Below are 72,089 nucleotides of genomic sequence, written 5' to 3'. Positions count from 1 at the left end.
TGTAATAGAATGGGATGGGATGGAATGGAATGGAATGGAATGGAATAGAATGGGATGGAATAGAATGGGATGGAATAGAATAAAATGGAATAGAATGGGATGGAATAGAATAGAATGGAATGGGATGGAATAGAATATAATGGGATGGAATAGAATGGAATGGAATAGAAGGGATGGGATGAAATGGAATAGCATATCATGGGATGGGATGGAATAGAATAGAATGGGATGGAATAGAATAGAATGGGATGGAATAGAATAGCATATCATGGGATGGGATGGAATAGAATAGAATGGGATGGAATAGAATAGAATGGGATGGAAAAGAATAGCATATCATGGGATGAAATGGAATATAATAAAATGGGATGGAATAGAATGGAATATAACAGAATGGGACTCAATAGAATAGAATAGAATGGGATATAATAGAATGGGATGGAATAGAATAGAATGGGATGGAATAGAATAGAATAGAATGGGGTGGAATACAATATAATGGGATGGAGTAGAATGGGATGGAATAGAATAGAATGGGATGGAATAGAATATAATGGGATGGAATAGAATAGAATATAATGGGATGGAATGGAATAGAATAGAATGGGATGGAATACAATATAATATAATGGAATAGAATGGGATGGAATAGAATGGGATGGAATAGAATAGAATGGGATGGAATAGAATGGGATGGAATAGAATATAATGGGATGGAATAGAATATAATGGAATGGAATGGAATAGAATAGAATGGGATGGAATACAATATAATATAATGGAATAGAATGGGATGGAATAGAATGGGATGGAATAGAATAGAAAGGGATGGAATAGAATATAATGGGATGGAATATAATGGAATAGAATAGAATGGGATGGAATATAATAGAATGGGATGGAATAGAATATAATGGGATGGAATGGAATAGAATAGAATGGGATGGAATACAATATAATAGAATATAATAGAATGGGATGGAATAGAATATAATGGGATGGAATAGAATGGGATGGAATAGAATAGAATGGGATGGAATAGAATAGAATAGAATGGGATGGAATACAATATAATAGAATGGAATAGAATGGGATGGAGTAGAATGGGATGGAATAGAATGGAATAGAATAGAATGGGATGGAATAGAATAGAATGGAATGGAATAGAATAGAATGGGATGGAATAGAATAGAATGGGATGGAATAGAATATAATGGAATGGAATGGAATAGAATTAAATGGGATGGAATACAATATAATATAATGGAATAGAATGGGATGGAATAGAATGGGATGGAATAGAATAGAAAGGGATGGAATAGAATGGGATGGAATAGAATAGAATTGGATGGAATAGAATATAATGGGATGGAATATAATGGAATAGAATAGAATGGGATGGAATATAATAGAATGGGATGGAATAGAATATAATGGGATGGAATGGAATAGAATAGAATGGGATGGAATACAATAGAATAGAATAGAATGGGATGGAATAGAATAGAATGGGATGGAATAGAATAGAATGGGATGGAATAGAATAGAATAGAATGGGATGGAATAGAATGGGATGGAATACAATATAATAGAATGGAATAGAATGGGATGGAGTAGAATGGGATGGAATAGAATGGAATAGAATAGAATGGGATGGAATAGAATAGAATGGGATGGAATAGAATGGGATGGAATAGAATATAATGGGATGGAATAGAATATAATGGAATGGAATGGAATAGAATAGAATGGGATGGAATACAATATAATATAATGGAATAGAATGGGATGGAATAGAATGGGATGGAATAGAATAGAAAGGGATGGAATAGAATGGGATGGAATAGAATAGAATTGGATGGAATAGAATATAATGGGATGGAATAGAATGGAATAGAATAGAATGGGATGGAATATAATAGAATGGGATGGAATAGAATATAATGGGATGGAATGGAATAGAATAGAATGGGATGGAATACAATATAATAGAATAGAATAGAATGGGATGGAATAGAATATAATGGGATGGAATAGAATAGAATGGGATGGAATAGAATAGAATGGGATGGAATAGAATAGAATAGAATGGGATGGAATAGAATGGGATGGAATACAATATAATAGAATGGAATAGAATGGGATGGAGTAGAATGGGATGGAATATAATGGAATAGAATAGAATGGGATGGAATAGAATAGAATGGAATGGAATAGAATAGAATGGGATGGAATAGAATATAATGGGATGGAATAGAATATAATGGAATGGAATGGAATAGAATAGAATGGGATGGAATACAATATAATATAATGGAATAGAATGGGATGGAATAGAATGGGATGGAATAGAATAGAATTGGATGGAATAGAATATAATGGGATGGAATATAATGGAATAGAATAGAATGGGATGGAATATAATAGAATGGGGTGGAATAGAATAGAATGGGATGGAATAGAATATAATGGGATGGAATAGAATGGAATAGAATAGAATGGGACGGAATAAAATAGAATGGGATGGAATAGAATAGAATGGGATGGAATAGAATATAATAGGATGGAATGGAATAGAATAGAATGGGATGGAATAGAATGGAATACAATATAATATAATGGAATAGAATGGGATGGGATGGAATAGAATGGGATAGAATGGGATGGAATAGAATAGAATTGGATGGAATAGAATAGAATGGAATAGAATGGAATAGAATGGGATGGAATAGAATGGGATGGAATAGAATAGAATGGGATGGAATAGAATAGAATGGGATAATAAAGTGTACTTCTTATCTCCATTTTAATCATGTTTGCAAAGAAAAGGGCAGTTAAGTCATATGTGGTTATTTGTTTAAAAGTATTGCTTCATTGTCAGGAGCCTGAGGCACATCTCCATATTGTATGACCATCCAGATTGTTCGATCTCTCTTTCTATCTCTGTAATGAGCGCTGTGGCTGAGGTGGAAGGTTGTTTTCCCTGCTGCACCCCAAACACTTCCCCAACAGACGGCACCCTTAACCCCCTTTATCCAAACACTTCCCCAACAGACGGAACCATTAACCCCCTTTATCCAAACACTTCCCCAACAGACGGAACCATTAACCCCCTTTATCCAAACACTTCCCCAACAGACGGAACCATTAACCCCCTTTAGCCAAACACTTCCCCAACAGACGGAACCATTAACCCCCTTTATCCAAACACTTCCCCAACAGACGGAACCATTAACCCCCTTTATCCAAACATTTCCCCAACAGACGGCACCATTAACCCCCTTTATCCAAACATTTCCCCAACAGACGGAACCATTAACCCCCTTTATCCAAACATTTCCCCAACAGACGGAACCATTAACCCCCTTTATCCAAACACTTCCCCAACAGACGGAACCATTAACCCCCTTTATCCAAACACATGAAACTCTGCCCCCCCTCCCCCCACCACCACCACCTCCACACAGACACACAGACACACTCAGACACATACACACACACACACACACACACACACACACACACACACACACACACACACACACACACACACACACACACACACACACACACACACACACACACACACAGACACAGAAACACACCGCTTCTCTACAGCAGCCAGTATCCACCATGTATTATTCATGCAGGCTAAATAAGCTACATTTAATTAGCCAATCAGCTGCTGGCGTGGTGGGTAATGAGAAGCTAATAGCTGAGGAGCCTGTATTCCCCGAGCCAGAGGCCCACACACACGCCCAAACACACACACACTCACAATTCCCCGAGCCTGAGAGAGCCAGGGAGAGATAAAGTGTTGAGGATTGCATAATCACACACACTGATAACACAATGTGCATTAGCCAGCTCCCAGCTGTGTTGATGCCTTGTTCTCTCCTCTGAGCTGTGTTGATGCCGTGTCCTCTCCTCTGAGCTGTGATGATGCCGTGTTCTCTCATCTGAGCTGTGTTGATGCCGTGTCCTCTCATCTGAGCTGTGTTGATGCCTTGTCCTCTCCTCTGAGCTGTGTTGATGCCTTGTCTTCTCCTCTGAGCTGTGTTGATGCCTTGTCCTCTCCTCTGAGCTGTGTTGATGCCTTGTCCTCTCCTCTGAGCTGTGTTGATCTCAATCAATCGAATGTATTACTAAAGCTCCTTTTTACATCAGCCTGATGTCACAAAGTGCTTTATATAGGAAACCAGCCTAAAAGCCTGCGCTATTGTAGTTCTCTTATTCACAGGGTTTTCTAATCATCAGAGTCATGGAGGGACGGGGCTCTGTGGCAGGCTGTGATGACTCAATGTTTCAATGTGAAGAGTGCCAAGTGGTCTATTTATGTTGTTGTGTGTTTGTTTGAGATTCGCTGGAGATGCGTTTTGTGAAACTCTGATCCAAGATGTCAAAGATAAACTCACTCACTCAAAACCCACGCACAAGCACGCTCGCTCGCTCGCTCACACACACAAACACACAAACAGACACACACACACACACACACACTCACACAGCTAAAGCTGCTGCCTCATGTAGAGACACTATAGAGACATTAAGAACTTCTTGTCAATAGGGGGGCGCTGTTTTCACTTTGGAAAAAATCGTGCCCAAATGAAACGGCCTCGTACTCTTTTCTAGATCATACAATATGCATAGTATTATTACTATTGGATAGAAAACACTCAGAAGGTTCTAAAACTGTTTGAATTATGTCTGTGAGTAAAACAGAACTCATTTTGCAGCAAACTTCCATGCAGGAAGTGAAAAATCTGAAAACGAGGCTCTGTTTCAGGGCCTGCCTATTCAAATTGCCTTATATTTATCGATATGCATGGACTTCATACGCCTTCCACTAGATGTCAACAGGCAGTGGAAGGTGGAATGGGGTGTCTAGCTTGATCTGAGGCCAAACAAGAGCTTTTGGAGTGGCAGGTCAGGAATTTTCTTTGTCTACCAAGGCGCGTGAAGTACCTCAACATTGTCTTCTGATAAGCGTTCGGTATACACGGCGAATATCTCCGGCTCTGATTTTATTTGATACATGTGATAATAACATCATAAAGTAGGTTTTCTCAACCGAGTTTTATCAGTTTATTCAACGTTTATTGGGACTTTTGGAATTTTCCGTTCTTTGCGCCAAGAGTTGATGGGCATGTTCGCGCCACATGGCTAGCTAAGGTTGCTAATTCGACAGAAGAAATGGACATTCTAAAACCAAACAACGATTTATTCTGGACAAAGGACTCCTTGTACAACATTCTGATGGAAGCTCAACAAAAGTAAGAAAACATTTATGATGTTATTTCGTATTTCTGTGTAAAATGTTGAGTCCTATTCTCCGCCGTTTTGGTGAGCGCTGTCTCGCAATAACGCAAGCTGTATGTTATGGTAAAGTTATTTTTTTAAATCTAACACAGCGGTTGCATTAAGAACCAGTGTATCTTTCATTTGCCATACAACAAGTATTTTTATGTAAAGTTTATGATGAGTTCTTTGGTCAGATTAGGTGAGTGTCCAAAGTATCTCCGGACATTCTGGGGAATCGATGCTACGTATTCACAATGTATAATCAGGATTTGTAGCTCTAAATATGCACATTTTCGAACAAAACATAATTGTATTGTATAACATGATGTTATAAGACTGTCATCTGATGAATTTGTTCAAGGTTAGTGATTAATTTTATATCTTTTGCTGGTTTTTGCGAAAGCTACCTTTTGCGGTGAATAAATACGTTTGTGTGTTTGGCTATTGTGGTAAGCTAATATAATTCTATATTGTGTTTTCGCTGTAAAACACTTAAAAAATCGGAAATATTGGCTGGATTCACAAGATGTTTATCTTTCATTTGCTGTACACCATGTATTTTTCATAAATGTTTTATGATGAGTATTTAGGTATTTCACGTTGCTCTCTGTAATTATTCTGGCTGCTTTGGTGATATTTTTGATGGTAGCTGCAATGTAAAACTATGATTTATACCTCAAATATGCACATTTTCGAACAAAACATAAATGTATTGTATAACATGTTATAAGACTGTCATCTGATGAAGTTGTTTCTTGGTTAGTGACTAATTTTATCTCTATTTTGTCGGTTTTGTGAAAGCTACCTATGCGGTAGAAACATGGTGAAAATATGCGGTTGTGTGTTTGGCTATTGTGGTTAGCTAATAGAAATACATAGTGTTTTCGCTGTAAAACATTTAAAAAATCGGAAATGATGGCTGGATTCACAAGCTGTTTATCTTTCATTTGCTGTATTGGACTTGTGATTTCATGAAAATTATATTATATGATATCCCTGTCCCATTAGGCTAGGCTATGCTAGTCATCTTTTTTGATGAGGAGGATCCCGGATCCGGGAGAGAGAAGTGGTAGAGGTTTTAAACACTGGACCGTTTCTTTCATACTGGTTTTCACACTTGTTTATTTATACACTGGATTCTCGACACAGCTCACTGTAACATATTTACTGCTCTACGTATCATTCTTAGAATATCTTTGTTTGATTTGGGATTACTGATTATTTGGGATTACTGTTTATATTTTTAAGGGACACCTCGTAAATTGACGTAAATGCACGTTTAGGTTCCACCTCTGAAGAGTGACGAAGGCTAATTATACATATTCACGCATTGGGTATGGGGAATTTCCATGTGGAGTTGTTAAACATCGACAAATAGGGTACGGACAACCGTAAGTGTAGCTAGCTAGCATGCTAACCTTATATAGCTAGCTAGCTATCATTAAACCTTATATCGCTAGCTAGCATGCTAACCTTATCTAGCTAGCTAGCATGTTAACCTTATGTAGCTAAGTAGCATGCTAACCCGATCTAGCTAGCTAGCATGCTAACCTTATATAGCTAGCTAATGTTACCTGTTGTTTCAGTTTTTTTTAACTACACCGTGTTCAAAAGATTAGCCAGCTGGGAACTCTTTGCCACAGATGGAAATGAACTCTTTGCCACAGATGGAAACGGTCTCTCTTTGCAGATGGATCCCACTGGCCTCTCTTTGCAGATAGAAACCACTGGCCTCTCTTTGCAGATAGAAACCACTGGCCTCTCTTTGCAGATAGAAACCACTGGCCTCTCTTTGCAGATGGCCCTAATATCAGGCCCTCCTATCAGGCCCTCATATCCCATGTTGCCATCAGGCCCTCCTATCAGGCCCTCACATCCCATGTTGCCATAAGGCCCTCATATCAGGCCCTTATATCCCATGTCGCCATTGTTGCCATCAGGCCTTCATAACCCACGTTGCTATCAGGCCCTCATATCAGGCCTTCATAACCCATGTTGCCATCAGGCCTTCATAACCCATGTTGCCATCAGGCCCTCATATCCCATGTTGCCATCAGGCCCTCATATCCCATGTTCCCATCAGGCCCTCATATCAGACCCTCATATCCCATGTTGCAATTGTTGCCATTAGGCCCGTATATCCCATGTTGCCATCAGGCCTGCTAAACAGAGCCAGTCAGAGAAGCATTTTCAGCAGCCAAGCAATAATAACTTCCCACGTCCCAGCACTTTACATTCACTCTGATTAATGACACCTATTAGGCTTATCTGGATAGATGCTTGTTTACACACACATGCAGCCACACACACATGCTCATTTGCACACAAATAGTGTTGTGCTCATGCACACTGATTGATATTCACTGTTGATTATAGGCCCCTGCCGGCCTCTAGTGGACTCTACTCTGTGTTTTGTAATGTATATAGGCAGACAAGCTCACTGGCTAAACTCCTCCCTACAGCTACGTCTTAGTATAGCCTATAGAAGCAGCAGGGAGAGAGAGAGGGAGAGGGAGAGGGAGAGGGAGAGAGAGAGAAATGGTCTGTTTCCGAGTGTGTATTGAGTGATGATAAAAACAGAGCTTGACCAGTCATGATTAGTCGGCTCTGGAAGGTCAGGCTAGGGTATTTACTGTAAGTTATCCTGTGAGAGCTTTTGTTCCGAACCCAGTACGGTGTTTCAGGTGCCAAGTTTATGGTCATGTTGCAGCAGTATGTAGGAGGAAGATTCCCGAAGTGTGAGAAGTAATGCAGGAGGGCATGGGACGAAAGAGTGTGTAGTTTCGGTGGAGTGTTTCAATTGTGGGGGTGGCCATGTTGCTGGGGGATCAGAAATGTCATGTGCGAGTGAGACAGATTGACGTTTCCAGGGTGAGAGCAGTGCTGAAAGTGGCATATGCTGAGACAGTGAACAAAGTAGGGGCTGGGCGGCAAAGCAACTAGCTCTCACAGTCTCACGTTAGAATTAGACATTCATCAATGTTTCTCAAACGTCAAATTTCGAAGTTGTTGCAAGAATAACATTTCAAAGTGTTTAAGGTTAAGCATTAACTATAAATGTTTAATGTTTAAGGTTAAGGTTAAGTAATACATCTGAAATCCTCAGGTTAGGCATTAACTCTGAATGGTTAAGGTTAAGGTTAAGGTCAAGCATTAACTCTGAATGGTTAAGGTTAAGGTTAAGGTTTGGATTTAAACTGGAACATTTTGGAGGCAGATGCTTATGCTGATTGGCCATCCCCCTCCACAACGCCCTAGCAAAACAGAAACCTACTTGAAGGTAACAGCGCTCACTGTTGCCCCTAGTGGCCGGTTTCTACATCATCTCCCTTCAAAGAGAAAATATATCAGTATACTGTAGAGACAGAATGATACTTTGCCTAGCCAATAAAGAATTTGGTTTACGCCTGATAGCAACTGGTATAAAAACACAGTCTGACAGACATGACACTCAACAATTCGATAGGCTCCCAGTAAGTAGATGACTGACAAAAGCCTTTTAATCACAGGACTGATCCTGTATGTGTGTGTGTGTGTGTGTGTGTGTGTGTGTGTGTGTGTGTGTGTGTGTGTGTGTGTGTGTGTGTGTGTGTGTGTGTGTGTGTGTGTGTGTGTGTGTGTGTGTGTGTGCGTGTGCGTGTGCGTGTGCGTGCGTGCGTGCGTGCGTGCGTGCGTGCGTGCGTGCGTGCGTGCGTGCGTGTGTGTGTGCGTGTGCACTGAGCAATTAGTGCTTTTTGAGGTTGGTTCGGTTTTAGATTTCGGTTTTGATTATTTTGTTTTTACATTATATGCACTATGCATTATATGGGTAGAATGCTATAACGACACTGAATAAAACAATAAATAAAAGTCCCATGACGGTAGTGACCGTTCATTACTGCTTATCACTTACTAAACATAATTTACTCACATTACTTTAATTTAATAAAATATTTGTTTTATTTGATGACTTTATTATTTCATGAGTTAGATTATATATTTGCAGGTTCATGAAGCAACTGCTTTCTATCTCTCTCCATCTCTCCTTCTCTCCTTCTCTTCATCTCTCCTTCTCTCCATCTCTCCTTCTCTCCTTCTCTCCTTCTCTCCATCTCTCCTTCTCTCCATCTTTCCATCTCTCCATCTCTCCTTCTCTCCATCTCTCCATCTGTCCTTCTCTCCTTCTCTCCTTCTCTCCATCTGTCCTTCTCTCCTTCTCTCCTTCTCTCCTTCTCTCCATCTCTCCTTCTTTCCATCTCTCCATCTCTCCATCTGTCCTTCTCTCCTTCTCTCCTTCTCTTCATCTCTCCATCTCTCCTTCTCTCCATCTCTCCTTCTTTCCATCTCTCCATCTCTCCATCTCTCCTTCTCCCCATCTGTCCTTCTCTCCTTCTCTCCTTCTCTCCTTCTCTTCATCTCTCCATCTCTCCTTCTCTCCATCTGTCCTTCTCTCCTTCTCTCCTTCTCTCCTTCTCTTCATCTCTCCATCTCTCCTTCTCTCCTTCTCTCCATCTGTCCTTCTCTCCTTCTCTCCTTCTCTTAATCTCTCCTTCTCTCCATCTGTCCTTCTCTCCATCTGTCCTTCTCTCCATCTCTTAATCTCTCCTTCTCTCCTTCTCTCCATCTGTCCTTCTCTCCTTCTCTCCTTCTCTCCATCTGTCCTTCTCTCCTTCTCTTCATCTCTCCTTCTCTCCATCTGTCCTTCTCTCCTTCTCTTCTTCTCTCCATCTCTCCATCTCTTCATCTCTCCATCTCTCATCTCTTAATCTCTCCATCTCTCCATCTGTCCCTCTCTCCATCTCTCCATCTATCCATCTCTCCTTCTCTCCTTCTCTCCATCTCTCCTTCTCTCCTTCTCTTCATCTCTCCATCTCTGTCACACCCTGGCCTCTGTTATATTGATTTTCTTTATTAGTTTAGTTAGGTCAGGGTATGACATGGGATGTTTGTGTGTTTTGTCTAGTTTAGGGTGTGTGTATTGTTTAGGGGGTTTTGTATAGTGTATGGGGTTGTGTTCAGTAGAGAGGTTTAGGAAAGTCTATGGTTGCCTGGTTTGGTTCTCAATCAGAGACAGCTGTTTATTGTTGTCTCTGATTGGGAGCTATATTTAAGGCAGCCATAGGCTTTAGGTGATTGTGGGTAATTGTCTATGTTCTATGTTGCATGTGTGCACTTAGTTCATTTTAGCTTCACGATCGTTTGTTTTTTGTTCGTTTAGGAAGTGTTTGTTTTTCTTCATTAAAAGAAGATGTCTTTCTTTCACGCTGCGCCTTGGTCCACTCATTCGTCATATAACGGTCGTGACAATCTCTTCATCTCTCCTTCTCTCCATCTCTCCATCTCTCCATCTGTCCATCTGTCCATCTCTCCATCTCTCCATCTGTCCATCTCTCCATCTGTTCATCTCTCCATCTCTCCATCTCTCCTTCTCTCCTTCTTTCCATCTCTCCTTCTCTCCTTCTTTTCATCTCTCCTTCTCTCCATCTCTTCATCTCTCCATCTTTCCATCTCTCCTTCTTTCCATCTCTCCTTCTTTCCATCTCTCCTTCTCTCCATCTGTCCATCTCTCCATCTGTCCATCTCTCCTTCTCTCCTTCTCTCCATCTCTCCTTCTGTCCTTCTTTTCATCTCTCCTTCTTTTCATCTTTCCATCTGTCCTTCTCTCCATCTGTCCTTCTCTCCATCTGTCCATCTCTCCATCTGTCCTTCTCTCCTTCTCTCCTTCTCTCCATCTCTCCTTCTCTCCATCTCTCCATCTGTCCTTCTCTCCATCTCTCCATCTCTCCATCTGTCCATCTGTCCTTCTCTCCTTCTCTCCTTCTTTCCATCTCTCCTTCTCTCCTTCTCTCCTTCTCTCCATACTACATCACACAGTTCAGGCTTGATCTGATTAATTCATATCTACAGAAACTGCACATAGAGCTCACAGAAAAAACCTGAACTAAATGGAATTTAAATATGTGGACCGGTTAATTGCTCAGCACTAATGTGTGTGTGTCTTTGGCCACATTGACTAAGCAGTAAAAAACGTATTTTTCCTCACACCCAGGCTCCCTCCGATCGACCTGTGCCCCATCAGGAGCATTACAGTCGGGTTAAAGGCTCTACCAGGGCCTGCCTGGGGCCCAGCTAGGGAAGACATTATTTCTAATTGATTTTTCGTTTCTCGATTTCTCCAAGAGAGAGAAAGAAGAGAGAAAGAAGAGAGAGAAGAGACAGAGAGGTAGCTGAGACAGACCTGTCTAATACAAGGTAACTGAGAGAAAAGCAATGTTTTTGGGGGGGGGTTTTGGTAAGAAAATGTCCCATGCCAAAGCTGAAGCCAGTCCTAAATTACCCACAAGCCCACACATCAGTCAGAGTCTAATAAGGACAACAGAGATTCATCTCTGTTTAAAGATGGCCTTTTATGTTAATTAGCTTACTAAGTGCACATCAAACCAGAGGATATATCCACCCACTGGACCATGACTAACAATCTCTGCATTGTCCTTCCCCACACACACACGCACACCATGAAGACTAATAATGCCTAACTAGCTCCCCCGTGAGGCCCTAACCCTTCCCTTGGATGGCTGTATAAGATCATTATTGTCAGTGAATGGCCCTCAGTGCTCCAGTCCAGACAACCTCTGATGAGCCCTGCTGCCAGAGAGAGTCAGAGTGGCTGGCTGGGTAAGTGGCTTTTGACAAAACCTCTTCAACAAGAACACGGAGTGGCTGGCCCCTGCTCCACAGAGATACAAAGGGTGGGGGGGGGGGGAGTGGGAGAGAGAGAAGTGGGAGAGAGAGAGAGAGAGAGACGTGAGAGAGGGAGAAGTGGGAGAGAGTGAGAGAGAGGGGGGGGGGCTAACTGTGTGGAACCAAGCTCATTCCCCAAGCATTCACACAGACCGGTTATTACCGAATACAGAGCACCTGGGAACCACAACACCTGGACAAACCACACTTCACAACAACTACATCAGAGGCAATAACACAACAACAACAATGTCTGCAACAGTACACACTACTTTTACATTATTCAATGTAGGTTGACATGGACACTGCACTTTAATCACCTACAGGAGGGTAGCTCTCCAGGAACAGGGTTGGAGTGAAAACCTACAGGAGGGTAGCTCTCCAGGAACAGGGTTGGAGTGAAAACCTACAGGAGGGTAGCTCTCCAGGAACAGGGTTGGAGTGAAAACCTACAGGATGGTAGCGCTCCAGGAACAGGGTTGGAGTGAACTCCTACAGGAGGGTAGCGCTCCAGGAACAGGGTTGGAGTGAAAACCTACAGGAGGGTAGCTCTCCAGGAACAGGGTTGGAGTGAAAACCTACAGGAGGGTAGCTCTCCAGGAACAGGGTTGGAGTGAAAACCTACAGGAGGGTAGCTCTCCAGGAACAGGGTTGGAGTGAAAACCTACAGGAGGGTAGCTCTCCAGGAACAGGGTTGGAGTGAAAACCTACAGGAGGGTAGCTCTCCAGGAACAGGGTTGGAGTGAAAACCTACAGGAGGGTAGCTCTCCAGGAACAGGGTTGGAGTGAAAACCTACAGGAGGGTAGCTCTCCAGGAACAGGGTTGGAGTGAAAACCTACAGGAGGGTAGCTCTCCAGGAACGGGGTTGGAGTGAACTCCTACAGGAGGGTAGCTCTCCAGGAACAGGGTTGGAGTGAAAACATACAGGATGGTAGCTTTCCAGGAACAGGGTTGGAGTGAAAACCCGGATGGTAGCTCTCCAGGAACAGGGTTGGAGTGAAAACCCGGATGGTAGCTCTCCAGGAACAGGGTTGGAGTGAAAACCCGGATGGTAGCTCTCCACGAACAGGGTTGGAGTGAAAACCCACAGGATGATAGCTCTCCAGGAACAGGGTTGGAGTGAAAACCCGGATGGTAGCTCTCCACGAACAGGGTTGGAGTGAAAACCCACAGGATGATAGATCTCCAGGAACAGGGTTGGAGTGAAAACCCGGATGGTAGCTCTCCAGGAACAGGGTTGGAGTGAAAACCCGGATGGTAGCTCTCCAGGAACTGGGTTGGAGTGAAAACCCGGATGGTAGCTCTCCAGGAACAGGGTTGGAGTGAAAACCTACAGGAGGGTAGCCCTCCAGGAACTGGGTTGGAGTGAACACCTACAGGATGGTAGCTCTCCAGGAACAGGGTTGGAGTGAAAACCCGGATGGTAGCTCTCCAGGAACAGGGTTGGAGTGAAAACCTACAGGAGGGTATCTCTCCAGGAACAGGGTTGGAGTGAAAACCTACAGGAGGGTAGCTCTCCAGGAACAGAGTTGGAGTGAAAACCTACAGGAGGTTATCTCTCCAGGAACAGGGTTGAAGTGAAAACCAAGATGGTAGCTCTCCAGGAACAGGGTTGGAGTGAAAACCCGGATGGTAGCTCTCCAGGAACTGGGTTGGAGTGAAAACCCGGATGGTAGCCCTCCAGGAACTGGGTCAACATTAACACAGTAATCATCTACGAGTTTACTCCTCTGGTCCTCTTATTGAGAGGAATGGACAGTGTAATGAAGGTAAACAGGCACAAGGCCACACGGGCACACACACACACACACACACACACACACACACACACACACACACACACACACACACACACACACACACACACACACACACACACACACACACACACACACACACACACACACACACACACACACACACACACACACACACACACACACACACACACACACACACACACACACACACACACTTTCTCACCTCCATGGCTTCATCATAATTAGGCACCAGACCTTCTCTCTGGATTAAATCACAGCTCTGCATTCATTCTAATCAGAGTGTGTAGCCAGCCTTGACCAGTGGGCCTCAAGGGGAGGGAGGTTGAGAATAGGAGGCATTTACCCGGCAGTGAGAACAGGAGGCATAGCCTGTGCAGGTTAAAATACCTCTATGCAGCAGAATCATAAAGGTCAGACTATCTTTTCAGGTTTAAAAATTGCGTTCTGATGCCCTGCAGAGAGAGAGAGAGTAAGAGAGAGAGAGAGAGAAAGAGAGAGAGGGAAAGGGGAAAGGGGAATACCTAGTCAGTTGTACAACTGAAATGTGTTTTCCTCATTTCATCCATAACCTCTGAATCAGAGAGGAAGAGAGAGAGAGGAAGAGAGAGAGAGGAAGAGAGAGAGAGAGAGGAAGAGAGAGAGAGAGAGAGAGAGAGAGAGAGAGAGAGAGAGAGAGAGAGAGAGAGAGAGAGAGAGAGAGAGAGAGAGAGAGAGAGAGAGAGAGAGGAAGTTAGAGAAAGTAAGAGAGAGAGAGGGAGTAAGAGAGAGAGAGAGGGAGAGAGAGGAGAAAGAGAGAAAGAAAGCGAGAGAGACAACTACGACAACATAACCAACAAAAACAGGTCACATATCCTGCAGCTCTGTCGCATGCTTGGTATTTACATAGTCAATGGAAGACTTCATAGGGACTCCAACGGTAGGTACACCTACAGCTCATCTCTTTGCAGTAGTACTGTAGTCTACTTTATCACTGACCTCTACCCAGAGTCTCTCAGAGCGTTCACAGTCAGCCCACTGACACCCCTATCAGGTCACAGCAAAATCACAGTCTACTTGAACAGAGCAATAATCAATCATGAGGCATCAAAGCCAAAGGAATTGAATACTGTTAAGAAATGCTATAGATGGAAAGAAAGTAGTGTGGATACCTACCAACAAACAATTAGGCAACAACAAATTCCATCCCTTCTAGACAACTTCCTGAACAAAACGTTCCACAGTAATAGTGAAGGTGTAAACTTGGCAGTAGAAAACCTAAACAGTATATTTGACCTCTCAGCTTACCTATCAAAAACCGAAGAAAATGAACAACAATGACAAATTGTTTGATGAAGAATGCAAAAACCTAAGAAAGAAATTGAGAAACCTGTCCAACCAAAACATAGAGACCCAGAAAACCTGAGCCTACCCCTTCACTATGGTGAATCACTAAAACAATACAGAAATACACTATGGAAAAAGAAGGAACAGCACGTCAGAAATCAGCTCAGTGTAATTGAAGAATCCATATACTCGAACCACTTCGGGTGAAAAACACCAAACAAACAACAACACAAATAATTAGCTATCCAAAACAGAGATGTATGGATAAACCACTTCTCCAATTTGTTTGGCCCTATAACAAACAAACAGCAAAAACATAGACATGATCAAATACAAATCTTAGAATCAACTATTAAAGACCACCAGAACCCACTGGATTCTCAAATTACATTGAATGAACTACAGGACAAAATAAAAACTCTCCAACCCAAAAAGGCCTGTGGTGTTGATGGTATCCTCAATGAAATTATTAAATATACAGACAACAAATTCCAATTGGCTATACTTAAATTATTTAACATCATCCATAGCATCTTCCCCAATATATGGAACCAAGGACCGATCACCCCAATCCACAAAAGTGGAGACAAATTTGACCCTAATAACTACCGTGGGATATGCGTCAACAGCAACCTTGTGAAAATCCTCTTCATTATCATTAACAGTAGACTCGTACATTTCCTCAATGAAAACAATGTACTGAGCAAATGTCAAATTGGCTTTTTACCAAATTACCGTACAACAGACCACGTATTCACCCTGCACACCCTAATTGACAAACAAACAAACAAACCAAAAAAAGGCTAAATCTTCTTCTCATGCTTTGTTGATTTCAAAGAAATGTTAGACTCAATTTGGCATGAGGGTCTGCTATACAAATTGATGGAAAGTGGTGTTGTGGGGAAAACATACAACATTATAAAATCCATGTACACAAAAACACAATTAGACCCAACCAAATCATGAGAAAACAAAAAGATAATTACTTGACACATTTGAAAGAATTAACAAAAAAATAGAGCAAACTGGAATGCTATTTGGCCCTAAACAGAGAGTACACAGTGGCAGAATACCTGACCACTGTGACTGATCCAAACTTAAGGACAGCTTTAACTATGTACAGACTCAGTGAGCATAGCCTTGCTATTGAGAAAGGCCGCCGTAGGCAGACAAGGCTCTCAAGAGAAGACAGGCTATGTGCCCACTGCCCACAAAATGAAGTGGAAACTGAGCTGCACTTCCTAACCTCCTGCCCAATGTATGACCATATTTCCCTCAGATTACACAGACACACAAAGAATTAGAAAAGAAACCCAATTTGAATAAACTCCCATATCTACTGGGTTAAATACCACAGTGTGACATCACAGCAGCAAGATTTGTGACCTGTTGCCACAAGAAAAGGGCAACCGGTGAAGAACAAACACCATTGTAAATACAACCCATATTTACATTTAATTATTTTCCCTTTTGTACTTTAACTATTTGCACATAATTTGACATTTGCAATGTCTTTATTCTTTTGGAACTTTTGTGAGTGTAATGTTTACTGTTAATTTTTATAGTTTATTTCACTTCTGTTTATCTAGTTCACTTGCTTTGGCAGTGTAAACATATGTTTCCCATGCCAACAAAGTCGTTAAATTGAAATTGAATTAACTTGAATTGAGAGAGATTGATTGATAAAGAGAACGAGAGAGAGGAAGAGAAGAGAAAGAGAGAGAGAGGAGGAGAAAGAGAGGAAGAGAGAGGAGGAGAAAGAGAGGAAGAGGTGGAGAGAAATAGACACATGATGGTAGACATTTGGATGACTGAGCCGCTGTGACGGTGGGAGAAATAGAGGGAATTTCCAGTTGTGTGAATTGGAGAGAGAGGACTTGAGAGTAGTGTAGAGGAAGCACAGCTAACAGAGGTCAGAGGTCATGTGGGACAGGTATCTGGAGTGGCAGATCTAAAGTGTTTACACTGCGGCGTGGAGAGGGGTGTCCATTTAACCACTATAGATAGTAGTGGAGAGGGGTGTCCATTTAACCACTATAGATAGTAGTGGAGAGAGGTGTCCATTTAACCACTATAGATAGTAGTGGAGAGAGGTGTCCATTTAACCACTATAGATAGTAGTGGAGAGAGGTGTCCATTTAACCACTATAGATAGTAGTGGAGAGGGGTGTCCATTTAACCACTATAGATAGTAGTGGAGAGGGGTGTCCATTTAACCACTATAGATAGTAGTGGAGAGAGGTGTCCATTTAACCACTATAGATAGTAGTGGAGAGAGGTGTCCATTTAACCACTATAGGTAGTAGTGGAGAGGGGTGTCCATTTAACCACTATAGATAGTAGTGGAGAGAGGTGTCCATTTAACCACTATAGATAGTAGTGGAGAGAGGTGTCCATTTCACCACCATAGATAGTAGTGGAGAGAGGTGTCCATTTAACCACTATAGATAGTAGTGGAGAGAGGTGTCCATTTAACCACTATAGATAGTAGTGGAGAGGGGTGTCCATTTAACCACTATAGATAGTAGTGGAGAGAGGTGTCCATTTAACCACTATAGATAGTAGTGGAGAGAGGTGTCCATTTAACCACTATAGATAGTAGTGGAGAGAGGTGTCCATTTAACCACCATAGATAGTAACGGAGAGAGGTGTCCATTTAACCACTATAGATAGTAGTGGAGAGAGGTGTCCATTTAACCACTATAGATAGTAGTGGAGAGGGGTGTCCATTTAACCACCATAGATAGTAGTGAAGAGAGGTGTCCATTTAACCACCAGAGATAGTAGTGGAGAGAGGTGTCCATTTAACCACCATAGATAGTAGTGGAGAGAGGTGTCCATTTAACCACTATAGATAGTAGTGGAGAGGGGTGTCCATTTAACCACCATAGATAGTAGTGAAGAGAGGTGTCCATTTAACCACCAGAGATAGTAGTGGAGAGGGGTGTCCATTTAACCACCATAGATAGTAGTGGAGAGGGGTGTCCATTTAACCACCATAGATAGTAGTGGAGAGAGGTGTCCATTTAACCACTATAGATAGTAGTGGAGAGAGGTGTCCATTTAACCACTATAGATAGTAGTGGAGAGAGGTGTCCATTTAACCACTATAGATAGTAGTGGAGAGGGGTGTCCATTTAACCACTATAGATAGTAGTGGAGAGAGGTGTCCATTTAACCACTATAGATAGTAGTGGAGAGAGGTGTCCATTTAACCACTATAGATAGTAGTGGAGAGAGGTGTCCATTTAACCACTATAGATAGTAGTGGAGAGGGGTGTCCATTTAACCACTATAGATAGTAGTGGAGAGAGGTGTCCATTTAACCACTATAGATAGTAGTGGAGAGAGGTGTCCATTTAACCACTATAGATAGTAGTGGAGAGAGGTGTCCATTTAACCACCATAGATAGTAACGGAGAGAGGTGTCCATTTAACCACTATAGATAGTAGTGGAGAGAGGTGTCCATTTAACCACTATAGATAGTAGTGGAGAGGGGTGTCCATTTCACCACCATAGATAGTAGTGAAGAGAGGTGTCCATTTAACCACCAGAGATAGTAGTGGAGAGAGGTGTCCATTTAACCACCATAGATAGTAGTGGAGAGAGGTGTCCATTTAACCACTATAGATAGTAGTGGAGAGGGGTGTCCATTTAACCACCATAGATAGTAGTGAAGAGAGGTGTCCATTTAACCACCAGAGATAGTAGTGGAGAGGGGTGTCCATTTAACCACCATAGATAGTAGTGGAGAGGGGTGTCCATTTAACCACCATAGATAGTAGTGGAGAGAGGTGTCCATTTAACCACTATAGATAGTAGTGGAGAGAGGTGTCCATTTCACCACCATAGATAGTAGTGGAGAGAGGTGTCCATTTAACCACTATAGATAGTAGTGGAGAGAGGTGTCCATTTCACCACTATAGATAGTAGTGGAGAGAGGTGTCCATTTAACCACTATAGATAGTAGTGGAGAGAGGTGTCCATTTAACCACTATAGATAGTAATGGAGAGAGGTGTCCATTTCACCACTATAGATAGTAGTGGAGAGAGGTGTCCATTTAACCACTATAGATAGTAATGGAGAGAGGTGTCCATTTAACCACTATAGATAGTAGTGAAGAGAGGTGTCCATTTAACCACTATAGATAGTAGTGGAGAGAGGTTAGATTACTTGTTGGTTATTACTGCATTGTCGGAACTAGAAGCACAAGCATTTCGCTACACTCGCATTAACATCTGCTAACCATGTGTATGTGACAAATAACATTTGATTAGATTTTTTCACCACCATAGATAGTAGGCTACTGGGAGAGCGCAGTCCATTTCACCACCATAGATAGTGGGCTACTTGGCTGTTTATTCACGTTAGTCCTTTAAGTGCTAGCCGTTAACCCCCCTCCGCTGCGAGAATCTCACACACTGCATTCACCTCAGAAGGCTCACAAGCCTCCGCAACCATCTTCCCATTCAAAATAAAGCCCCTTTCATACTCAAGCCAGGGTAATTTCACCACTTGAAAAATGAAGGAGAATCAGTTGAAAGGATTAATCAGAATGTGAGCGGCGTGGAGCGTAGCTTTAGAAGAGGCTTTATGAGGTGGATCAATGCGGCAGAACCCAGGCGGAAGTCAGCTCTGCATAGTCTCTCCTCAGGAAAATAAATAAAACATATTATTCTCTCAAAGAAGACAATTTCACACAAAGTGTCTGTGGTGAACTCTTCACAACCCCCTTTTCAGCATCTCTCTCTCTCTCTCTCTCTCTCTCTCTCTCTCTCTCTCTCTCTCTCTCTCTCTCTCTCTCTCTCTCTCTCTCTCTCTCTCTCTCTCTCTCTCTCTCTCTCTCTCTCTCTCTCTCTCTCTCTCTCTCCCTCCCTCATTCTCCCTCCTCTCTCCCTTTCTCTTTCCCTCCCTCATTCTCCCTCTCTCTCTCTCTCTCTCCCTCCCCCTCTCTCTCTCTCCCTCATTCTCCCTCCCTCTCTCTCTCCCTCTCCCTTATTCTCTCTCTCTCTCTCTCTCTCTCTCTCTCTCTCTCTCTCTCTCTCTCTCTCTCTCTCTCTCTCTCTCTCTCTCTCTCCCTCATTCTCCCTCTCTCTCTCCCTCTCTCTCTCTCGCTCTCTCCCTCTCTCTCTCTCCCTCTCCCTCCCCCTCTCTCTCTCTCTCTCCCTCATTCTCTCCCTCTCTCTCTCTCCCTCTTTCTCTCCCTCCCTCTCTCTCTCTCTCTCCCTCTAATTCTCCCTCCCTCTCTCTCCCTCTCCCTCTCTCTTTATTTTTCATCTGATCTCTTCTGAGAGGCAGGGTAAAAACAAGGCCCGGTTCAGTCCACAAAGGTACTCTGAGGTAAATACAGTATCAGTCAAATGTTCGGACACATATGGAATCATGTAGTAACCAAAAAAAATCTAAATATATTTTCTATTCGTCAAACTATCCACCCTTCTCCTTGATGACAGCTTTGCACACTCTTGGCATTCTCTCAACCAGCTTCATGAGGAATGCTTTTCCAACAGTCTTGAAGGAGTTCCCATATATGCTGAGCACTTGTTGGCTGCTTTTCCTTCACTCTGCTGTCCAACTCATCCCAAACCATCTCAATTGTGTTGAGGTCAGGTGATTCTGGAAGCCTGGTCATCTGATGCAGCACTCCATCACTCTCCTTCTTGGTCAAATAGCTCTTACACATCCTGGAGATGTGTTGGGTCATTGTCCTGTTGAAAAACAGGACAATGGGGCGGCAGCGTAGCCTAGTGGTTAGAGCGTTGGACTAGTAACCGCAAGGTTGCAAGATTGAATCCCCGAGCTGACAAGGTACAAATCTGTCGTTCTGCCCCTTAACAAGGCAGTTAATAACCCATTGTTCCTAGGCCATCATTGAAAATAAGAACTTGCCTAAAAATGATAGTCCCACTAAGCGCAAACCAGATGAGATGGCGTATTGCTGCAGAATGCTGTGGTAGCCATGCTGGTTCAGTGTGCCTTGAATTCTAAATAAATCACAGACAGTGTCACCAGCAAAGCACCCCCACACCATCACACCTCCTCCTTCATGGTGGAAACCACACATGCCGAGATTACCTGTTCTCCTACGCTGTGTCTCACAAAGACACAGCGGTTGGAACCAAAAATTGTAGGAAAGATTTCCACCGGTCTAATTTTCATTGCTTGTGTTTCTTGGACAATGCACATTTTCTTCTTATTGGTGTCCTTTAGTAGTGGTTTCTTTGCAGCAATTTGACCATTAAGGCCTGATTCACGCAGTCTTCTCTGAACAGTTGATATTGAGATGTGTCTGTTACTTGAACTCTGTGAAGCATTTATTTGGGCTGCAATTTCTGAGGCTGGTAACTCTAATGAACGTATCCTCTGCAGCAGATGTAACTCTGGGTCTTCCTTTCCTGTGGGGGTCCTCATGAGAGCCAGTTTCATCATAGCTCTTGAAGGTTTTTGCGACTGCAGTTGAAGAAACTTTCAAAGTTCTTTAAATTTTCCTCATAGACCTTCATGTCTAAAATCATGATGGACTGTCATTTCTCTTTGCTTATTTGAGCTGTTATTGCCATAATATGGACTTGGTCTTTTACCAAATAGGACTATCTTCTGTATTCCACCCCTCCTGTACCTTGTCACAACACAACTGATTGGCTCAAACGCATGAAGAAGGAAAGAAATTCCACAAATTAACTTTTAAAGCACACCTGTTAATTGAAAAGCATTCCATGAAGCTGGTTGAGAGAATGCCAAGAGTGTGCAAAGCTGTCATCAAGGCAAAGGGTGGCTACTTTGAAGAATCTCAAACATAAAACATATATTGTTTTGTTTAACACGTTTTTGTTTACTACATGATTCCATATGTGTTATCTCATAGTTTTGATGTCTTCACTATTATTCTGTAGAAAATAAAGACAAACCGTTGAATGAGTAGGTGTGTCCAAACTTTTGACTGGTACTGTACGTATATATGTGTATGTAGTTCGTTGTTATTTCTTGTTTGTGTTTCTTTTCTGGATGTTCTTATCATGTTACTGTCTATCTAGGTGTAACAGTTTAACTTTAGTCCGTCCCCTCGCCCCGACCCGGGCGCTAACCAGGGACCTTCTGCACACATCAACAACAGTCACCCACGAAGCATCGTTACCCATCGCTCCGACAAAAGCCACGACTTCATGGTCTCAGAGCAAGTGACGTCACCGACTGAAAGGCTATTAGCGCGCACCACCGCTAACTAGCTAGCCATTTCACATCCGTTACATAGGGACAGTACTGAAGATTAATGCGAGCTAATGTGTTAGGGTGTTAGGGCGTCTTGCTGTTGTAAATTGAAATGTGTCGATGTTATTGCATCTTTACCTACTCAATACTACTCAACGGTTTGTCTTTATTTTGACTATTTTCTACAGAATAATAGTGAAGACATCAATAATAGAGTAGGGGCAGATGCACGTTAATAATAAATAAATTCAAAATAATAATACTGTAAAATATTATTTTTTTTTAAAACAACTGCTAATATATGAAACTGTTTATCGTAATAACTTTGCTGAGAATGAATATTCAACCCTGTAGTTAGGGATTGGTGCAACTTGGTGCAACTCAATAAAATAAGATTATCTCAACTACATCTTATGGATCAGCACCACCATGGAGAAGTTAGATATTTACTAGCAGACACTCATATCCAGAGCCACTTATAGTAGCAATTACGGTTAAATGCCTTGATCAAGGGCACGTCGATTAGATTCTTCACCTAGTCTGCTCGGGGATTCAAACCAGCAACCTTTCGGTGACTGGCCAAACGCTCTTAACCTCCAGGCTACCTGCCACCAAAATTTTCGGTAAGCATAACTGAGCTGTTGGATGTGGAAATGTGAACTTTAGGTGTTATTCAGACTTTAGTGAAGCTGTGTCCAAAGATGCTTCTTTGGATACAGAGGCATCCGGAATCGTGGTTTGTCAGAAGCCTACCTATCTAACTTCCTTCCTTCCTACCTACCTACCTACCTCTACCTACCAACCACCAGACTTTTAGGGCTGCTGGTAAGCTGTGTATGCAGCCTGGACACAAACGGGAAAAAAACACATTTGTGCATGTGCACATAGTGTACACACCCACACAAACACCCACACCCACTGTTGGAAATGGACCTGTAAGTAAGCATTTTCACCGGTTGTTTACAAAGCATGTGACAAATAAAATTGGATTTGAAAATAAATAAAAATATTTCAATGTCATATGCTGAACATTATGTTGAATTGACCTCAGCTTTATGTTTTTCTCCCCAAAATACTTTCTTTACCTCCAAGACACTGGGTCATAAATCTGAATCTCAGCAACTAGGTTTGATACCATGGGACCTAGCAGGACTAAAAAATGACTGCTTCCCTCTCTCTCACTCTTTTAACTCTGGACCCGAAGGAGGGAGAAGCACGTCCATCTCCAGCAGGCCCGACCACAGGCCCTGGACCTTTGCCTTTAATGGACAGAACTGGTAACTTATAAGTTAGGGGGGAAAAGTACATTTTAGGGAATAGTACCTGTTTGGTTGAGAGGGACGAGGCAAAGGGAACGGCAATAAATCAGGCTGCACAGCCGATTACTGTAAATTGAGATATCATGTCATTACCTCAACAAAAAAGAAGAAGAAACTGTACTATGAAACAACAATATATTATATAAAGGATTATAGTAAAAAGCTTTGGAGCAATTTAAATGATATTTTGTGCAAAAAAGGATGAACTCAGCTACATCCTTCATTGAATCAGATGGCTCATTCATCACAAAACCCACTGCCAACTACTAGAATAGGAAATGTAGGCATGACATGCCAACAACAAACTCTGAACCTACACATCCATGTATAACAGACCAAATTATAAAAGACAAGCGCTGTCATTTTGAATTCCGTAAAGTGAGTGTGGAAGAGATGAAAAAAACGTAGGTGTTATGGCTTTACATCCTCTGCTGTATTGTGGATTGAGAGTTACCTGTCTAACAGAACACAGAGGGTGTTCTTTAATGGAAGCCTCTCCAACATAATCCAGGTAGAGTCAGGCATACCCCAGGGCAGCTGTCTAGGCCCGCTGCTTTTTGTTTATTTTTTACTAATGACCTGCCACTGGCTCTGAGTAAAGCCTGTGTGTTTATGTACGCTTTATGACTCAACACTATACACATCAGCTACCACAGCAATTGAAATCACTGCAACACGTAACAAAGAGCTGTAGTCCTTGGCGGTAGCTAGTAGCTTAATCCTTTTCTTTTTACCTTGTCATGTTTTTTATCCTATTTACTGTACAATTTCGCCGTAAGCACACGGTTGTCCTTCTTTTCCCTATGAAGTAACACAATCATTACAGTATTTATCCTAAATGCCTAGGGGTATTGTGTGAGGATTGTGTGTGAGGGTTTTGGCCGAGTGTTGCTTCACTTCTCAGTTAGTTTGATCTTCACTTCTCAGTTGAACCTTCACTTCTCTCTCTCTCTCTCTCTCTCTCTCACACACACACACACACACACACACACACACACACACACACACCATCACCATCACCATCCTTCCCCTTTCCAGGTGGAGTAAAGTGAGGGAGTGAGTGTGATGAGATGTGAGAGGACAGAAAGGAAGAGAAACAGTGTGAGCATAGTGTCTTTGTAGTGAGTGACCGTAATAACAGGCTTTCACCAACACCATGGACTCTACCATGTAGAACCACCAACACCATGGACTCTACCAGGTAGAACCACCAACACCATGGACTCTACCATGTAGAACCACCAACACCATGGACTCTACCGGGTAGAACCACCAACACCATGGACTCTACCAGGTAGAATTACCAACACCATGGACTCTACCGGGTAGAACCACCAACACCATGGACTCTACCGGGTAGAACCACCAACACCATGGACTCTACCGGGTAGAACCACCAACACCATGGACTCTACCGGGTAGAACCACCAACACTATGGACTCTACCAGGTAGAACCACCAACGCCATGGACTCTACCAGGTAGAACCACCAACACCATGGACTCTACCGGGTAGAACCACCAACACCATGGACTCTACCAGGTAGAACCACCAACACCATGGACTCTACCGGGTAGAACCACCAACACCATGGACTCTACCGGGTAGAACCACCAACACCATGGACTCTACCGGGTAGAACCACCAACACCATGGACTCTACCGGGTAGAACCACCAACACCATGGACTCTACCGGGTAGAACCACCAACACCATGGACTCTACCGGGTAGAACCACCAACACCATGGACTCTACCGGGTAGAACCACCAACACTATGGACTCTACCAGGTAGAACCACCAACGCCATGGACTCTACCAGGTAGAACCACCAACGCCATGGACTCTACCATGTAGAACTACCAACACCATGGACTCTACCAGGTAGAACCACCAACGCCATGGACTCTACCATGTAGAACTACCAACACCATGGACTCTACCAGGTAGAACCACCAACACCATGGACTCTACCAGGTAGAACCACCAACACCATGGACTCTACCATGTAGAACCCCCAACACCATGGACTCTACCAGGTATAACCACCACCATGGACTCTACCGGGTAGAACCACCAACACCATGGACTCTACCATGTAGAACCACCAACACCATGGACTCTACCAGGTAGAACCACCAACACCATGGACTCTACCGGGTAGAACCACCAACGCCATGGACTCTACCAGGTAGAACCACCAACACCATGGACTCTACCTGGTAGAACCACCAACACCATGGACTCTACCGGGTAGAACCACCAACACCATGGACTCTACCGGGTAGAACCACCAACACCATGGACTCTACCAGGTAGAACCACCAACACCATGGACTCTACCAGGTAGAACCACCACCACCATGGACTCTACCGGGTAGAACAACCAACACCATGGACTCTACCATGTAGAACCACCAACACCATGGACTCTACCAGGTAGAACCATCCAACACCATGGACTCTACCGGGTAGAACCACCAACACCATGGACTCTACCAGGTAGAACCACCAACACTATGGACTCTACCAGGTAGAACCACCAACACCATGGACTCTACCAGGTAGAACCACCAACAACATGGACTCTACCAGGTAGAACCACCAACACCATGGACTCTACCGGGTAGAACCACCAACACCATGGACTCTACCGGGTAGAACCACCAACACCATGGACTCTACCAGGTATAACCACCAACACTATGGACTCTACCAGGTAGAACCACCAACACCATGGACTCTACCAGGTAGAACCACCACCATGATCTCTACCGGGTAGAACCACCAACACCATGGACTCTACCAGGTAGAACCACCAACGCCATGGACTCTACCAGGTAGAACCACCAACACCATGGACTCTACCAGGTAGAACCACCAACACCATGGACTCTACCAGGTAGAACCACCAACACCATGGACTCTACCATGTAGAACCACCAACACCATGGACTCTACCGGGTAGAACCATCCAACACCATGGACTCTACCATGTAGAACCATCCAACACCATGGTTTCTACCAGGTAGAACCACCAACACCATGGACTATACCAGGTAGAACCACCAACACCATGGACTCTACCGGGTGGAACCCCCAACACCATGGACTCTACCAGGTAGAACCACCAACGCCATGGACTCTACCATGTAGAACTACCAACACCATGGACTCTACCAGGTATAACCACCAACACCATGGACTCTACCAGGTAGAACCACCAACACCATGGACTCTACCAGGTAGAACCACCAACACCATGGACTCTACCATGTAGAACCCCCAACACCATGGACTCTACCAGGTATAACCACCACCATGGACTCTACCGGGTAGAACCACCAACACCATGGACTCTACCATGTAGAACCACCAACACCATGGACTCTACCGCGTAGATCCACCAACACCATGGACTCTACCGGGTAGAACCACCAACACCATGGACTCTACCGGGTAGAACCACCAACACCATGGACTCTACCAGGTAGAACCACCAACACCATGGACTCTACCAGGTAGATCCACCAACACCATGGACTCTACCAGGTAGAACCACCAACACCATGGACTCTACCAGGTAGAACCACCAACTCTATGGACTCTACCAGGTAGAACCACCAACACCATGGACTCTACCAGGTAGAACTACTAACACCATGGACTCTACCAGGTAGAACCACCAACACCATGGACTATACCGGGTAGAACCACCAACACCATGGACTCTACCAGGTAGAACCACCAACACCATGGACTCTACCAGGTAGAACCACCAACACTATGGACTCTACCAGGTAGAACCACCAACACCATGGACTCTACCAGGTAGAACCACCACCATGGACTCTACCGGGTAGAACCACCAACACCATGGACTCTACCAGGTAGAACCACCAACGCCATGGACTCTACCAGGTAGAACAACCAACACCATGGACTCTACCAGGTAGAACCACCAACACCATGGACTCTACCGGGTAGAACCACCAACACCATGGACTCTACCAGGTAGAACCACCAACACCATGGACTCTACCAGGTAGAACCACCACCACCATGGACTCTACCGGGTAGAACAACCAACACCATGGACTCTACCATGTAGAACCACCAACACCATGGACTCTACCAGGTAGAACCATCCAACACCATGGACTCTACCGGGTAGAACCACCAACACCATGGACTCTACCATGTAGAACCACCAACACCATGGACTCTACCAGGTAGAACCACCAACACTATGGACTCTACCAGGTAGAACCACCAACACCATGGACTCTACCAGGTAGAACCACCAACACCATGGACTCTACCAGGTAGAACCACCAACACCATGGACTCTACCGGGTAGAACCACCAACACCATGGACTCTACCGGGTAGAACCACCAACACCATGGACTCTACCGGGTAGAACCACCAACACTATGGCCTCTACCAGGTAGAACCACCAACGCCATGGACTCTACCAGGTAGAACCACCAACGCCATGGACTCTACCATGTAGAACTACCAACACCATGGACTCTACCAGGTAGAACCACCAACGCCATGGACTCTACCATGTAGAACTACCAACACCATGGACTCTACCAGGTAGAACCACCAACACCATGGACTCTACCAGGTAGAACCACCAACACCATGGACTCTACCATGTAGAACCCCCAACACCATGGACTCTACCAGGTATAACCACCACCATGGACTCTACCGGGTAGAACCACCAACACCATGGACTCTACCATGTAGAACCACCAACACCATGGACTCTACCAGGTAGAACCACCAACACCATGGACTCTACCGGGTAGAACCACCAACACCATGGACTCTACCAGGTAGAACCACCAACACCATGGACTCTACCTGGTAGAACCACCAACACCATGGACTCTACCGGGTAGAACCACCAACACCATGGACTCTACCGGGTAGAACCACCAACACCATGGACTCTACCAGGTAGAACCACCAACACCATGGACTCTACCAGGTAGAACCACCACCACCATGGACTCTACCGGGTAGAACAACCAACACCATGGACTCTACCATGTAGAACCACCAACACCATGGACTCTACCAGGTAGAACCATCCAACACCATGGACTCTACCGGGTAGAACCACCAACACCATGGACTCTACCATGTAGAACCACCAACACCATGGACTATACCAGGTAGAACCACCAACACTATGGACTCTACCAGGTAGAACCACCAACACCATGGACTCTACCAGGTAGAACCACCAACACCATGGACTCTACCAGGTAGAACCACCAACACCATGGACTCTACCGGGTAGAACCACCAACACCATGGACTCTACCGGGTAGAACCACCAACACCATGGACTCTACCAGGTATAACCACCAACACTATGGACTCTACCAGGTAGAACCACCAACACCATGGACTCTACCAGGTAGAACCACCACCATGATCTCTACCGGGTAGAACCACCAACACCATGGACTCTACCAGGTAGAACCACCAACGCCATGGACTCTACCAGGTAGAACCACCAACACCATGGACTCTACCAGGTAGAACCACCAACACCATGGACTCTACCAGGTAGAACCACCAACACCATGGACTCTACCATGTAGAACCACCAACACCATGGACTCTACCGGGTAGAACCATCCAACACCATGGACTCTACCATGTAGAACCATCCAACACCATGGACTCTACCATGTAGAACCACCAACACCATGGACTCTACCGGGTAGAACCATCCAACACCATGGACTCTACCATGTAGAACCATCCAACACCATGGACTATACCAGGTAGAACCACCAACACCATGGACTCTACCGGGTGGAACCCCCAACACCATGGACTCTACCAGGTAGAACCACCAACGCCATGGACTCTACCATGTAGAACTACCAACACCATGGACTCTACCAGGTATAACCACCAACACCATGGACTCTACCAGGTAGAACCACCAACACCATGGACTCTACCAGGTAGAACCACCAACACCATGGACTCTACCATGTAGAACCCCCAACACCATGGACTCTACCAGGTATAACCACCACCATGGACTCTACCGGGTAGAACCACCAACACCATGGACTCTACCATGTAGAACCACCAACACCATGGACTCTACCGCGTAGATCCACCAACACCATGGACTCTACCGGGTAGAACCACCAACACCATGGACTCTACCGGGTGGAACCACCAACACCATGGACTCTACCAGGTAGAACCACCAACACCATGGACTCTACCAGGTAGATCCACCAACACCATGGACTCTACCAGGTAGAACCACCAACACCATGGACTCTACCAGGTAGAACCACCAACTCTATGGACTCTACCAGGTAGAACCACCAACACCATGGACTCTACCAGGTAGAACTACTAACACCATGGACTCTACCAGGTAGAACCACCAACACCATGGACTATACCGGGTAGAACCACCAACACCATGGACTCTACCAGGTAGAACCACCAACACCATGGACTCTACCAGGTAGAACCACCAACACTATGGACTCTACCAGGTAGAACCACCAACACCATGGACTCTACCAGGTAGAACCACCACCATGGACTCTACCGGGTAGAACCACCAACACCATGGACTCTACCAGGTAGAACCACCAACGCCATGGACTCTACCAGGTAGAACAACCAACACCATGGACTCTACCAGGTAGAACCACCAACACCATGGACTCTACCAGGTAGAACCACCAACACCATGGACTCAACCATGTAGAACCACCAACACCATGGACTCTACCGGGTAGAACCATCCAACACCATGGACTCTACCATGTAGAACCATCCAACACCATGGACTCTACCAGGTAGAACCACCAACACCATGGACTCTACCAGGTAGAACCACCAACACCATGGACTCTACCGGGTGGAACCCCCAACACCATGGACTCTACCGGGTGGAACCACCAACACCATGGACTCTACCAGGTAGAACCACCACCATGGACTCTACCGGGTAGAACCACCAACACCATGGACTCTACCAGGTAGAACCACCAACGCCATGGACTCTACCAGGTAGAACAACCAACACCATGGACTCTACCAGGTAGAACCACCAACACCATGGACTCTACCAGGTAGAACCACCAACACCATGGACTCTACCATGTAGAACCACCAACACCATGGACTCTACCGGGTAGAACCATCCAACACCATGGACTCTACCATGTAGAACCATCCAACACCATGGACTCTACCAGGTAGAACCACCAACACCATGGACTCTACCAGGTAGAACCACCAACACCATGGACTCTACCGGGTGGAACCCCCAACACCATGGACTCTACCGGGTGGAACCCCCAACACCATGGACTCTACCGGGTAGAACCACCAACACCATGGACTCTACCAGGTAGAACCACCACCATGGACTCTACCGGGTAGAACCCCCAACACCATGGACCCTACCGGGTAGAACAACCTACACCATGGACTCTACCGGGTAGAACAACCTGCACGATGGACTCTACCGGGTAGAACCATCCAACACATGGACTCTACCGGGTAGAACCACCAACACTATGGACTCTACTGGGTAGAACCACCAACACAATGGACTCTACCGGGTAGAACCACCAACACCATGGACTCTACTGGGTAGAACCACCAACGCCATGGACTCTACCGGATAGAAAAACCTACACCATGGACTCTACCGGGTAGCACCATCCAACACCATGGACTCTACCAGGTAGAACCACCAACACCATGGACTCTAACATGTAGAACCACCAACACCATGGACTCTACCATGTAGAACCATCCAACACCATGGACTCTACCAGGTAGAACCACCAACACCATGGACTCTACCAGGTAGAACCACCAACACCATGGACTCTACCGGGTGGAACCCCCAACACCATGGACTCTACCGGGTGGAACCCCCAACACCATGGACTCTACCGGGTAGAACCCCCAACACCATGGACCCTACCGGGTAGAACAACCTACACCATGGACTCTACCGGGTAGAACAACCTGCACGATGGACTCTACCGGGTAGAACCATCCAACACATGGACTCTACCGGGTAGAACCACCAACACCATGGACTCTACTGGGTAGAACCACCAACACAATGGACTCTACCGGGTAGAACCACCAACACCATGGACTCTACTGGGTAGAACCACCAACGCCATGGACTCTACCGGGTAGAAAAACCTACACCATGGACTCTACCGGGTAGAACCATCCAACACCATGGACTCTACCATGTAGAACCATCCAACACCATGGACTCTACCAGGTAGAACCACCAACACCATGGACTCTACCAGGTAGAACCACCACCATGGACTCTACCGGGTAGAACCACCAACACCATGGACTCTACCAGATAGAACCATCCAACACCATGGACTCTACCAGATAGAACCATCCAACACCATGGACTCTACCAGGTAGAACCACCACCATGGACTCTACCGGGTAGAACCACCAACACCATGGACTCTACCAGGTAGAACCACCAACACCATGGACTCTACCAGGTATAACCACCAACACTATGGACTCTACCAGGTAGAACCACCAACACCATGGACTCTACCAGGTAGAACCACCACCATGGACTCTACCGGGTAGAACCACCAACACCATGGACTCTACCAGGTAGAACCACCAACGCCATGGACTCTACCAGGTAGAACCACCAACACCATGGACTCTACCAGGTAGAACCACCAACACCATGGACTCTACCAGGTAGAACCACCAACACCATGGACTCTACCATGTAGAACCACCAACACCATGGACTCTACCGGGTAGAACCATCCAACACCATGGACTCTACCAGGTAGAACCACCAACACCATGGACTCTACCAGGTAGAACCACCAACACCATGGACTCTACCGGGTGGAACCCCCAACACCATGGACTCTACCAGGTAGAACCACCAACGCCATGGACTCTACCATGTAGAACTACCAACACCATGGACTCTACCAGGTATAACCACCAACACCATGGACTCTACCAGGTAGAACCACCAACACCATGGACTCTACCAGGTAGAACCACCAACACCATGGACTCTACCATGTAGAACCCCCAACACCATGGACTCTACCAGGTATAACCACCACCATGGACTCTACCGGGTAGAACCACCAACACCATGGACTCTACCATGTAGAACCACCAACACCATGGACTCTACCGGGTAGAACCACCAACACCATGGACTCTACCGGGTAGAACCACCAACACCATGGACTCTACCGGGTAGAACCACCAACACCATGGACTCTACCGGGTATAACCACCAACACCATGGACTCTACCAGGTAGAACCACCAACACCATGGACTCTACCAGGTAGAACCACCAACACCATGGACTCTACCAGGTAGAACCACCAACACTATGGACTCTACCAGGTAGAACCACCAACACCATGGACTCTACCAGGTAGAACCACTAACACCATGGACTCTACCAGGTAGAACCACCAACACCATGGACTCTACCGGGTAGAACCACCAACACCATGGACTCTACCATGTAGAACCATCCAACACCATGGACTCTACCAGGTAGAACCACCAACACCATGGACTCTACCAGGTAGAACCACCAACACCATGGACTCTACCGGGTGGAACCCCCAACACCATGGACTCTACCGGGTGGAACCCCCAACACCATGGACTCTACCGGGTAAAACCACCAACACCATGGACTCTACCAGGTAGAACCACCACCATGGACTCTACCGGGTAGAACCCCCACCATGGACTCTACCGGGTAGAACCCCCAACACCATGGACCCTACCGGGTAGAACAACCTACACCATGGACTCTACCGGGTAGAACAACCTGCACGATGGACTCTACCGGGTAGAACCATCCAACACATGGACTCTACCGGGTAGAACCACCAACACCATGGACTCTACTGGGTAGAACCACCAACACAATGGACTCTACCGGGTAGAACCACCAACACCATGGACTCTACTGGGTAGAACCACCAACGCCATGGACTCTACCGGGTAGAAAAACCTACACCATGGACTCTACCGGGTAGAACCATCCAACACCATGGACTCTACCATGTAGAACCATCCAACACCATGGACTCTACCAGGTAGAACCACCAACACCATGGACTCTACCAGGTAGAACCACCACCATGGACTCTACCGGGTAGAACCACCAACACCATGGACTCTACCAGATAGAACCATCCAACACCATGGACTCTACCAGATAGAACCATCCAACACCATGGACTCTACCAGGTAGAACCACCACCATGGACTCTACCGGGTAGAACCACCAACACCATGGACTCTACCAGATAGAACCATCCAACACCATGGACTCTACCGGGTAGAACCATCCAATACCATGGACTCTACCATGTAGAACCATCCAACACCATGGACTCTACCAGGTAGAACCACCAACACCATGGACTCTACCAGGTAGAACCATCCAACACCATGGACTCTACCAGGTAGAACCACCACCATGGACTCTACCGGGTAGAACCACCAACACCATGGACTCTACCGGGTAGAACAACCTACACCATGGACTCTACCATGTAGAACCACCAACACCATGGACTCTACCAGGTAGAACCACCAACACCATGGACTCTACCAGGTAGAACCACCAACACCATGGACTCTACCATGTAGAACCACCAACACCATGGACTCTACCGGGTAGAACCACCAACACCATGGACTCTACCAGGTAGAACCACCAACACCATGGACTCTACCAGATAGAACCATCCAACACCATGGACTCTACCAGATAGAACCATCCAACACCATAGACTCTACCAGATAGAACCATCCAACACCATGGACTCTACCAGGTAGAACCATCAACACCATGGACTCTACCAGGTAGAACCACCAACACCATGGACTCTACCAGGTAGAACCACCAACACCATGGGCTCTACCAGGTAGAACCACCAACACCATGGACTCTACCAAATAGAACCATCCAACACCATGGACTCTACCGGGTAGAACCACCAACACCATGGACTCTACCGGGTAGAACCACCAACACCATGGACTCTACCAGGTAGAACCATCAACACCATGGACTCTACCGGGTAGAACCACCAACACCATGGACTCTACCAGGAGAGGATTAACCACCTTCTCTTCTCCACACAATGACAGACCACACAAACATCACCTGCGTTGTCAAGTGTGGATCCTTGACTATTGTGTATTTTTTACAAATATTAAATTTTTTCTGTAAAATAAAGGGCTGATGCGATTTACTGTTGAGGCACTCAACAATGAGTGGCGTTGAGTGGATCGAGTGGACAACTGGAGCAGGCCTTGCTTAAAATATCTGGGGTGGGTTTTATTTGTTCATGCCAATAGGATCACGCTCACAGGAGTCAGAAGTCCATGGTAGACTTTAAACAACTCAACTGTCAATTCCTCCATGTTGATAGAGGTAATGAGTTTGATTAAGCAATGTTGTCATGGTAACAGTGACCAAGGAATTTAAAAAGAAACATCTCTGCTTTACCGGGAACATCTTTTGTCGGACCAGAGACGCGTGCGGACCATAATATTCCGGAATGCAACCGTGACAGGAATTTATAAATGTGAGACATCCGGTTGGCGTTTCCTCTCACTACCAAATATGGTAGTGAGAGGAAGCCCAGTGAACGGCAGTGGGAGAAGATTGAGCTAGATGGATTTTGGTCGATATGCTATGCTAATTTTCTCATAAAGGAAACATTTGATTTCCATACAGTTTTCTGTTTCAAAAACTAGAATCTATAACAGAGTGCACTAAGTTTGGTAGACATGACTTACCTAATTGTTTATAGAGATTATTTTGTTTAGGACGAGTGCACTAGATAGTGGGCGTTTTCTTAGATAATGATCGTCATGCATATTCACTAAGGCACAAATGGTCTTCCTCCTCTTCTTGGCGGTAGCTAGCTTGTCCCTGGTAGATATTTAGCTGGCTAGCTAATTCACAAAAATGAAAATCGTACTTGGCTTAAATAGCTAGAAATCGATTTCTTTGCAAGTTTTCCCACTACTAGTACTCCTACTATGAATCAACTTTTTTTCACGAAACATATGTCATCAATGAATACCTTGTTTACTGTAAAATGGAAGGGAGGAAAAAATCCTTGTTCCAGTTTCCAACAGACGCTGAAAGGTATGTAAACAAATAATGAGAAGATGCATTTGGAGTAATTATTGCATGGTGAGGCACACGTCGTTGGCTGTGTAATCAGTAGTGTGCTGTATCCATGACTACCCATCGAATCAATCACCAAAGCAATGATCTCTGATAGGTAAAACATGCTAGCTACCAGTAATGAAACAAATCTATAGCTGGGTTTAACACAACTAGCATGAGGCAGCATGTCACGTTCCTGACCTTATTTCCGTTGTTTAGTCTTTATTTAGTTGGTCAGGACGTGAGCTGGGTGGGTATATTCTATGTTCTGTGTTTCTATGTTTAGGTTTGTCTTATTGGCCTGATATGGTTCTCAATCAGAGGCAGGTGTTTTGCGTTGTCTCTGATTGGGAACCATATTTAGGTAGCCTGTTTTTCACTGTTGGTTTGTGGGTGATTGTTTCCTGTGTCAGCGTTTGTGCCACACGGGACTGTTTTGGTTAGATTTACTTTTGTTATTTTGTATTGTGTCTTGTTCAGTTTAATATATTAAAACTATGGACACTTACTACGCTGCGTCTTGGTCCGATCCCTGCTACACCTCCTCTTCAGACGAAGAGGAGGAAATCTGCCGTTACACAGCATGGCTAGCTAACATTAGTTTACCAATGTGCCCAGCCATATTACATTCAAGGCCATCCAAGGGTATGCTGCACAATCAATAGAAACCATCATTTGTGACACTGGGTCATTGCAAATCAATTTATCGAGCTGTAGAACACCATTAAGTATCTCTTAAATGATGGTAGATGTCTATAAAACATTATATAGACAACGACTTATGTTCTGTTGCCCTATGTACAGATTAATAAGTAAGAATAACACAAAATATAGTCTACTATAATTATATGCATCAACAGAAAATAGACAAAACTCAAAAGGTTGTAGATTTATTAAATGCCTGTTAACATGGTGAGAAATATAGAACATATGGAAATCATGAAAGTAGTGCATTTAATCACAACCTGGAAGAACAAATTGAGCATGCATCCCCTCAATAGGAAAATGGTACAAAAGAAAGAAAGATATACACCATGTGTGGCATTAGAGCAGAGCTTCAACACATTAGGTTTCAGAGGGCAGCAACTGAACATGTTTCATAGGACAGGACAAAGTGTGGGTCTTTATTGATGTTTTATAGGACAGGATAAAGTGTGGGTCTTTATTGATGTTTTATAGGACAGGACAAAGTGTGGGTCTTTATTGATGTTTTATAGGACAGGATAAAGTGTGGGTCTTTATTGTGATGTTTTATAGGACAGGATAAAGTGTGGGTCTTTATTGATGTTTTATAGGACAGGACAAAGTGTGGGTCTTTATTGATGTTTTATAGGACAGGATAAAGTGTGGGTCTTTATTGATGTTTTATAGGACAGGATAAAGTGTGGGTCTTTATTGATGTTTTATAGGACAGGATAAAGTGTGGGTCTTTATTGATGTTTTATAGGACAGGACAAAGTGTGGGTCTTTATTGATGTTTTATAGGACAGGATAAAGTGTGGGTCTTTATTGTAATGTTTCATAGGACAGGATAAAGTGTGGGTCTTTATTGTAATGTTTCATAGGACAGGATCAAGTGTGGGTCTTTATTGTGATGTTTCATAGGACAGGATAAAGTGTGGGTCTTTATTGTGATGTTTTATAGGACAGGATAAAGTGTGGGTCTTTATTGATGTTTTATAGGACAGGATAAAGTGTGGGTCTTTATTGTGATGTTTCATAGGACAGGACAAAGTGTGGGTCTTTATTGATGTTTTATAGGACAGGATAAAGTGTGGGTCTTTATTGTGATGTTTCATAGGACAGGATAAAGTGTGGGTCTTTATTGATGTTTTATAGGACAGGATAAATTGTGGGTCTTTATTGTGATGTTTTATAGGACAGGACAAAGTGTGGGTCTTTATTGTGATGTTTCATAGGACAGGATAAAGTGTGGGTCTTTATTCTATAATATGTTCTCTGTTATTGGGGGTGTTGCTGATCAGGCAATGGTTGTTAAGGTGGTGTCTCACAAAGAAGAGTGTCCGTTTTGATTGAAGAGAAGGAGAGTGACGTAGACCCCAGAAGTCTGCAGACTACAGGGATGAGTCCATGTACACTACTAACTATAGCACGACACGATTAGTAAGAATGTAAGGTCCTGATTTGGGTACTGGTCACTGCCTTTCTTATGACTTCTGGAGACTACATCACACTCCTCTTACACATGCAGAGAAAAAAAACTATGGGCTGCTGTTTAAATTAACGGTAGAGTACAATTTTTTTAAATCCGGGTGAATAACAGGGATAGAGGACATAACCATAAACTACAGTGCCTTGCAAAAGTATTCATCCCCCTTGGCAGTTTTCCTAGTTTTCCTATTTCAGTCAAATTATACTTTACTGGTAAAGAAAATGTATTTCAACAGGGTTCACGTAAGACACTGTCCTCTAAAGCAGTACCTACCATAATAAATTGCATGAATCCACCCCCTCAATCTGCAACAGATGCACGGTGTAGAAGAAAAAGAAGTAAGCCAACCACAAAGTTCGTAGCAATTAAAGATGCATTGTTATTGTTTTATATCAACAGGTTTAAAGTCTTGAATTGGTTATTTTTGAAGGAGAGGACGGGGAAGCAGATGTAGGAGTTTTAGGTGAGAAAGACAGAGACAAGAAGAGAGTGAAGGAGAGGAGCACTTTGAAGAGTGCTCCTCTCCTTCCTTCTAGACCCAGCTCCAGCAGAGGAAGCAGCAGATGCTGAATTTAGTTCAGGTGGTCTGCAGGAGGTTGTCTCACAGGTGGCAGGAAGATTCCTCACAAGCACACAGGAGGAGGCTCTGGTGACAGGTGGCGGAAGGAGTCGTCCTCACGAGCATACAGGAGGAGGCTCAGGTGACAGAGGTGGCGGAAGGAGTTGTCCTCACGAGCATACAGGAGGAGGCTCTGGTGACAGAGGTGGCGGAAGGAGTCGTCCTCGCGAGCATACAGGAGGAGGCTCAGGTGACAGAGGTGGCGGAAGGAGTCGTCCTCGCGAGCATACAGGAGGAGGCTCAGGTGACAGAGGTGGCGGAAGGAGTCGTCCTCGCGAGCATACAGGAGGAGGCTCAGGTGACAGAGGTGGCGGAAGGAGTCGTCCTCGCGAGCATACAGCAGGAGGCTCAGGTGACAGAGGTGGCGGAAGGAGTCGTCCTCGCGAGCATACAGGAGGAGGCTCAGGTGACAGAGGTGGCGGAAGGAGTCGTCCTCGCGAGCATACAGGAGGAGGCTCAGGTGACAGAGGTGGCGGAAGGAGTCGTTCTCGCGAGCATACAGGAGGAGGCTCTGGTGACAGAGGTGGCGGAAGGAGTCGTCCTCGCGAGCATACAGGAGGAGGCTCAGGTGACAGAGGTGGCGGAAGGAGTCGTCCTCGCGAGCATACAGGAGGAGGCTCTGGTGACAGAGGTGGCGGAAGGAGTCGTCCTCGCGAGCATACAGGAGGAGGCTCAGGTGACAGAGGTGGCGGAAGGAGTCGTCCTCGCGAGCATACAGGAGGAGGCTCAGGTGACAGAGGTGGCGGAAGGAGTCGTCCTCGCGAGCATACAGGAGGAAATGCAAGACTTAAAACCACCAAAAACAAGTGCGTCGTCATCTTATAGATTTGAATAACAAAAATGGTGGACATAATGGACTGAACATCTGATAGATCAATAAACGCGACTTTGAAAAACCCATTTCGACACTTGATCCCACCACCTCGGCTCACTCGCCTCCTATTGGAAACGACAGGATGTGGTCTATCTTAGTAGAACATCTTTGGTAGAGGCCATCGTTCGGGTCCTGGATGTGACGGAATATGTTGGGTGGAGGAGGGGGTTTACTATAGGACTATCATGTGGGGGTCTCAGGGAGAACATGGGAGGAAGAGTTGCCCCCTAGTTTAGCTATGATAGGCCACTAGGTTTGGGGGTTGAGGGGAAAGTTAGCCAACGTTAGCTAGTAACCAGATACAGCATTTATTATTTTGCGCATCCTACCATGTATATAGTATGGTATTAACTGACCCTGTATATAGTATGGTATTAACTGACCCTGTATATAATATGGTATTGGAAATGACCCTGTATATAGTATGGTATTAATAATATGGTATTGAACTGACCCTGTATATAGTATGGTATTAACTGACCCTGTATATAGTATGCTATTGAGCTGACCCTGTATATAGTATGGTATTAACTGACCCTGTATATAGTATGGTATTAACTGACCCTGTATATAGTATGGTATTGAACTGACCCTGTATATAGTATGCTATTGAACTGACCCTGTATATAGTATTGTATTAACTGACCCTGTATATAGTATGGTATTAACTGACCCTGTATATAGTATGGTATTAACTGACCCTGTATGTAGTATGGTATTAACTGACCCTGTATATAATATGGTATTAACTGACCCTGTATATAGTATGGTATTAACTGACCCTGTATATAGTATGGTATTAACTGACCCTGTATATAGTATGGTATTAACTGACCCTGTATATAGTATGGTATTAACTGACCCTGTATATAGTATGGTATTGGAACTGACCCTGTATATAGTATGGTATTAACTGACCCTGTATATAGTATGGTATTGGAACTGACCCTGTATATAGTATGGTATTATCTGACCCTGTATATAGTATGGTATTAACTGACCCTGTATATAGTATGGTATTAACTGACCCTGTATATAGTATGCTATTGAACTGACCCTGTATATAGTATGGTATTAACTGACCCTGTATATAGTATGGTATTAACTGACCCTGTATATAGTATGGTATTGGAACTGACCCTGTATATAGTATGGTATTAACTGACCCTGTATATAGTATGGTATTGGAACTGACCCTGTATATAGTATGGTATTATCTGACCCTGTATATAGTATGGTATTAACTGACCCTGTATATAGTATGGTATTAACTGACCCTGTATATAGTATGCTATTGAACTGACCCTGTATATAGTATGGTATTAACTGACCCTGTATATAGTATGGTATTGAACTGACCCTGTATATAGTATGGTATTAACTGACCCTGTATATAGTATGGTATTAACTGACCCTGTATATAGTATGGTATTGAACTGACCCTGTATATAGTATGGTATTAACTGACCCTGTATATAGTATGGTATTAACTGACCCTGTATATAGTATGGTATTAACTGACCCTGTATATAGTATGGTATTAACTGACCCTGTATATAGTATGGTATTAACTGACCCTGTATATAGTATGGTATTAACTGACCCTGTATATAGTATGGTATTAACTGACCCTGTATATAGTATGGTATTATCTGACCCTGTATATAGTATGGTATTAACTGACCCTGTATATAGTATGGTATTAACTGACCCTGTATATAGTATGGTATTAACTGACCCTGTATATAGTATGGTATTAACTGACCCTGTATATAGTATGGTATTAACTGACCCTGTATATAGTATGGTATTAACTGACCCTGTATATAGTATGGTATTAACTGACCCTGTATATAGTATGGTATTAACTGACCCTGTATATAGTATGGTATTAACTGACCCTGTATATAGTATGGTATTAACTGACCCTGTATATATCAGTTTTACTTTCTTATGTCCTTCTTATTTTTTGTGTTTTTGTTCTGTTTGTTCTGTTATTTTTATGGTCAACATGAATATTGATTACTACATTGTTAACTTTGGAAGAAAGTAATTTCACTGTACTTGTGGACATGACATTAGAACTTGAAACTGTGTTTTATTTATTTAACATTTATTTAACCAGGAAATCCAAATGAGATCAATTGATCTCTTTCCTTGTTGTCTGTTAAGTTCCCCAGTTTCTGTTTTGGGTTTGTATGTGCTTGGATGTGTATGTTTCAGGAAATGGCTTCCAGGATTCGAAGCAGCTGATTGGTCGGCCCCATCGACGAGTGGAGCTCTGACGCCTCCCTCTCGTTAGGGGATACAGCTGTCTGCAATTACCGACTCCTGCAGCTCCTTTGTTAGGAGAGCTTCTTGGAAGTGCTGTGTTGGTTGTTGCTCAGAGACAGGTTTTGTAAAGTATTTTGTAGCTGGTCCTGCTGAGGTATGTGTATGCCAAAAGGACTGTGTTTGTGATGATTGGAATTGTTCACTTTAAGTGAGTAATTATTCTGTTTTTGTTCCCAGGGGGGAAGGGGAAGGCACCTTGGGAGTGTTTAGGCAAGAGGCCTGCGGGCATACATATACCCGTAGTATGTACACTGTCTATGCACACTAGGTAAGACCTGGGCGGACCACCCCCTGTATTTTGGTTAGCGCGCCAGGTGGCATTAAGAATAGGTAAGTAGTGGGTAGGAGAGGGGGCTGTAACTTGTACTTTCTTTGCTTTGGTTCCGTCCTGCCCCTTTTCCCCAAATGACTGTGTGAAGGAAGAATAAATTCCCTGTTAACGGTAATATTCTCTGCCTCTGTCATCCTTACCCGCACCTACAGTCACATACCTCTTTACCTCCACCTACAGTCACATACCTCTTTACCTCCACCTACAGTCCCATACCTCTTTACCTCCACCTACAGTCCCATACCTCTTTCACTCCACCTACAGTCCCATACCTCTTTCACTCCACCTACAGTCCCATACCTCTTTCACTCCACCTACAATCACATACCTCTTTCACTCCACCTACAATCACATACCTCTTTCACTCCACCTACAGTCCCATACCTCTTTACCTCCACCTACAGTCCCATAACTCTTTACCTCCACCTACAGTCACATATGCTCAAATGTAGTGCAGTATATAAGGAATAGGATGGCGCAGTCCAAGCTTTCTGGCACAGCCCAAAGCTTCCAGAATGTATGTACAGTGTGTTACCTGTGTGCATGGAGCGACGCCAGACCCGTGAGATTGCTAGAGATGCTGCGGGGGCCTAACTCGATTAGAGACTTCACCCTGCAGTGTGACAACCAGGGACAATACACCCCTCAGCAGTGGCCGGGCTCTGCAGGTTACCACACACACATGGACATACGCTGGAAATGTAACAAACTATTAACATTTCGTGTGTGATTATTGTATTTCCAACACTTTTTTTTTTTTTTTTTTTTTTTTACATTTGTGGTAAGTTTCTGTTGTGTGGACAGAAGATCCCTGGTACTGAGTCCACCAGACACTGCTCACAAACTGTGAGGACAGGTAGGATGTGTTTGTGATTATATTTGTGTGCATTTATACACTCACTGTACAAAACATTAAGAAAATATCCTCTTTCCATGACGGACTGACCAGGTGAAAGCTTATGAACGGTTATTGATGTCACTTGTTAAATCCACTTCAATCAGTGTATATGACGGGGAGACAGCTTAAAGAATTTTTTTTTTTTTACCTCAAGACAATTGAGACATGTATTGTGGATGTGTGCCATTCAAACGGTGAATGGGCAAGACAAAAGATTTAAGTGCCTTTTAACGGGTTATGATAGTAGATGCCAGGCACACTGGTTTGAGTGTCAAGAACTGCAACGCTGCTGGATTTATCACACTCAACAGTTTCCCGTGTGTATCAAAGGACATCTGTAGAACTTGATACAACTGTGGGAAGCATTGGAGTCAACATGGGCCAGCATCCCTGTGGAACACTTTCGACACCTTGTAGAGTCCACGCCCCGATGAATTGAGGCTATTCTGAAGACGAAAAGGGGGTGCAACTCAATATTAGGAAGGTGTTCTTAATGTTGTCAGTCATTGTATGCATATTTCTCACTATTTTTAAGAAAGCAAAGATGCAAAAATTAAATGAATCTTCGTTAACGGCAAATAATTGCATCTTGTTATATTTACCCGTTTTATGAATGTGTCATATCACCCATTTGCACAAAATACTAGGCTACTGCCTGCTTACAATGCAATACTTCAACCATAAGAAATTGTGCATTCGCATGGTCTAACGTTTGCATGAAGCTAAGAACATTCTCACACCAAGTTAAATTTCTATAAATGGCAACATGCATGTTTTGGAATATACTGTATTTTGTACGATCGCAACATTTATAAATGAAGTTCCAGGAGAGAAGAGTTAGATGATACCTCCATTAGACACCTATAATGGCAGCAGAGGAGAAAGGTGGATTTATGTCAATCTTTAAAGTTTGACAAAGATCCTTTTCCTAGCACCGAGAACTGGGGAATGTGTGAAAATAAAACATTACCTATTTCCCTAACTTCAATATCAAGCAGTCATAAAATGTTACATGTTTATTATGAAATGTTCAGAGGTGGGACCAAGTCATTGTTTTACAAGTAAGTCTCAAGTCAAGACAGGCAAGTCCCAAGTCAAGTCTCAAGTCAAGACAGGCAAGTCCCAAGTCAAGTCTCAAGTCAAGACAGGCAAGTCCCAAGTCAAGACCATCAAGTGTCAAGTCCTAAACAAGTCAATGTGCTCTTCACCAAATGTAATACCATTTCATATTTAACGAGTAATAGTATATTACATTTATGCAAATTATGAATGCTTTTAGAAAATATATTTATTACTTTCCAAATAAACTTTATATTTCCATTGAAATACATGGGTAGCCATGAGCCAGACATCAATATGACAAAAACTAAATATTCTAGTGCTCTATCTCCAGATATACTCTAGACACCTAAAACAATCCTGCCATAAAGTTACAATCATTTATTAAAAGGTACATCTAAACAGCTGATACTGAACTTCAAGTAGGCCTACAGTTTGAACACTGACCTGAATGTCTGAGAAAGAAATACAGATCCCAAAGATGGGAGATAAAACCTGAACATGGAGACTACGTGTGTGTGTGTGTGTGTGTGTGTGTGTGTGTGTGTGTAATGCATAAACAGTTTAAAAAAATTATCTTCTCTCAGGACCCTATGATGCATTGCATTTGCAAAAGACCAAATTAGATAAAAGTCTATCAGTCATTTGTGCACGACGAGGCCGCAGTATGATGCCACCATGGCTGAAGACACGCTCCACCAGAGCACTGGAGGCAGGCACTGCCAAGACCCTGATGGCCACTCGGGACAGTGAAGGAAGAGCCTTCCTGTTCATTGCCCAGAACAAGAGGGCATTCTGTCCTTCGCATATGTCAAGGTAGTGACTTAGCTGTAGTGCTGGAGTGGTCCCAACAGCTTTCTTCTGCCTCTTACAGTATGCTGCAAACAGCCCATCTTCTTGTCCAAGACTATGGTCCTCTCGCTCTTTCTCATCAACAAGAGGCACAGCTTCCTCAGTCCCTGTAGCATCTTGCAGAATCAGTTCTGGCAAAACATGTAATAGCAGAAACAAAAAGGCCGGTATTAGAGTATTGGTGATTCAGTGGGTTAAATTGAAAAAGTATTATTGTTGCAGTCAATTGGATTAAATGAGAAAAAGTTACATTAAACTCAATAATATTTACCTTTCACTCTTTGTGCCACCTCCTCCTTGACTTCCTCCTTGACCAGCACATGGTGCTCCACCCACATCAGAGAAAAAGCCGGATCCAAGGCAGCTGCTTTGAGGTAGACTGGATCTGAAAAGGGGGCAGTGATTCCATCTTGTTTCCTGGCCATTTTCACATTGATGAAGATTCCAAGAAATCTTTTGTTCAGGGATGCCTGGAGACTTCTGACCAGGCCGCTCAGGAAATGGACTTGAGGCTTCCGCTGCTCCAGGTGGTGATTCAGGGACAGGACCGAGGGAACAACAGAACTGATTGTGACTATCTTCTCCCCCTGTGTCATATCTGTTGCTTCTCCAAATGGCTTCAGGATGTCCACCAACTCCTTCAACTTATTCCACTCCTGTACTGTGAACAACAACTCCTTGTGCCCAGCCTTTTCTAGAACATGACTGAGCTTTCGATGGTCACATTGGATAACTGCCTTAACTTGTCTCAGTGTTGAGTTCCATCTTGTGTTGACAGCAGCAGGGATCCATCTTTCCCCAAATTCAGCCTCAAACACCTCTTTGAGTGTTGTGTTTGTATGCAGCAGTGAGCTGATTTTTGATAACTTTGAAAGAGAAGGAGTCATCACTTTTGTTTCTTTCAAGCCGTCTCCCACCACCAGCTGGAGAGTGTGGGAAAAACACTGCAAGCGCTGTTTTGTTGTTGCAATAGCAGCATCCACTATTTGCTGGTCTTCCGGGGTTAGATCATTCCAGAGCTCTGGGTCATCAAGGTGATCTTCGTCATGTACTTCATCTTCTGGTTCAATGGGGAAGCACACCGTGAATGCTTTTCTCATGTTGGCAGCATTGTCACTAATGATATAGTCTAATTTATCTTTAATGCTGTACTCACCACATATGGCCTCAAATTGCTCACAGATTCTTTCGGCCATGTGTGGGCCTTTGAAGCGGTCACAGGCCAAGAGATTGGACTTGAGCTGTAATCTCTCTCCATCTTTCTCCATACAGTGCACAGTGACACCAAGGATCCCCTTCATCTTTCGGTCGGACCAAATGTCCACTGTGACTGAAACATGGTCTGTGTTGCTCAACTGAGTTTTCAGTTTTGAACGTCTCTTTGTAGCAAGGTTCTCTATTTTTGATGTCAATGTTCTGCGACACACTGGGCTGTACTTACTGTCAACCACTGACAGGAAGTGACGAAAACTATTGTTTTCCACAATAGACAGAGGCAAGTTGCAATCGATAACCAGGTCGGACAGTATTGCATTGTTGATAGCTTTCTGCTGTGGATGATTCATGCTGTACTGCCCTACACGGGTCTCCATGAACTGTGAGATTGGAGACTGTTGTGGTTCACTTGTGGCACTTTTGTTCATCTGGTATTGTTCAAATCTGTAAGCATATAAAAAAGATAATTGAGCGGGGCAGTAGCACAATCTTGCCTGGTCTCAATCTTGGGTGCAATGATCACGTTCCCGCACTGGCTGACTGTGTGGAGGCTCATTGATTTAACGTTACGTTAGCCTACATGCTATACTAGCAAAGTTATATATAGCTGTCGGCTATATTAGCCACGATTTACCGTTCTTTGTGCAGCTTCAAATGTCGAACAAAGTTGGAAGTTGTTGCGCCTCCATCTGTAATTTTCTTCCCGCATGTTTTGCAAGTTGCAATCCGTTTTTTGTTGACTACAGTGTAGTCTGTATATCCGAAAAGAATAATTTTGGGTATCATCTTTCCAATGGCTCAATCTGAATTCACCCGCTGGACGTTCCTCTGCACTGCTACGCACAATTTTTTCACCGCTGGCACAATTTGATTGGCTGCTTTCCGATTCAAACTGTAATCTGTTGAATGAAGAGTTGATGCGCTGCACACTTTTTTTAATAGCGTAATTTTTTATATTTGGGCTTGGGGAGGATATCAAGTCAGGTCGAGCCATAAGGCTCAAGTCCAAGTCAAGTCACGAGTCATTGCTGTTAAAGTCAAAGTCGAGTTGCAAATCATCATATTTGTGACGCGAGTCCACACCTATGAAATGTACTGACACTCAACCAGATTAAACCCACTACACAAAAAAATAAAAATAATGAGAAACTAAATTGTAAATCTGTCATTTTATTATGTGAAGTGTGATGCCTGACTTTGAGAAAAGTGATAAGCCTCCTCATAGTTTAATACAGATGCAGAGGTTGTGTAAAGCAGCCATCAATAATCATGAGAAGCACAATAACAGAGATCCAATATCCTGCCACCATCATCATCTCGTCTGTCTTAATATGCAGTTACTGACAGGGTGCCAAAAGAAACGCACTTCTCCCTTCATCCATTTTGTCGACATGCAAAACAGACACAGTAATCATGTTTCTTTCTTTAAACAAATTACAATAAAATATGAAGACATCGTACTATGAAAAAACAAAAATGAATGTTGAATGGCCCAGTTCTGTTTAAAGGTATTTAATACACCCTCTCATATATACAAACATCGTACAAACGCACACCCTTCAGCGTCCCTCCACCACCTCTTTGTTTGTTTTCTGTCCCGCAAACACTTTTCTGTTTCTTTGGACTTGAAGCTGAAAGGAGATGGAAGAGAGAAATACATTTTTAGCTTGTTTAAAACCATCTACAGTCTAAGCCAGGGGGGGGGGGGTTCTACAAAATTTTGGGGAATTGTTTTAAGAAGATCATACCAAGGATCATTTAGCTAATTGATTTATTTATTTTTTTAATGAAAATTGTACATTTGGACTTACTGCTATTAGCCATACAAACTCATTGAATAACAGACTCACTACATGGAACAGATAGTCCCAAAAGAAGTTTGTTCTGAATTGTCTATCCTAGATCTGAAAGATAAAAGAAATCAGGATCTTTTTCATATATATATATATTTTATATTTAACCCCTTATTTTTGGCCCTAAACTGTCTAAAAATATACTTCCAATCATTTTTCCTTCAGATGAGTCTAGTGAGGCCTGTGGGCGTCCTAGAGAAGGGTCATATTAGTGTGTAGCCCAAACTTCAGACGCTACAGGTGTGAGAAGACTCATTTTTTCAGGGTGTCTCACGGTCTGACAAACACCGCTCTAGCTCTTTCACCGCAGGTGCGGAAGTGCAACATCGGTGGATTGAGATGCATCTGACGCAACAACAAAGAAACAAGGTCTCTCTACCTTAAAACGGAATGATTTGTGTTATGCTAATTAGATTTCCATGGGGCCATGGAAATAAACTCTAGGGGGTTAAGGACATGGTAACTCCCTTAAGGGGAGTGATATCACACCGTGTTTTATCTGCCTGATGGGGTGTATTTGACTTCAGACCACTGACGTTAGAGACCGACGTTAGAGACCGACGTTAGAGACCGACGTTAGAGACCGACGTTAGAGACCGACGTTAGCTTTCAAACTAGAATGGAGAAAAATCAACATTACATTCCATACTAAGAATACAACAGTCAACAACAACAGGGGTGTTTTCATTCGGCAAAGACTGTAGCAAACAGTTGCAAAATGTTTTGCAACGGTAACAGTTTACTTAAAACGGATATGTTTTGCCACGAGAACAAATTTCTATTGGAAGAAACTCTATTGGTAGGAACTCAGGTCGGTCCCTCCATGTTTAATTCCATTTGCTTCTGTTTATATCCATTTGGTTTGGTTCCTAGTGAACACACCCCAATTCAGGGTATGACATGAGCTAACAAACTATACCGTGGCTCCCTCCAGCATGTGTTGGTCTTTCTGGAGAGCATTGTGCAGGCCTTCCTCGGATGTATATCCGATCCAGCAGAAGCCTCTGTGGAATCCTGTCTCCTTGTCCTGTTAGAAGATAGACATTGTGAGGTGAATATAGAGGTTGTGATATACCGGTAACTGCCAAAATAAAAGGAAACACCAACTTAAAGTGTCTTAATTGGGCATTGGGCCATCAGGAGTCAGAACAGGGCCATCGGGAGTCAGAACAGCTTCAATGCGCCTTGGCGTAGATTCTACAAGTGTCTGGAACTCTATTGGAGGGATGCGACACCATTCTTCCATGAGAAATTCCATCATTTGTTGTTTTGTTGATGATGGTGGAAAACACTGTCTCAGGAGTGGCTTCTGATCTCCCATAAGTGTTCAATTGGGTTGAGATCTGGTGACTGACACCACATACCACACACAAAGTCACTGCGATCTCGGGCAACTGGGCATTTTTTATACATTGCTTGATGGGATGTCAATTGCGTATTTACTCGTGTGTTTCCTTTACTTTTGGCAGCTACCTGTAGGTCAAATGAAGATACACAGTGTGATAGAGGGCTGGGTTTCTCACTTAAACAATTTGTTACGGGTGTACTTACAAAAGGAAGTAGGCATTTCTTGACTTGCCCGAACTGCCCAAAGTACTCCTTCATATCCTCTGAAAGAAAATTATGACAATATGTTATACTGCATGTTCTCCCACTGTAGCTAGTTAACTATAGTGCAAATGACTATACTAGAGAGGACGTGGTCCTAATATTTGACTGTACACACAGGCAAAGATGTTTTAACTAACTAACTGATGCCAACTATCTCATTGACATACATTACCCATATAATTAGGCTGCAATAAGCCTCATAACTTAGTAATCGGCACAACGACAATGTCAAATGAGCATTAATGCAAATAAGAGACAGAAAGGTTGGTTAAAATAAGGTTAGCTGAAAGACGCAGCCACACATAGTTAGCTCGTGAGCTTGGTTAGCAACAATGTCAAGACAGCACTTCACACAGCATGATGTAAAGACGCCTACAAAAGCTCATAGCCTAACATAAAATTGCCAACATACAGTAAATTTTGTTTCCAATATACATTTTTAAAAAGCATGCTTACTGCTTGCAATGGTCCATGGTATTTTAGACACAAACACCTCAAAAACCTTCTTAGACGACGATGCCATGTTGCGTCCTTGGAAAGCTAACTAGCTAGTAGCTACATTTGACCCGAGTCACGTGCCTTGACACACACCGGTGTTATTTGACTGTTAATTTTTCAAATATGGACTTAAAATCACTAAAAGCTAAGCTTTACTTTACATATTTAACATGCTGTGCATTTTAATGGTTTGCTTATGTTTTTTTAAATTTCTTTTAGAGTTGAAAGGTCATTTTAGTGATGACAAAGATGGCGGCCTCCGTGGTGGAGCATGGAGAAGATGCATTTAGAAAATTGTTCAAATTTTACAAGCGAAGAAATCCTCCACCAGATCTCAGGGATGTCATTGACTTCTCGAAAATGGTGACACATGAGAAGGTGAGCGTTTCCAAATATAGCTAACTAGCAACTAAATATTGATGTGTAAACAGACACACTTCCTGGTATAATACTACTGTCTGTAGCTAACTAACTTTAGCTAGCTAGTTCGACAATACTATCAGATTTCCTTCTGATGTACAATTAACATCTAGAAAGGGAATTAATGTGCTGTCGTTACGAAGTCAACTCTTGGATAAATTGCAGTGCATTTACCACTTTTGCGTGGGCGTGTCACTCGCCATTTGTTATTGTTCATTTTATTAGAGAACTAACAGCAAAACAACTGCGATTAGATTCAGATTTTCAGAAACAACTAAAACACAATCACGGGTCTTTCAATTTCCACGAAAGAAACAGTCATTTTCAGAGTAATCATCTTTCACTTTGCAAACTGCTTCAGTCAGTAACCAGTCTCCATCCAACCTTTTTATGCAAGTCGGATAAAAAATGTAATGACAGGTCTGATGGAAACAGAAAATGTGTCTGTAAACTTTGCAAATGTTGACAAAACAAAATACTAGGGACAAATGTATATATTTTTATGACGGTAAAACAAATTATGCGAAATATGTCAGTGTAAACTTTTTTTTAATGCAAATATTGATATATATAACCGTCATATTGAAGTAAACTTGGAGTCACGCTATGGTGTGTGTGGTCTTCACACGACTTCTCGGGAAAGAATGCCGTTTATTAGAGAAAGGTGAATACCTAGGTCAGTCATACAACTGAATGCATTCAACTGAAATGTGTCTTCAGCATTTAACCTAACCCCTCTGAATCGGAGAGGTGTGGGGGGCTATCATAATCGACATCCACTTCTTAATCCGCATCCCAGAGTCGCCTCTTCACTGTTGATGTTGAGACTGGTGTTTTGCGGGTATTATTTAATGAAGCTGCCAGTTGAGGACTTGTGAGGCGTCTGTTTCTCAAACTAGACACTCTAATGCACTTGTCCTCTTGCTCAGTTGTGCACCGGGGCCCTCCCACTCCTCTTTCTATTCTGGTTAGAGCCAGTTTGCTCTGTTCTGTGAAGGGAGTAGTACACAGCGTTGTACGAGATCTTCAGTTTCTTGGCAATTTCTCGCATGGAATAACAAGTTTCAGAAGAAAGTGCTTTGTTTCTGGCCATTTTGAGCCTGTAATCGAACCCACAAATGCTGATGCTCCAGATACTCAACTAGTCTAAAGAAGGCCAGTTTTATTGCTTCTTTAATCAGGACAAAAGTTTTCAGCTGTGCTAGTATAATTGCAAAAGGGTTTTCTAATGATCAATTAGCCTTTTAAAATTATAAACTTGGATTAGCTAACACAACGTGCAATTGGAACACAGGAGTGATGGTTGCTGATAATGGGCCTATGTAGATATTCCATTAAAAATCAGCCCTTTCCAGCTACAATAGTCATTTCCAACATTAACAATGTCTACACTGTATTTCTGATCAATTTGATGTTATTTTAATGGACAAAAAATTTGCTTTTCTTTCAAAAACAAGGACATTTCTAAGTGACCACAAACTTTTGAACGGTTACGTGTGTGTGTGTGTGTGTGTGTGTGCCCACTATGAACTCTGGTTGATGTGATTGAGCTGATGTGATGGTGATTCACAGGTCTTTCCCACCGAACTGAACCCAGCTGCAGTGAGTGATGCGGAGGCCAGGAGGGTGGGCCTTCGCCCCATCAGAGACTGGACAGCCTTTGGCTTGCACGGTTATCCAGGTAGGGTATTAGGCTAGTGGAGTTTTTTTTAATGCTGAGCTGTAACATAATCCTGCACATCATTTGAACTCTCCAGGATCATGATGGGTAACAAATTGTCTAATAATATTAGTCTTGACTCCTGACTGAACTGATTCAGATATGTAGTACAGGGGGATGGTGTCACCTTAATTAAGGAGGACGAGCTCGTGGTGATGGCTGGAGAGGAATAGGTGGAATGGTGTAATATACATAAAAAAACATGGTTTCCATTTGTTTGATGCTGTTCCATTTACTTTGTTCCAGCCATTAGTATGAGCCGTCCTCCCTTCACCAGCCTCCACTGTACTTTTAACAGTTTTTTATATATATATATGTCAAGCTGTCATATAGCAGAAATGTTACCCTTTAACTAACTAACTAACTAACTAACCAGTATGTAAGATGTTACTTTTTAATAGATATATGTTATTTTAATTTTTTTTTTTTACTCTAGACCTAGCTCTTCTCCAGTGATATAGTGGTAAAAGATGTGGGTTTAAATGCTGATTGCCGTTCGCAGTGAGTAAAGTAACGCTCCCTATACTTTAAAATACATTTTTCCACAAAAGGTGGGTAAATGCTTGCCCTGCCAACTTCTCCTGAATTTAATTTCGCTGCTCTATCGATCGCTCCATACATTGTCTGACACTGCCATCCTAGAAGTTGTTTGCGCTGATGTCAAAATGAGCGACGTTGTACAAAACAAATGTATAGTAATTGGATCGTCTCTAAACTATCAGAGTATCAAAGCCAATTACGTGATTCATGCATCGTGTAGGCCGGGTTTGGCCCAACCCATCGGTTTCTGGGACCAATCAGAACGGTCAAAATGTGTTCGCGTTCTACAAAACGGTGGGGAGGAAAGCAAATCCAGACTCATTGTGCAGAAAAAAACACTAGTGGACGTGGCGTTTGTCCAGAGCCATGTGGATGGGTGTGTCAGGCTAGGTAAATGCTCGTGATGTTTGACCTCCAGTACACCACTAGTCTTGACAGCCCCCTAATCTGTTGTTAATGTACCTTCCTGGCACTTGAGGGGATCAATAAAGTTGTATTGAATGTAGTAATCCCCCCCCCCTCTCCTCTCCAGGGTTCATCTTTATATCTAACCCGTTCCTGCCAGGCTCCCAGCAGCACTGGGTGAGACAGTGTCTGAAGACCTACCCACAGAAACCCAACGTGTGTAACCTGGACATGCACATGGCTCCCACGGAAACACAAGACATCTGGGGGAGGAGTGCGGACACCCTCCGGTAAATAGACTTAACTACTTTCAGCACCAGCAGACAGACGGCTGGAGTGTTGTGTGTCTATTTCCCATTATTATTATTTGAGTGAAAAGTGAATAATTTATCAGAATGGAACTTCCACGTTAGATTTTGCCGAGAGACCCTGGTGTGATTTCCCCCACAGGAAGACAGGTTCGAGGGTCAGGGAGCCCAAGACGCTGCTGGAGAAGCTTCGCTGGGTGACCCTGGGCTACCACTACAACTGGGACACCAAGGTAGAGCTCACTCTGTCTGTCTCTCTTACTATGGGTGCATCTTAATGGTTTTATGTAGAGCTCTCTCTGTATCTCTCTCACTATGGGTGCATCTTAATGGTTTTATGTAGAGCTATATCTCTCAACGGTCATATGAATTGTTAAAAGGTTTTAAAACCAATTCTAAAAAATGCAACAGTTGGACAATGGATGATGACACTCCAAACGTTTAGATGTGTTTAAATCCACCAGATATGAACTGAATTCTAGCACACGTTTTACTGGCACAGACAATGAGTTGAGTTCAGGGATTCTGGTGGGATTTCAGATATTCCATTTATTGTAACATTTCAACAACAAAAAATCTTAGAATGCACTCATATACATTTTCTTATGGTATCAGGTATTTTTTTTATTATTTTGTGATAAAACAAATAAAGTAATGTGCATCCATTCCATGAGGTCAGTACAGGTGCATCAAAGCTGGCACCGAGAAGCTGTTTTTCAGTCTATCAGACTGTTAAACGGCCGTCACTAACACAGAGCGGCTGCTGTCTATACACAGACTTGAAATCATTGGTCACTTAAATAATTCCGCATGAAATGAACACGCATCAAAAATAAACGTATCTTTCTTGTGATGTAAGTGTCGAGACGATGCGTTTAATCCCCGACGAAGCTTCAGCGTTCTTATAGATATAACGTACAGTATTCCACTGAGCCCATTTCAGCCATTACCAGGGTGTTTTTACAGGTAATTACAAACATGTCCGCGGTCGTAATGTTAACGGGAGAGGGGGAAAAAACTACAGGCACAAGCAAGAAGAGTATGAAAGAGTCGCAGGAGTAAAATGAAAGCAAGTAATCAATCTAGCGAGATTTAAGTGACGAGTATATTTTGCAAACACAGGAAAGAGATGGCTGATCCAGACAGATCCTCAGGTGAGTGGGGGCATACACGTTGCTGTTCACATGTACTATCGGTGTATCTCAAAGGTTTTAGTAGAACTGTGTGTCTCTCTGTCTCTGTGTGCATCTCAATTGTCTTAGTAGAACTGTGTCTCTCTCTGTCTCTGTGTGCATATAAATGGTCTTATTAGAACTGTGTCTCTCTCTCTGTCTCTGTGTGCATCACAATGGTGTTAGTAGAACTGTGTGTCTCTGTCTCTGTGTGCATCTCAATTGTCTAGGTGTTTACAAACTCAACTCTGGACCTCGATGCCAGTTCCGCTGCATTTTCTTCTCTCATTGTTCCCCTCTAATCAGGGACTGATTTAGACCTGGGACCCCAGCTGGGTGCAATTAGTTATCAGGTAGAACAGAAAAGCAGCAGACTCCAGACCTCATAGTGTAACATGCTGACCGGACACGTCGCGTGCGTGAGCGTCGCAAAATACATTTAGAAACCCATGTTATTCAATTATTGCACCCACACTGCTCGCGCGCGCCAACGAGCATCTGCGACACCAAGGGCTAAAATAGATGTCGTTCCTATTTCTGACGCAGATCGCGCTGCAAGTCCTGCCTCTCCCATCTCCTCATTGGTTTATAGAAGCAGGTACCCACGTGCCATCTCCTCATTGGTTATACCCACGTGGGTGATAGAAAGACGAAAACTGTTTTGCCGGTAGTCATGGTAATACAATAATAGTTTAGGTGCGATCACCATATAATTTAAACGATGACTAGAAACGATTCGGTTGGCCGTTTTATGTGTGGATTAATTGTCGGAGTAGAGATCCTTGTCCATTTCAGGTAAAATAACAACTCAAGGTTTATATCCCAGGACAAATTAGCTAGCAACAGCAAGCTAGCTAAACAGGACAAATTAACGTTAGCTAGCAAGTGCAAGCTAACTAGCTAAAATACCATACATGTTTAATGCTTTTTGACCTATCCCCAAATTAATGTCATTGTTTCAGAGTTTGTTTTGATATTTTAACCTGCGTGTCGTGATTGCGTTTGGTGTGGGGGGGGGCAAAATAAATGTATGCACGATAGCGCACAATGGCGCACGCGCGCAGCCGGTTTGGGCAAGGTGTAAGAGTTGAATACCCCTGGTCTAGGTAAAGCTCTCTATGGGTGCATCTCAATGGTCTTGGTAGAGCTGTCGCTCTCTTTAAAAAAATAACGTCACCTTTATTTAACTAGGCAAGTCAGCTATGAACAAATTCTTATTTACAATGACGCCTAACCCGGTCCACCAAACCCACTCTCTATGGGTGCTTCTCAATGGTTTTAGGTGTCCGTGTTTCCTTCCCTTCATCTGTACCGGTCTCTTTTCTACTTTATATAAAGTGTATGTATATATATATATATATATATATATATATATATATATGAGTTCCTACACTGGAGGGGAAACATTTTAAATGAAGTTCATGTCAGTCCACTATGTCAGGAAGGAATTACACTTCTTGTCAAACATGTCAATCTAAAATAAACTCAGCAAAAAAAAGAAACAACCCTGTCTTTCAAAGATAATTCATAAAAATCCTAATAACTTCACAGATCTTCATTGTAAAGGGTTTAACACTGTTTCCCGTGCTTGTTCAATGAACCATAAACCATTAATGAACATGCACCTGTGGAATGGTTGTTTAGACACTAACAGCTTACAGACGGTAGGCAATTAAGGTCACAGTTATGAAAACTTAGGGCACTAAAGAGGTCTTTCTACTGACTCTGAAAAAACACCAAAAGAAAGATGCCCAGGGTCCCTGCTAATCTGTGTGAACGTGCCTTAGGCATGCTGCAAGGAGGCATGAGGACTGCAGATGTGGCCAAGGCAATAAATTGCAATGTTCGTACTGTGAGACGCCTAAGACGGCGCTACAGGGAGACAGGACGGACAGCTGATCGTCCTCGCAGTGGCAGACCACGTGTAACAACACCTGCACAGGATCGGTACATCCGAACATCACACCTGCGGGACAGGTACAGGATGGCAATAACATCTGCTCGAGTTACACCAGGAATGCACAATCAGTGCTCAGACTGTCCGCAATAGGCTGAGAGAGGCTGGACTGAGGGCTTGTAGGCCTGTTGTAAGGCAGGTCCTCACCAGACATCACTGGCAACAACGTCGCCTATGGGCACAAACCCACCATCGCTGGACCAGACAGGACTGACAAAAAGTGCTCTTCACTGACGAGTCGTGGTTTTGTCTCACCAGGGGTGATGGTCGGATTAGCATTTATCATTGAAGGAATGAGCGTTACACCGAGGCCTGTACTCTGGAGCGGTATCGATTTGGAGGTGGAGGGTCCGTCATGGTCTGGGACGGTGTGTCACAGCATCATCGGACTGAGCTTGCTGTCATTGCAGGCAATCTCAACGCTGTGCATTACAGGTAAGACATCCTCCTCTCTCATGTGGTAGCCTTCCTGCAGGCTCATCCTGACATGACCCTCCAGCATGACAATGCCACCTGCCATACTGTTTGTTCTATGCGTGATTTCCTGCAAGACATGAATGCTAGTGTTCTGCCATGGCCATCGAAGAGCCCGGATTTCAATCCCATTGAGCACATCTGGGACGTGTTGGATCGGAGGGTGAGGGCTAGGGCCCCCCCCACCCCCCCACAGAAATGTCCAGGAACTTGCAGGTGCCTTGGTGGAAGAGTGGGGTAACATCTCACAGCAATAACTGGCAAATCTGGTGCAGTCCATGAGGAGGAGATGCACTGCAGTACTTAATGCAGCTGGTGGCCACACTAGATACCGACTGTTACTTTTGATTTTGACCCCCCCCTTTGTTCAGGGACACATTATTTCATTTCTGTTAGTCACATGTCCGTGGAACTTGTTCAGTTTATGTCTCAGTTGTTGAATCTTATGTTCATACAAATATTTACACATGTTAAGTTTGCTGAGTCGATGTTTGCAATTGACAGTGGGAGGACGTTTATTTTATTTTTTGCTGATTACTCTGTCAACGTCATATTTCTGTTAGTTATAACATCTGTACCGATCATAAAACACAGAAAAGTGAGAGCAGAGCCTTATATTGAGACTAGATCGTAAATAAATGTCTCAACGATACCATGTTACGTATCTGACAATGACATCACTAGTGAGGCAATGTGATACCACAGCATTCTGTGCATGATTCAGTGCACCAGTTACGTATGCTAAAGATCCTAAACATGTCCTCCATCCACCACACCACGAGTCTCCGTTATGTTACAACGATAGATGAACAGTCATCGCTTCAAACAGGACATGAATACTGTATGTACACAGTAGTGTTCTCTGTGTTTAAATATTGGAGGTGTGTGTGGGTGTGTGAGAGATCACAGGGGTATTTGGATCATATTAGCCTGGTGTACTCCTTTCAGGTCAGGTCATCTGTAATTGTGCAGGCGCCTGCCTGTCTCGTTTATATGCTAATGACATCCAACGTGTTTAGTCGTCTGTCCTGTTTAAATCAGTCAGGAGTTTTACACCGGATTCATTAGCTCCCATCCTGGCTCTGACACTGCCAAATGTCTGACAACAATCGCTGCATTTTAAGCAGGGGTCTGTTTTTATTCTGCCCCCCTTCAGCTAATCCGTGTGTTTAGAGGACAGCAGCACAGTGATTATCCTGTGATTGCACGAGTGTATGCCCCCAACACTAACCAGGAAGAGATGCAGAGAGTTTGTTTATTAATGGAAATAATGCCCCCCCCCCCCTCCCCATGCTTACTGACTGGCTTGCTGACTGGCTTGCTGACTGGCTTGCTGACTGACTGACTGACTGGCTGGCTGACTGACTGACTGACTGACTGACTGGCTTGCTGGCTGACTTTCTGGCTGGCTTTCTGGCTTGCTGGCTGACTGACTGACTGGCTTGCTGGCTGACTGGCTTGCTGACTGACTTTCTGGCTTGCTGACTGACTTTCTGGCTTGCTGACTGACTAGCTTTCTGGCTGACTTCAGTAAGAGAAAATTGATCTCCCTAAGACTGACCTCTACGACCGAGACTGACCTCCACGGCCGACCGAGACTGACCTCCACGGCCGACCGAGACTGACCTCCACGACCGACCGAGACTGACCTCCACGGCCGACCGAGACTGACCTCCACGGCCGACCGAGACTGACCTCCACGGCCGACCGAGACTGACCTCCACGGCCGACCGAGACTGACCTCCACGGCCGACCGAGACTGACCTCCACGGCCGACCGAGACTGACCTCTACGGCCGACCGAGACTGACCTCCACGGCCGACCGAGACTGACCTCTACGGCCGACCGAGACTGACCTCTACGGCCGACCGAGACTGACCTCTACGGCCGACCGAGACTGACCTCCACGGCCGACCGAGACTGACCTCCACGGCCGACCGAGACTGACCTCTACGGCCGACCGAGACTGACCTCCACGGCCGACCGAGACTGACCTCTACGGCCGACCGAGACTGACCTCTACGGCCGACCGAGACTGACCTCTACGGCCGACCGAGACTGACCTCTACGGCCGACCGAGACTGACCTCTACGGCCGACCGAGACTGACCTCTACGGCCGACCGAGACTGACCTCTACGGCCGACCGAGACTGACCTCTACGGCCGACCGAGACTGACCTCCACGGCCGACCGAGACTGACCTCCACGGCCGAGACTGACCTCCACGGCCGGCCGAGACTGACCCCTGAAAGGCTTGTGCAACATGGATGTTATGCTTCTTCCCTGAAATGGAAATGAATGAATACATTGTTTTTTTTTGTTTTTTTCTTCTCTTCTTTCTGTTGCAGACATACTCAGCAGATCACTACACTCCGTTCCCATCAGATCTCCACTCTATATCCCGCCATGTGGCCGCAGCCTGCCGATTTCCTGGGTTCAACGCAGAAGCTGGAATCCTCAACTACTACCGCTCCGATTCGTCACTCGGGATCCACGTAGACGAATCAGAGCTGGACCACACTAGACCCCTCCTGTCATTCAGGTGAGTGGAGGAGGGGCTTGTTGTACCAACCCACCAACCACGGCTTTCAGTGGGTGAACCGGGTTAGTGTTGATTGCATTCGATTTGGAACCTGAATGGCTTCCGGGTGTGAGCTGGGTGCCTTCCGGGTGTGAGCTGGGTGCCCCGTTCTGACCAATGGCGAAGTCGGCTCAAAACAAAACTGACGTAGGTTAAGCACATGGAGTGTTGAGTAGGATTCTGTGTGTTCACATGCAACAGTGATTGCTTTAGATTTTTTTTTAAATGCTTTATCTGCCTTCCCTAAGAAAACCAGTTTGAAAATTCAAACAGATTTTTTGGGGAAAGAGATGTACCGTGCTGCGTTGTTACAATACGACCGAGCGGCACAGATTACTGTTCCGTTTGAGCAGGGCGCACCTCCCACACCGGCTTCGCCCAGACACGTGACGGGCCATAACCCGGGGCAGCTTAATCAAACTCCCTTATCCATAACCCGGGGCAGCTTAATCAAACTCCCTTATCCATAACCCGGGGCAGCTTAATCAAACTCCCTTATCCATAACCCGGGGCAGCTTAATCAAACTCCCTTATCCATAACCCGGGGCAGCTTAATCAAACTCCCTTATCCATAACCCGGGGCAGCTTAATCAAACTCACTCATTGAATATTGTCTCAATTCATCCTAAATTACAACCTGACACTCTTTGGTAATACTCTATGAATGTGTTACTCTGAATGTGAAAGCGGCTATTGACCATTTCCTGTTTGTCTTGTCGTTGTTGTTATCCTCATATGTGTCTTCCTCTCTTTTTTGATTGACGTCAGTTTTGGCCAATCCGCCGTCTTCCTGCTTGGTGGAACTCAGAGGGAAGACCCGCCCACCGCCATGTACATGCACAGCGGTGACGTCATGGTAATGTCAGGACACAGCCGCCTCCTCTACCACGCCGTGCCTCGCGTTGTCCCCGCCCCCAAGGGAGACCCCTTACACCCCTCTCTAGAGGAGGAGGGCCTAGGCCCAGGGTCAGACCAGGGACTCGCACAGGACCATACCGAGGGAGAGGCCACCCTGATCCAGCCGGTATCAGAGGAGGACTGGGCGGTGTGCTCCAGGTACATCCAGACCTCCAGGGTGAATATGACCATCAGACAGGTGCTTGGGTCTGGCCAGCCCTTCCCCGCCATGGACACGACAGACAAACGAATAGACGCGGGACACACGGATGGGTACCATGACAACCAGGATGGAGAGAATGTGGGACTGAAGAGGAGGAGGAGTGACTCATGAGACACCACACCAATAGAGGTTATATGTATGGACTGTTCAATGTTAACAGGTCAAAGAGGAGTACCAGAAGACAGTTATAATTAGAGTTCTACTGTACAGCGTTACGTCTTATGATGAATATTTATTTCTGGATAATTTCACATGGTGATGTTGTAATAAATGCGACATTGTATTTAAAGATATTGTGGACTCCTTCATTTTACACCAAGTGAGTTAGGTGAGGTCAGCTGTTACATACTGTATGCAGACTGACGTCATAGTGTAGTTAGGTGAGGTCAGCTGTTACATACTGTATGCAGACTGACGTCATAGTGGAGTTAGGTGAGGTCAGCTGTTACATACTGTATGCAGACTGACGTCATAGTGGAGTTAGGTGAGGTCAGCTGTTACATACTGTATGCAGACTGACGTCATAGTGGAGTTAGGTGAGGTCAGCTGTTACATACTGTATGCAGACTGACGTCATAGTGGAGTTAGGTGAGGTCAGCTGTTACATACTGTATGCAGACTGACGTCATAGTGGAGTTAGGTGAGGTCAGCTGTTACATACTGTATGCAGACTGACGTCATAGTGGAGTTAGGTGAGGTCAGCTGTTACATACTGTATGCAGACTGACGTCATAGTGGAGTTAGGTGAGGTCAGCTGTTACATACTGTATGCAGACTGACGTCATAGTGGAGTTAGGTGAGGTCAGCTGTTACATACTGTATGCAGACTGACGTCATAGTGGAGTTACGTGAGGTCAGCTGTTACATACTGTATGCAGACTGACGTCATAGTGGAGTTAGGTGAGGTCAGCTGTTACATACTGTATGCAGACTGACGTCATAGTGGAGTTACGTGAGGTCAGCTGTTACATACTGTATGCAGACTGACGTCATAGTGGAGTTACGTGAGGTCAGCTGTTACATACTGTATGCAGACTGACGTCATAGTGGAGTTAGGTGAGGTCAGCTGTTACATACTGTATGCAGACTGACGTCATAGTGGAGTTAGGTGAGGTCAGCTGTTACATACTGTATGCAGACTGACGTCATAGTGGAGTTAGGTGAGGTCAGCTGTTACATACTGTATGCAGACTGACGTCATAGTGGAGTTAGGTGAGGTCAGCTGTTACATACTGTATGCAGACTGACGTCATAGTGGAGTTAGGTGAGGTCAGCTGTTACATACTGTATGCAGACTGACGTCATAGTGGAGTTAGGTGAGGTCAGCTGTTACATACTGTATGCAGACTGACGTCATAGTGGAGTTAGGTGAGGTCAGCTGTTACATACTGTATGCAGACTGACGTCATAGTGGAGTTAGGTGAGGTCAGCTGTTACATACTGTATGCAGACTGACGTCATAGTGGAGTTAGGTGAGGTCAGCTGTTACATACTGTATGCAGACTGACGTCATAGTGGAGTTAGGTGAGGTCAGCTGTTACATACTGTATGCAGACTGACGTCATAGTGGAGTTACGTGAGGTCAGCTGCCAAGGTGTAGGACGGTTCAAAGCACTGAAACCACAACCCAGATTCTGTGATCTTGATATTAGCTGGATCAGAATGATCCTTTCTGATTAGTTTCTTAAACCGGATCAAAAACATCCAGCATCAATCTGATGCTGGAATCCAAAAAAAGACGATTACAGAATCCTGATCGTTCTGATCCAGATTTTAAAAAATGTGAAAAACTGTGCCCTGGAAAAAGAGAGTGAAAATAGCATCAACACAGACAGACCATAAACATCCCTCTCCTCATTGGAAACCTATTAAAAGTTATTCCTTTTATAAAAAGGTATTGTTTTCTCTCTACGTGTTTGAAGTAGTGAAACAGTGAAGCCACGTGAAGTTCTTCACACTTGTTCTGCCCCTTGAGAAACGCATCACTGGAGAATAACACTGGATTAATTGCCTCCTATTGAGAATGTGTTTCTTAAAGGGTTCAGAGAAACCTGATAGAGGGAGAATAATTTGGTTTTCATGGTGAGATCTTTTGTCTGTTCTTCTGTACTACTGTAAAACCAACAGTTTATACTATAGCAGTGATTATTAGTCAACTATAGTTGAGTTCAGAGTTTCACTACATTAATTACAGCAAACAACGAAGTTGTTTTTATAAATGGGTTGTGATGTTTGTTAGTCTCTGCAAAAATAGGAAAAAATAGTCTTTCCTTCATGGTCCATTTATGGAGAAAGTAATGTTGGCATGAGCAGTGAAGTGAACTGCATTTGACCCATATCACATGACGAGTTCGCCCGAAGGCCAGCAGATGGCGATAATCAGTCGTTTCATCTTATGTTTTTTGTTTGACATTTGTCTTAGGTGTTTTCTAATTGTTTTACATTCATTATCAAACCATTTGTCAGAAACATTTTGAGAGTAGCCGAATTGACACCATCTTTATTGTTTTGGTATTGTGAGTTATTGAAAAACTGTATAGAGTTCATCATTTCTTTTGAGTTCAATGTTTCAATGAATCCCTCTGCACTGTTTGGAGCCCATCTGTATGATTGGTTTATGTTGAAGAGTTTATTTGGGCAGTTTTTTTGAATGAATATTGCCGGTTAATTTCTTCAAAAACACGTTGATCTGACTGTGATCTGACAATGGTGTCTGTGGTCTGACAGTGAATGCACTAATGGAGGAGGGGTCAATGTCCGTGATGGCATAATATTCTCTCTCTCTCTCTCTCTCTCTCTCTCTCTCTCTCTCTCTCTCTCTCTCTCTCTCTCTCTCTCAAATTCAAGCTGCTTTATTGGCATGAAAAACATTGTGTCAATATTGCCAAAGCAACAATGACTACAATATACATTGTAATACAATTAAAACAATGACAAATAATAATATAGAATGGCAGTAAATAATAATACAAAATTAAATATAAAAAATAGTAACAATAAAATGGTAACAGTCAATAGTCGAATGTAATGTATGGTGTAATGCACCACTACCACCACCACTATCATTAAACTGCTATCATTACCATTACCACCCATACCATTACTATTTGGAATGATAAACAACAATAATAATACTAATAACAATAACAGTAATAACAATAACAGTCATAATAAGTAAGTTACTGCTTACTATGCAGATGTTATTATTCAGTGTCCCTCAGGCTATGGCAGGCAAATACAAACTTCCGGCGCCGAAAAGAGATGGCTGCCTCGCTTCGTGTTCCTTGGAAAATATGCAGTATTTTGTTTTTTTACGTGTTATTTCTTACATCGGTACCCCGGGTAATCTTAGGTTTCATTACATACAGTCGGGAGGAACTACTGAATATACGATTAACGTCAACTCATCATCGTTCCTACCAGGAATATGACTTTCCCGAAACGGATCCAGTGTTTTGCCTTCCACACAATACAATGGATCTGATCCCAGCCGGCGACCCTGTGCGACGCCGAAAAAGGGGAAAACGTGGCGGTCTCGTGGTCAGGCTTCGGAGACGGGCACATCGCGCTCCACTCCCTAGCATACTACTCGCCAATGTCCAGTCTCTTGACAATAAGGTTGATGAAATCCGAGCACGGGTAGCATTCCAGAGAGACATCAGGGATTGCAACGTGCTCTGCTTCACGGAAACATGGCTAACTCAAGGGACGCTAACGGAGTCGGTGCAGCCAGCTGGTTTCTTCATGCATCGCGCCGACAGAAACAAACATCTTTCCGGTAAGAAGAGGGGCGGGGGGGTATGCCTTATGATTAACGAGAAGTGGTGTGATCATCATAACAACACACAAGAACTCAAGTCGTTCTGTTCACCTGATCTAGAACTCCTCACAATCAAATGTCGACCGCATTATCTACCAAGGGAATTCTCGTCAATCATAATCACAGCCGTATACATTCCCCCCCAAGCAGACACATCGATGGCCCTGAACGAACTTTATCTGACTCTTTGTAAACTGGAAACCACACACCCTGAGGCTGCATTCATCGTAGATGGGGATTTTAACAAGGCTAATCTAAAAACAAAACTCCCTAAATTCTATCAGCATATCGATTGTGCTACCAGGGCTGGAAAAACACTAGACCATTGTTATACTAATTTCCGCGACGCTTATAAGGCCCTCCCCCGCCCCCCTTTCGGAAAAGCTGACCACGACTCCATTTTGTTGATTCCAGCCTACAAACAAAAACTCAAACAACAAGCTCCCGCGCTCAGGTCTGTTCAACGCTGGTCCGACCAATCTGAATCCACGCTTCAAGACTGCTTCGATCACGCGGATTGGAATATGTTCCGCATCGCGTCCAACAACAATATTGACGAATATGCTGATTCGGTGAGCGAGTTCATTAGGAAGTGCATTGACGATGTCGTACCCACAGCAACGATAAAAACATTCCCAAACCAGAAACCGTGGATTGACGGCAGCATTCGCGTGAAACTGAAAGCACGAACCACTGCTTTTAACCAGGGCAAGGTGACCGGAAGCATGACCGAATACAAACAGTGTAGCTATTCTCTCCGCAAGGCAATCAAACAGACTAAGTCTCAGTACAGAGACAAAATCGAGTCGAAATTCAACAGCTCAGACACAAGAGGTATGTGGCAGGGTCTACAGTCAATCACGGATTACAAAAAGAAAACCAGCCCCGTCGAGGACCAGGATGTCTTGCTCCCAGACAGGCTAAACAACTTTTTTGCCCGCTTTGAGGACAATACAGTGCCACTGACACGGCCCCCTACCAAAACCTGCGGGCTCTCCTTCACTGCAGCCGAGGTGAGTAAAACATTTAAACGTGTTAACCCTCGCAAGGCTGCAGGCCCAGACGGCATTCCCAGCCGCGTCCTCAGAGCATGCGCAGACCAGCTGGCTGGTGTGTTTACGGACATATTCAATCAATCCTTATCCCAGTCTGCTGTTCCCACATGCTTCAAGAGGGCCACCATTGTTCCTGTTCCCAAGAAAGCTAAGGTAACTGAGCTAAACGACTACCGCCCCGTAGCACTCACTTCCGTCATCATGAAGTGCTTTGAGAGACTAGTCAAGGACCATATCACCTCCACCCTACCGGACACCCTAGACCCACTCCAATTTGCTTACCGACCCAATAGGTCCACAGACGACGCAATCGCAACCACACTGCACACTGCCCTAACCCATCTGGACAAGAGGAATACCCATGTGAGAATGCTGTTCATCGATTACAGCTCAGCATTTAACACCATAGTACCCTCCAAACTCGTCATCAAGCTCGAGACCCTGGGTCTCGACCCCGCCCTGTGCAACTGGGTCCTGGACTTCCTGACGGGCCGCCCCCAGGTGGTGAGGGTAGGTAACAACATCTCCACCCCGCTGATCCTCAACACTGGGGCCCCACAAGGGTGCGTTCTGAGCCCTCTCCTGTACTCCCTGTTCACCCACGACTGCGTGGCCATGCACGCCTCCAACTCAATCATCAAGTTTGCGGATGACACTACAGTGGTAGGCTTGATCACCAACAACGACGAGACGGCCTACAGGGAGGAGGTGAGGGCCCTCGGAGTGTGGTGTCAGGAAAATAACCTCATACTCAACGTCAACAAAACAAAGGAGATGATTGTGGACTTCAGGAAACAGCAGAGGGAGCACCCCCCTATCCACATCGACGGGTCAGTAGTGGAGAAGGTGGAAAGTTTTAAGTTCCTCGGTGTACACATCACGGACAAACTGAACTGGTCCACCCACACAGACAGCGTTGTGAAGAAGGCGCAGCAGCGCCTCTTCAACCTCAGGAGGCTGAAGAAATTCGGCTTGTCACCAAAAGCACTCACAAACTTCTACAGATGCACAATCGAGAGCATCCTGTCGGGCTGTATCACCGCCTGGTACGGCAACTGCTCCGCCCACAACCGTAAGGCTCTCCAGAGGGTAGTGAGGTCTGCAGAACGCATCACCAGGGGCAAACTACCTGCCCTCCAGGACACCTACACCACCCGATGTCACAGGAAGGCCATAAAGATCATCAAGGACAACAACCACCCAAGCCACTGCCTGTTCACCCCGCTATCATCCAGAAGGCGAGGTCAGTACAGGTGCATCAAAGCAGGGACCGAGAGACTGAAAAACAGCTTCTATCTCAGGGCCATCAGACTGTTAAACAGCCACCACTAACATTTAGCGGCCGCTGCCAACATACTGACTCAACTCCAGCCACTTTAAAAATGGGAATTGATGGAAATTATGTAAAAATGTACCACTAGCCACTTTAAGCAATGCCACTTAATACAATGTCTACATACCCTACATTACCCATCTCATATGTATATATACTGTACTCTATATCATCTACTGCATCTTGCCATCTTTATGCAATACATGTACCACTAGCCACTTTAAACTATGCCACTTTATGTTTACATACCCTACAGTACTCATCTCATATGTATATACCGTACTCTATACCATCTACTGCATCTGCCATGCCGTTCTGTACCACCACTCATTCATATATCTTTATGTACATATTCTTTATCCCTTTACACTTGTGTGTGTGTGTAAGGTAGTAGTGTGGAATTGTTAGGTTAGATTACTGTTGGTTATTACTGCATTGTCGGAACTAGAAGCACAAGCATTTCGCTACACTCGCATTAACATCTGCTAACCATGTGTATGTGACTAATAAAATTTGATTTGATTTGATTTGATTTGATATTTGGCTGCAAGAGGAGCCATTGCTCCTTCGCCCATGAGTATTTTTAGGTTTTCCTCTGGGTTTAATAAGTTAAAATTTGGAATAAATGTAGTCATTTCTGTGAATAATGAATCTCTTGGTGAGGAATATTTATCACAGTAAAGGAGAAAGTGCATCTCTGTTTCTACCTCCCCTGTCGTGCAGTGACCACATACACGCTCCTCTTTGGGTAGCCATGTCTTTTTATGTCTGCCGGTTTCTATTGCCAATCGGTGGTCACTCAGCCTGTACTTGGTAAGGATCTGTCTCTGCTTCGAATCTCTGACAGCGTAGAGATATTCAGCCAATTCATATTCTCTGTTTAGGGTCAGATAGCAATTTAGTCGGCTTTGGGATTTTGTTTCGTTTTTCCAATGTTGTAAATATGAGTCCTTTGATTGGTTCATGATTTTGTTTATTGGAATTCTTTCTTTTGAAGCAGTGCCGGTGTCAGCTTGGTTGGTTAGGTCCAACACCAGCTGACTGAGAGGGCTCGTTTCTGGGCTCAGTTCTTGGGTTTGAAGTGCTTTAAATTGCAGACTCGAATTTGGACTTGAATTTAGATGTAGCCAAAATTTTAATGATCTTTTCTGTATTTTCATTATTACTGGAAAGCGGCCCAATTCTGCCCTACATGCATTAGTTGGTGTATTTCTCTGGACTTGTAGGATTTTCCGACAGAATTCTGCATGTAGGGTTTCAATTGGATGTTTGTCCCACATTTTAAAGTCCAGTTTATTGAGTGGCCCCCAAACCTCACTTCCGTAAAAAGCTATTGGTAGGATTACACTGTCAAATATTTTGGTCCAAATTCTAATTGGGATGTTGATTTTGAATAATTTCATTTTTATTGCATACAATGCTCTGCGGGCTTTTTCTTTGAGTGCATTCACTGCCATATTAAAGTTTCCCGATGCAGATATGGTCAGACCAAGGTAGGTGTAATTTTTTGTGTGTTCAATTATGGTGTTGTTCAGGGTGAATTTATATTTGTGTTTCTGACATCTGTTTTGTTTTTGGAAAATCATGATTTTAGTTTTTGGGAAATTTACTGCCAGGGCCCAATTATGGCAATATTGCTCTAGAATATTAATGTTCTGTTGAAGACCTTCTTTGGTTGGTGATAGAAGTACCAAGTCATCAGCATATAGCAGGTATTTCACCTCTGTGTCAAATAGTGTGAGTCCTGGGGCTGGAGAATGGTCCAACATGTCTGCTAATTCATTGATATAAATGTTGAAAAGATTTGGACTCAAACTACAGCCTTGTCTCACACCTCGACATTGTGAAAAGAATTCTGTTCTTTGGTTTTTGATTTTTATTGCACACTTATTTTCTGTGTACATACATTTTATTAAGTCATACACCTTACCACCAAGCCCACTTTGTAGAATTTTGTAGAATAGCCCTTCGTGCCAAATAGAATCAAATGCTTTTTTAAAGTCAATAAAGCAAGCAAAGATTTTGCCCTCTTTTTTTTGGTGGACGTGTTTATTAATTAGTGTGTGTAAGGTGTATATATGGTCAGTAGTGCGATGGTTAGGGAGAAAGCCAATTTGACATTTAGTTATTACATTTTTTTCTTGAAGAAAGGTTTGGATTCTTGAATTCAAAATGCTACAGAAAACCTTTCCCAAGTTACTGTTTACACAAATTCCCCTGTAATTATTGGGGTCTGATTTGTCTCCACTTTTGTGGATAGGGGAGATGAGCCCCTGGTTCCAGACATCAGGGAAGCAGCCAGAAGTTAAAACCATGTTGAACAATTTAAGCACAGCATTTTGCAACTCAGGTGTGCTGTTTTTCAGCATTTCATTTCTGATGTTGTCTAGACCACAAGCCTTCTTTGATTTAATAGATTTGAGCTTTTCATTTAGTTCTTGTTGGGTTATTGGGTAATCTAATGGATTTTGGTTATTTTTAATGACTGATTCAAGGATTTTCAATTTTTCTTTAATTTCTAATTGGTTCTGTTTTAAGTCTTTTTGTGGGATGTTTTTGTATAGATTATCAAAATAAGTTTTCCAAATTCCTACATCTTGTATGGCTAATTATTGTGGCTTTGTTGTGCTTAAATTGTTCCACATGTCCCAGAACTGATTTTGGTCAATTGCGTTTTCAATTTCATCAAGTGTCTTGTTGGTATAATTCAGTTTCTTGCGTTTCAGTGTATGTTTATACTGTTTCAGAGTTTCAAAGTATTCATATCGTAGCTCTGGGTTGTTTTGCTGCTTATGTTTTTTGTTTGACATTTGTCTTAGGTGTTTTCTAATTGTTTTACATTCATTATCAAACCATTTGTCAGAAACATTTTGTTTTTTGTTTCTGATGTTGCATTTCTTTGGTTTTCTCAAATTTGCTTTCGATGCTGCTTTTTGGAATATGCAGTTGATGTTTAGAGTAGCCGAATTGACACCATCTTTATTGTTTTGGTATTGTGAGTTATTGAAAAACTGTATAGAGTTCATCATTTCTTTTGAGTTCAATGTTTCAATGAATCCCTCTGCACTGTTTGGAGCCCATCTGTATGATTGGTTTATGTTGAAGAGTTTATTGGGCAGTTTTTTTGAATGAATATTGCCGGTTAATTTCTTCAAAAACACGTTGATCTGACTGTGATCTGACAATGGTGTCTGTGGTCTGACAGTGAATGCACTAATGGAGGAGGGGTCAATGTCCGTGATGGCATAATATTCTCTCTCTCTCTCTCTCTCTCTCTCTCTCTCTCTCTCTCTCTCTCTCTCTCTCTCTCTCTCTCTCTCTCTCTCTCTCTCTCTCTCACTCACTCACTCACTCACTCACTCACTCACTCACTCACTCACTCACTCACTCACTCACTCACTCACTCACTCACTCACTCACTCACTCACTCACTCACTCAGAGGACCAGCTGCCGTTGGTTGTTAAGGTGATGGCGGGCTTGGCTAGGAGCGTTGTAGCAGCAAGGCCTCTCCATGACTTCATTAGAGCCATTTCACTCTTGCTTTGTTTTTAATTGGCCGGCCTGCCCCCGTTACCATGGTCACCGATGGAGCGCTGCTAGCTGCTCTTTTCAGACCGCTTTGGCTAGCTGTGCTGTTTTCAGACTGCTTTGGCTAACGGCTAGCTGTGCTGTTTTCAGACTGCTATATTAACACATGACCAATAACACATGACCAGGTGTTATTGGCTTTCTGATGTAGCTAGGCCTAGCTGCGGGCACGGCTAGGGAAATGATGTCATCGAAGCGCTTTGATTTCATAAATTAGTCATATGTAATGAAACATGTCTTACTAACACATTACTACTACCCATCATGGTTTAGTTAAAAGTTTTCATACACATCATGGTTTAGTAAAAAGTTTACATTGGTTGTTTAATTGATCACGGTTAGGTAGTTTATCTATTCTAATCCGATGATCCCTGCATTTGGGAAACTAATCAAGATAGCTTGTGGATATATATTTCAGTTGTTGTTTGTCTTCTGTCAGATAATCTTTCTCTAAAAGTTATATGCTCAGCTAAAGCCCTGGTAATTCCAGCAGGCCTTTATATGTGTAGTGCATACAGCAAGTGACTTGACCAGCATCCTGCTGTGCTAATGGTGTCATCCCACCTCTGAATGAAGCTTGTGGTTCGTGCTAAATCAACAGTAATCAACTCACAGGTAGATGCAATGCGCTGCAGTGCAACAGTGACACCTGTAGGCCAGAGGCGGTAGTGCAGTGGTACTCTGTAGCAGCAGTTGCATCTGTTAGTGTATTTACTGTGTTAGAGGGATACATCTTTAGAGGTGTTGATCACAGTGCTACATGGTCTCTCAATCAGGTGCTACAATGTAAAAAGTGTTGAATCTACTTTTTTTTAAATCAAGGCGACAAGAAGACACTTAATATTATTTAGTAGATATAACTTCCTATGTTTTTGAGTGTAATTTTTTTGTTGTTGTTGAATTTTGCACAAATTAAGTAAATCCAGGGAATTAACAATAGCCATGAAAATGTGTTGGATTTACGGACAATATGATTAAATATGAGTTGATGTCACACAAATATTTAGTAAACCCAACATATTAGTGTTCAAATCAAATCAAAATGTTATTTGTCACATGCGCCTAATACATCAGGTGTAAACCTTACAGTGAAATCCTTACTTACAAGCCCTTAACCAACAATGCAGTTTTAAGAAAAATACATTAATAAAAATACAAATAAAAAGTAACAAATAGACACTTAAATGTTAAATATTTTTTAAGGTGTTCAATAATTAGTATTTGAACTGATTTGGCAGGCGCTGTCACTGGAGGTAGAACTACAAGCATTTCAGGATTCTGCATTAGTCCCTGTCATTAAGAGGGGCGATGCTGGGAATGGGTGGCCTCATCATTGAACATCCATTTGCTTGACAATTTT

At 43.8% G+C, this 72,089-nt stretch overlaps 3 protein-coding genes across 3 annotated transcripts; 1 reads left to right on the top strand and 2 right to left on the bottom strand.

The window, feature by feature from the left end:
- Positions 1-44,148: 44,148 nt before the first annotated feature.
- Positions 44,149-47,311, bottom strand: LOC139563455 (zinc finger BED domain-containing protein 4-like). Its single transcript, XM_071382141.1, has 3 exons — positions 46,908-47,311; positions 45,330-46,717; positions 44,149-45,189 (listed from the first exon to the last, which is right to left on the bottom strand). Exons 1-3 carry the CDS (start codon positions 47,057-47,059, stop codon positions 44,798-44,800), a joined length of 1,932 nt encoding a protein of 643 aa, XP_071238242.1. The 5' UTR covers positions 47,060-47,311; the 3' UTR covers positions 44,149-44,797.
- Positions 47,312-47,423: 112 nt separating this feature from the next.
- Positions 47,424-50,333, bottom strand: slirp (SRA stem-loop interacting RNA binding protein). The gene is made up of 4 exons (XM_071382144.1): positions 50,194-50,333; positions 49,678-49,736; positions 49,046-49,153; positions 47,424-47,904 (listed from the first exon to the last, which is right to left on the bottom strand). The coding sequence occupies exons 1-4, from the start codon at positions 50,258-50,260 to the stop codon at positions 47,833-47,835; spliced, it is 306 nt and encodes a 101-aa protein (XP_071238245.1). The 5' UTR covers positions 50,261-50,333; the 3' UTR covers positions 47,424-47,832.
- A 142-nt stretch (positions 50,334-50,475) lies between these two features.
- Positions 50,476-61,221, top strand: alkbh1 (alkB homolog 1, histone H2A dioxygenase). Its single transcript, XM_071382142.1, has 6 exons — positions 50,476-50,613; positions 52,228-52,336; positions 53,448-53,610; positions 53,771-53,861; positions 59,580-59,773; positions 60,581-61,221. The coding sequence occupies exons 1-6, from the start codon at positions 50,476-50,478 to the stop codon at positions 61,041-61,043; spliced, it is 1,158 nt and encodes a 385-aa protein (XP_071238243.1). The 3' UTR covers positions 61,044-61,221.
- Positions 61,222-72,089: the final 10,868 nt, after the last annotated feature.

The sequence above is a fragment of the Salvelinus alpinus genome, chromosome 34, assembly GCF_045679555.1.
Source record: "Salvelinus alpinus chromosome 34, SLU_Salpinus.1, whole genome shotgun sequence".
Classification (NCBI taxonomy): domain Eukaryota; kingdom Metazoa; phylum Chordata; class Actinopteri; order Salmoniformes; family Salmonidae; genus Salvelinus; species Salvelinus alpinus.
This window is presented reverse-complemented; position numbering and strand designations above follow the sequence as displayed.

What these genes read in the sequence shown, in the direction of transcription:
- LOC139563455 (XM_071382141.1), bottom strand. Translation starts at nt 47,059, where the DNA reads ATGATACCCAAAATTATTCTTTTCGGATATACAGACTACACTGTAGTC. An exon ending in TTGAAGCTGCACAAAGAACG is followed by an intron (nt 46,718 to 46,907) that starts GTAAATCGTGGC and finishes ATATGCTTACAG; the next exon opens with ATTTGAACAATACCAGATGA. An exon ending in GGTGGCACAAAGAGTGAAAG is followed by an intron (nt 45,190 to 45,329) that starts GTAAATATTATT and finishes ATGTTTTGCCAG; the next exon opens with AACTGATTCTGCAAGATGCT.
- slirp (XM_071382144.1), bottom strand. Translation starts at nt 50,260, where the DNA reads ATGGCATCGTCGTCTAAGAAGGTTTTTGAGGTGTTTGTGTCTAAAATA. An exon ending in ACCATGGACCATTGCAAGCA is followed by an intron (nt 49,737 to 50,193) that starts GTAAGCATGCTT and finishes ATTTTCTTTCAG; the next exon opens with AGGATATGAAGGAGTACTTT. An exon ending in AGAAATGCCTACTTCCTTTT is followed by an intron (nt 49,154 to 49,677) that starts GTAAGTACACCC and finishes ATCTTCTAACAG; the next exon opens with GACAAGGAGACAGGATTCCA.
- alkbh1 (XM_071382142.1), top strand. Translation starts at nt 50,476, where the DNA reads ATGACAAAGATGGCGGCCTCCGTGGTGGAGCATGGAGAAGATGCATTT. An exon ending in AAATGGTGACACATGAGAAG is followed by an intron (nt 50,614 to 52,227) that starts GTGAGCGTTTCC and finishes GGTGATTCACAG; the next exon opens with GTCTTTCCCACCGAACTGAA. An exon ending in ACTACAACTGGGACACCAAG is followed by an intron (nt 53,862 to 59,579) that starts GTAGAGCTCACT and finishes TTTCTGTTGCAG; the next exon opens with ACATACTCAGCAGATCACTA.